Genomic DNA, 64,112 nt, shown 5'->3' with positions numbered 1-64,112 from the left:
GTAACTATGCTGTTGATCTCTATGATTCTATGCTGATGGGTCTGTAGCCACATTGTAAACCTCTATGATTCTATGCTGATGGGTCTGTAGCCACATTGTAAACCTCTATGATTCTATGCTGATGGGTCTGTCACCATGCTGTAGACCTCTATGATTCTATGCTGATGGGCCTGTAACCATGCTGTAGGCCTCTATGATTCTAGGCTGATGGACCTGTAACCATGCTGTAGATGTCTATGAGTCTATGCTGATGGGCCTGTAACCATGCTGTAGACCACTATGATTCTATGCTGATGGGCCTGTAACCATGCTGTAGACCTCTATGATTCTATGCTGATGGGTCTGTAGCCATGCTGTCGTCCTCTATGATTCAATGCTGATGGGCCTGTAACCATGCTGTAGGCCTCTATGATTCTATGCTGATGGGCCTGTAACCATGCTATAGACCTCTATGATTCTATGCTGATGGGCCTGTAACTATGCTGTGGACCTCTTGGATTTTATGCTAATGGGTCTGTAACCATACTGTTGATCTCTATGATTTTATACTGATGGGCCTTTAACCATGCTGTTGATCTCTATGATTCTATGCTGATGGGTCTATAGCCATGCTGCAGACCTCTATGATTCAATGCTAATGGGCCTGTAAACATGCTGTAGACCTCTATGATTCTATGCGGCTAGGTCTGTAACCATGCTATAGACCTCTATGATTCTATGCTGATGGGTCTGTAACTATGCTGTAGACCTCTATGATTTTATGCTGATGGGTCTGTAACCATGCTGTAGACCTCTATGATTCTATGCTGATGAGTCTGTAACCATGCTATAGACCTCTATGATTCTATGCTGATGGGTCTGTAACCATGCTGTAGGCCTCTATGATTCTATGCTGATGGGCCAGTTACCATGCTGTAGACCTCTTGGATTGTATGCTAATGGGTCTGTAACCATGCTGTTGACCTTTTGGACTTTATGCTAATGGATCTGTAACTATGCTGTTGATCTCTATGATTCTGTGCTGATGGGCCTGTAACCATGCTGTAGACCTCTATGATTCTATGCTGATGGGTCTGTAACCGTGCTGTAGATCTCTATGATTCTTTACTGATCGTTCTGTAACTATGCTATAGACCTCTTTGATTTTGATCCAAGTCTCTCACGTGTGGCGAGCAATCTGCTCAATCTGGATCGGGCCACAAGTTACCCAAAGAGAGGTGCCAAGTGCAACCAAACACAAACTAGGTCCTAAAGGCAGAAGTGAGATACCAATTTGTTAAACAGTTTCATCGATAAGTGTTAAGGGACAAATAATAAACCTCCTGATCTTCTTAGTTCCACAAGAACTTTATTGTCTGCCAGTGAGAATAGATGGAGTCTCAGTTTAGCTTATTTCCTGAAACATAGCTCCTCTGACAGTGCAACACTCCCTCAGTACTACGCTGAAATGTCAGCCAAGATCAAGTCACCGGGATAGGATTTGAACCCACAGCATTCCAACTTAGAAGCACGTGTGCTAATAATACTGCTGAAATGTCTCATAAAGGAATTGCATATAAACCTTTCAAAGTATTTAACGTTTTTAAGCAAAATTCCATGTTGTAGTTGCAAGGCCTTCGAATTTACCAATCATTCCATGAAGCAGGAGCCTGGATGCTGAAGAAACAGACTCTAAATATGGTGCAACATTAGGTTGAGTATTATACAATCATTTTCAAAGTGACAGCATCAAAGACATGCAGAGTCATGTGCTGTCGTTTCTAATTGGTTTCACATTTCATGTTGAAGTTATATTCACAACACTAATGAAGCAGAGAGCAGTATTCGTCTGGAACTGATTGTAAACCAATGATTTCACTGAAAGGTTCAAGTGACAATATAAATCCCAGATGTGAACTTGAACATTGTATGATCATTAAACTCTCTCAGTAATATTCTCGTTTTGTGGTCTGAACTTTATCTTGGGAAGTATATTCCTGTTTTTTTTTCTTTTTGTATCCTTTGATTATTTAATCCATCTGGCATGGTTCTGTGTTGCTTAGAATGTCGACGTAAAGAAGGTTCATGAGAGGTAATTAGTATTAATCGGGTAATTAGTCATGTTCTAGTTTCTTTTTGAGAAAAGTAATACAATTTCTCCAAGCTAAACCCTGACATTGACACATTAAGCACAACAAACAATCCAATATTTAATTGCATAAACTACTTAAACATGAAAGCATGCACATTTCTTTTAAAAGAAATAAAACTGCTGATGCTGGAGATCAGAAACAAGCAAGGACAGAAATTGCTAGAGGAACTCAACAGGTCGGGCAGCATCTGCAGGCAGAAAACAGAGTTAATGTTTCAAGTCTAGTGACCCTTCTTCAGAGGCTCAAGTTAACTCCAAGCACTAATGTAGGTTTCTTTCAGGATGCTGCCAGATCTGCTGAATTCCTTCAATAATTTCGGTATTTGCTTGTTGCCCTCTGATATTAATCTCTTGCCTCCTCTGAAGTCTCGACAATCTTCCTACATTGTGGAACTCAGCTGAGGCTATCATTAAGATTTCACATGGACTCTCCAGAAGCACTTGCTTTTTATATTCCATGCTCCTTTTGAGGAAACCTAGAGTTCCATTAGCTGTTGTTTATTGGTTGAGCAACCTGAAGTGTTGTCTTTAATGTGCTGTGAACCTGCATCCCCATGTTTCTTTGCTTTACCACACACCAAACCTATTTCCATTTATAACTACTGCTGGTTCTTATATGGAATACTTCACATATGTTGAGTTTTATCTGCCACTTTTAACATGGCTCATCTTTTCAAAATTCCGTTGCAGGTTCCTTTGGTCTGCTATAAGATTAACTTTTTCTCCTTTTTTATATCTTTTACACACATTATGTGGAGGTTTATATCTAAGCTATTGATGCTCACAATGAGCAACAGTGACTATAGAATTGGACTCTGAGTAAAAGCCACACTCACTTCCAACCGCACAGTGCACCCAAATACTATTCTCTGCTTTTCTCTTATTTTTACATTTGTTTGCTGTCTTCCTCACTAATTCCATAGCCTTTAGTCATCCTTAGTAATTTCTCATGTAATACCTTGTCAAATACTTTCAAAAGGTCCATGAATTCCACATCAAAGCTCTAACACTGAAGGTCTGAGTTCCAGAACTAGCTGGGTCCCAACCAAGTTGTTCCAGTTTAGCTACAACTCTGGCAGTCACATGACAATGTAGAAAATTGCCCAGATATTTCCCGTTCGCATTTAAAGCAGCACATACCCAATCAAAACAATGTTCCCCATTAGTCTATGCTTAATCATCAGCAAGGTAATGGAAGGTGTCGTTGACAGTGCTGTCATTTGGCACTTACACAGCAATAACTTGTTCATCAATGCTCAGTTTGGGTGCTGCCAGGGCACAACTCTGCTTCTCCTGACAGCCTTGCTCCAAACTTGGTCAGAAAAGCTAAATTCTAGAGGTGATTCGAGAGTGACTGCTCTTGTGGTCAAAGCCACGTTTATCAAGTGGACAAAATTATATTATGGCAGGGATTCCAGGCCAGGCGGGCCTCTACCGTGAACATGTTACATGACGATGTGTGACGGTCCAGTCTGGAAACATTATCTCGCCTTCAGTCACTCTCCCTGTACAATGAACTCTGTCGTCAGTCAGCACCACGTGTAACAGTAACGTCTGTGAACACAGACCCCAAACTGTGTGAGCAAGTTTGTGATATTGTGGCCTTGAAAATAGTTCTTGCTGTTAATACATTTGAAGATATCTATCTCACAAAAACTTGACACTTTTAAGTAAATGTTGCACGAACTAACATCCAGAAACCTCAAATGGCAGTTCGTTAGTGTCAGTAAATGGATGCACTGACTGAAAATGTGATAGCAGTGTGACTGTTGTGAAAAACGTTTTTTTCCTAACAGCCATCCATCAATCTGTCTGTGCTCAGAGCTGTTGTTAACAAAACCAACCAAGATCAGCAGACGTTCTTTTTCAATGCCTACAATCGTAAGTAACTGAATATCAGGCTTCTCCAATCTCTCTGGTGTGTTTTTCTGCAATGCTTCCCCTCGCCAGTATATTCACAGTTGGATTCCTCCCTGGACTGTCAGGACCCCTATATCGAAGCAAAGTGACATCTCTTCGTCAACATTCACAGTTGCAGAAAACAATTCTCTTTTAGTTGCAGATATCCTCTTCTGTCCCAAAAATTTGATCCAGCCACACTGGAGGAAGGGTGATGTATTTCCAAGTCAGAATGGTGTGTGATTTCGATGGGATGTTGACGGTGGTTGTGTTCCCTGCTGCATTTGTCCTTCAAGATCATACAGGGGTTTGAAGTTGAATGAGACTTGATGAATTGATGCTGTCAATGTTACACTCTAGTGTTAGTAGTGAAGGAGGGTGAGTGTTGAAGATGGTGGATTGTGGGCAACTCAAGTGGGCTGCTTTATCCTGGAAGGTGTCAAGCTTCTTGAGTGTTGTTGGATCTTTATCTATCCAGCCAAATGTTGAGTATTTCATCACACATCTGTCTTTGCCTTTTAGGCATTTGGAAAACAGGGCATGGTTTACTTGACAGAGTTCCTTGCCTCTTGTATCCAAAGTATGTATATATTTTGTCCAGTTTAGTTTGAATCATAGAATCCCTATAGTGCGGAAACAGGCCTTTAGCTCAAGTCCACACTGACCCTCTGAAGAGTAACCCACCCAGACCCATTCTCCCTACCCTATATTTGCCTCTGACTAATGCACTTGTACACCCTGAACATTATGGGCAATGGCCAACTCATCTAACCTGCACATCAATGGACTGTTGAAGGGAACTGGAACACCTGGAGGAAACCTACGCAGACACGGGGAGAATGTGCAAACTCCACACAGACAGTCACCCGAGGTTGGAATTGAACCCAGGTCCCTGGCACTGTGAGGCAGCGGTGCCAATCACTGAGTCATCATGCCTCCCCACCATTTGTGGCAATGGTAACCCCCAGGATGTTAACAACGTGGGATTCACCAATGGTAACCCCATTACTCATCAAGGGGCAATGGTTAGGTTCTCCCTAGTTGGAGATTGACATTGCCTGGTGAGAAAAAGTGTGAGGAGAAAGTGAGGTCTGCAGACGCTGGAGATCAAAGCTGAAACTTTATTGCTGGAACAGCACAGCAGGTCAGGCAGCATCTAGGGAACAGAAGATTCGACGTTTCGGGCACATGCCCTTCTTCAGGAATGAGCAGAGAGTGTTCAGCAGGAGAAGATAAAAGGTAGGGAGGAGGGACTTGGAGGAGGGGAGTTGGAAATGTGATAGGTGGAAAGAGGTCAAGGTGAGGGTGATAGGTCGGAGTAGGGTGGAGGCGGAGAGGTCAAGAAAAAGACTGCAGGTCAGGAGGGCGGTGCCGGGCGGGAGGGATTCGTCCGGGTGGCCCAGAGGTGCTCTCTGAATCGCTCCGCAAGTAGGCGGCCTGTCTCCCCAATATAGAGGAGGCCACACCGGCTGCAGCGGATGCAGTAGATGATGTGGGTGGAGGTGCAGGTGAATTTGTGGCGGATATGGAAGTTTCCTTTGGGGCCTTGGAGAGAAGTGAGGGGGGAGGTGTGGGCGCAAGTGTTGCACCTCCTGCGGTTGCAAGGGAAGGTGCCGGGAGTGGTGGTTGGGTCGGTGGGGGGTGTGGATCTGACAAGGGGGTCGCGGAGGGAGTGGTCTCTACGGACAGCTGATAGGGGAGGGGAGGGAAATATATCGTTGGTGCTGGGGTCTGTTTGGAGGTGGCGGAAGTGACGGCGGGTGATGCGCTGTACATGGAGATTGGTGGGGTGGTAGGTGAGGACCAGTGGGGTTCTGTCCTGGTGGCGGTTGGAGGGGCGGGGCTCAAGGGCGGAGGAGCGGGAAGTGGAGGAGATGCAGTGGAGGGCATCGTCGATCACGTCGGGGGGGAAATTGCGGTCCTTGAAAATCCAAAAACAAGAGCAAAACATTGTAAAAAGGAAGATGTGACTTCACAGAGATCTCTAATTTGGCACCAAAAACTGTAAAAATGCTCCAGCTAGCTGGCTTTAAAGAGCAACAACAGGGAACAATAAAAGGAAATGAGGGAAAATGAAAAAAAGGAGAGAAGCAAAACCATTAGAAAAAAAAACAAATACTCCACTTCTGGAAAACAAAATAAAGATCTGCAAAGAGGAATGGAAAACAAACGCTTAAGGATAGATTGGTATTCCATTCACATTCTGTCCAAATTTCAGTTCTTTGAAGAAAGAACCAGTCTTTACCTTATGGATCGGCAGATAACTGATACAATAGGCAATCAAATTTCTCGCTCTGGGCACTGAAGTGTTAAGAAAAATTAAATCCTCTGGTATGTCTGACTATGAGTGCAAAGTTTCTGATAATGCTTTTCAGGTTTTGGAAGGTCAACTTAAAGCTTGAATCATAGAGTCATAGGGATCTACAACATAGAAAGAGGCCCATTGGCCCTTCAAATCTGTCCTGGTCAAAACAACAAACTAACTATTTTAATTCAATTTTCCATCACTTGGCTCATAGCCTTGTATGCCTTGACATCACACCTGCATATCCAAATTCTTCTTAAACGTTATCAGGGTTTCTGTCTTTGCCACTCTCAGTTCCAGATTCACATCGTTCTTAGGGTGTAAAAGATTTTTTTCTCACACCTCTTCTATACCTTCTGCTTCTTATCTTAAATCTATGTTCCACTGGCCATTGATCCTTCCATCAAGGGGAACACTTCATCCTATCCATGTCCTCCATACATATCAATCAATCCCTCTCAACCTTATCTACTCTAAGAAAATAACCCCAGTCTGTCCAATATCTCTTCAAAGCCGAAACTCTCCAGCCCAGGCAACATGCTGGTAAATCCCTTCTGTACCCTCTCTGGTGCTATCACATCCCTCCTATAATGTGGATCCCAGAACTGTGCACAATACTTTAGCTGTGGCCTAACCAATCATCACTTCCATGCTCTTAAACTCTATGCCTCAGCTAATATAGGCATGTGTCCCATTTGCCTTCTTAGTTACTTTGTCTACCTATCCTGATACCTAAAGTTAGTGGTGTACATGTACACCAAGATCCTGCTGATCCTTGATGCTTCCCATCATGTATTTACTTGTGTCTACTTCAGGATACACAGGCTTGAGTTCATGTCATACAGAAAAGAGTCAGGTGAAGCAATTGCCTCATTGGTTCAGAATGTAACTTCACTGGAACGAGCTTCATTGAAAGGCTTGTGGAACTTGTCATTGCCTCCACACCCATCAAAGGACATGGAGCTGATTTCCTCACACATTGAATTGTTAAGTGTTCACCAGTCTTTTCTTTTATACAATGCTGCCTTTCTGGAGTGAGGTGAGGGTGGGAGGAATTGATGAAGGGCTAGCGTTGCATTCATTGGAATAAGGTCCTCGTGTCAAAGGTCAACATAGAGGCATCCCATGGTCCTCCTTGTCAGAGTCGCCCACATCCTACTGTCTGGACGACTATGTTAAACTGTCAAGAGCTAGCTATCCTTACAAGGATAGTTCCTGGGAGACAAGGGCTACTGTCTGCAGTCAAATTGATCACTCTGTTACAAACGTTCCTGACTGAGGCTGAGTGTAGGTACAATAATGCCTATTCTTCCACCAGAGCTATCGTGGAGCAGGGAATAAGGCTGATGAAGTTGAGATTCTGATGACTGGATTGGTCTGTGGTACTGAGTGTGCACAACTTGAGAAGTCATTGGGAGGATGTGCTGGATGCTGATGAGCTGGGAGAGTGGGAGCAGTCCTCCAACCAGGAAGGTGAGGAGATTGAGCAGAAGGACATCCCTTCCTGCCACCATTTAATAGGACACTACAGCATCAAGTACAAGTAAGAGAGGACTCAATTGGTAGCCAGTTTAGGTAGATGAGAGTTGGGTGCAGTGATCACTCATTGACTGTAACATTATTAGTCAAATAGAGGCAAATATGGCTTCTATCTGTTTGTTTATTGTTCCTTTGGCTGATGCTGAATAAAACATGATGTTTTCAACCATTTGAAGACTTTCCAGTATGTGATGGTCCCACACTGAGCACTGAGAGGATGTACGGCTACGTTGAACATTGGGGAAAGAGTAGCACTCCCTTAGACAGGCTTCTAAAGTGGAATGAGGCAAAGGATAAGTAACCTGTGTAATTGCATTCTTTGCTGGCAATAGAGGCACAAATATGCACCTGGATTTGCAATGGATGTGTCGGTGTGCCTCTCATGTACCTACCTTTTTGGTTACCTTCCCATCTCATTCATAGAAAAGAGCAAGTGCTGGTTGGCAGTACCTGACTGGAGGCAAGTCAGAGTAATTGTGTAAGGACCAGAACTGATTGTGACTTATTTCCATCAAGGATCTATTTGAACATGTTATTTCCTTGTGCCTGTTGATCACAAAGGGATTGTCATTCTTTAAAAGGAAAGGAGGTGATGTTTTATAATGACATAGATACCAGGACAGACAGAGCTTTCACTTTAAGATATATACATTATATCAAGACCTGTGATGTTCCAGTATAAAGGAGCTCGCTTCACCCTCTGTAACTCTCTCACTGTAAATGCAGTCAGTGTAGTTAGTCAGCTGTGTGCTGTATAAAGTTAAGTAACATCCATAAGCACTGAAGCCAGACCATGTGTGTAAGTCTGTGAATTGTAACCTTGTAAATAGTCTTTTTTTGTAAATAAACGTTAGATTCTTGATCAATTGGGGAAATCAAAGGAAAAATGCAGGGGAGTGGATGTGAGGAATGTTGGATCCTATTGAAGGGCCGAGCAAACTAAAGGGGCCAAATGGCTTACTCCTGTTCCTATTCTTAAAGGTCTTATGAATATGTTGCATGAACCTGAATCTTCATGGTATTATGTCACGTTGGCTAACATGCAGAAATAAACAAACAGCATTATGGATTGCGGAACTCTAGCAAGCTGGAGTTGATAGATATCAAACTCACCATTAATCAAAATCATGTCTAGCATTAAGGAAGATGGTTGTGGTTATTGGCAGGTAAACCAAAGGACCTTCATCCAAGCCCCAGGACATCAGAATTCTAGTTGCAACCTTCTTCAGCTGCTTCATCAATGACCTTCCCTCCACTATCAGGTCAGAAATGGAATCAAATAACTGATGATTACATTTAGATTTTATCATCATGTGCACTCAAGTACAGAAATACAGGAGTACAGTGAAAGGTCACCACACACGGCACTGTATTAGGTACAAAGGTACAAAAAACTTCAGTATATAGTAAAAGAAACAAAGTTTAAAAAGTTAAGCAAAATTGGAGTTAATGGTTTTGGGTTAAGTGACCCTTCCTCTGATTTCTCTCCACAGATGCTGCCTGACTTGCTGAGCTTTGCCACCAATTTCTGACTTACAGCACTTGCAATTTTTTTCGGTTTTTAAAAAACATTAAGCATTATCTTCATAGGATAAGTAGAAAAATAAAGAAATAAGTTAATAGTTAATGTTAAAGTCCTCCTCTTTAATACAAACCAGAAAAATAAAGGAATATAGTTAAAAGTTCAACAGTCTTTGATGAGTCCTCTGCTTAGCACCCTCTCTGGGAGACTTCAGCTGCCTGCTCTCACCACCGCAGATTCAGGGGAGCTCCCTCACTGCTCACTCATCCTGCATTGAGCCACGATGCCATCAATGCGGCTGCTGAAGTTGCCGCCTACCTCATCCCCTTCTGCTGCCTCTGGAACATCCCCCAAGGTTGGAACGACTGACATGCTGAGATACCCCGCCACACTGAGCCAAGAGACTGACCCAAGACACAGCCACCATGCCGGGCCGAGATACCGCCACCATTCCAGGCTGAGATACTGCCACGCTGAGCCAAGAGATCGACCCAAGACACCGCCGCCATCCAGGGCTGAGATACCGCCATGCTGGGCAGAGATATGGGGCCAAAATACCACCACACCGGGCCAAGGAACTGTCACTGGCTGGGTCAACCTGAGAGGAAACCTCGCTGGGTCCATGCTGAGGTCAGGAGTGAAGAGAAGAAGAGAAGAAATGCCAAGAGAGAGAAAAAGAGAAAGAAATGGATGGACGGATGAGCTCCTGCTGAAGCCTCCTCGTCCACCGCCATGATTACAGTGTTCAGTACCTCATCCATGTATCTGTACCCACACAGAGCAAGACCTGGACAATGTTCAGACTTTGGCTATTAAATGGAAATTAACATTCATGCTGCACACAAGTCAGGCAGTGTCCATTTCCAACAAAAGAGAATCTAACCATCTCACCTTGACATTCACTGGTATTACCATCATGAATGTCCCACTATCAATATCCTGGGGGTCACCATTGGCCAGAAAGTGTACTGGACTAACTAAATAAATACTGTGACGGCAAGAGCAGATGAGATCCTGGGAGTTTTGCAACAGGTAACTTATTTCCTGACTCCTGAAATTCTGACCAGCAACTCCAAGGCACAGTCAGGAGTGTGACGGAATACTCCATTTGCCTCAATGAGTACAGCTCCATCAAACTCAAGAAGTTCAATACCATCCAGGACAAAGCAGCTTATTTGATTTACACCCCAACTATCACCCACAACACTGACTCCCTTCAACACCAATGTAGAATGGAAGCAGTGTGTACCATTTACAAGATGCATTGCTGTCACTCACTCGAGCTCCTTCAACCTGCCATCTTTATCACCTCCAAGCACAAAGGCATCAAATGCAAGGGAATACTGCTGTCTGCAAGTGCTCCTCTAACCCTCCAAGTCTGACACCATCTGACTTGGAACAATATCACTGTTGCTTCACTGTCACTACATCAAAATGTCCCACGTGAACAATACTTTGGGCTGAAGAGGAGATAGCAGATTACAAAAACAGACATGACAGCAGAGGAGAGAGCAAAGCTGTGATCAGAGGAGATAGGAAGAAAGTGGAGTTGATAGCAGAGGAAACTAAAGAGGAAATATTGGAGCAAAAACCTAGAGGAACAGGAGAGGGAGTAAAATGGAAAGATGCACAAGGTCTGGGATGTGACAAACATTCAACAAGGGGGAAAGAGGTCAAGCAGGAAATCTATTGGGCAGTTAGGCCAAATTCTAGGGTCCATGATAAGGAAAGAAATGTCTGCACACAGAGAAGGTTGGCTGGTTTGGAGGAGATTATACTGGGTGAACATCACTGAACTCTTTGAGAAAATCTAATGCATGTATATGGTATAATAAAAGTTGTAGATATGAATTTTTAGAAGGTGCCTGATGAAATGCCAAGTTAAAAAGATGTAATAAAAAGAAATATATCTGACAGAAGAAGAATGTGCTTGGATAAGCAGAGAGATGGCTTGGGCTGAAAAAAGCCAATGAACTTTTTTCATATTGATAGGAAGTGGGTGGTATGGTCCTGGAAACAGTGCTATCCTGTTTTCTATTCATTTAAACGATATGGATACAGACACAAGGGACACTGTAATCAAAGCTTACTAAAGTAAAATAAAGGCATATGATAATCACAAACAAAATATCAGAGGATTACAGGGGTGATGATCTCAATCAAGCAGTAAAGTTTTAATGATTTCTTTTTTGAAATACGATAATCCAACTGTTTATTAAAATAATGAAGCCACAGTGATTACTGTTAAAACCCAAAGAATTTTAACTGCTCAGAGAACATGAGCATTAACAGCCAGATTCTACTTTAACTAGCTCCATTGAAGATAGTCAAAACGAAGTGAAGACAATTACTTCTACTCTAATTCAAACTTCTTAATTCATATTTCCTTTCGCATCTATTTGACTTGTATCCCAAACGTGACTCTGTCAGATCCCTAAATAAATTGGGAGGTTAACCACTTAGTTGAATATTGTTCCAAAGATTTGGATAAGGCTTGATATTTCTTGGGCCTTCAGCTTACTTGCAGTGAGATTGTCCCTTCAAGTCAACCATTCCATGGTTATGGATTCACCATTTAAATCGGTGTTGCTAACATATTAAGCATAGCCAGCTGCGTCAGAACTCAGCTGTGAAGAAGGGTGACTGGACCTGAAACCTTAACTCTGTTTCTCTCTCCACCGATGCTGTTAGACCAGCTGAATTTCTCTGTTTTTGTTTGGGTCAGTTCTAATGGTCTTTAACTCTGGAGTGTCGCCAAGGAGTATTCTCAGCCTCTCCCTTTCTTCTCAGCTTTACTGTCCCAGAAATTTAACTCATTGTTACTGGAATCCTTTATTTTTCAAGGGTTTTAAACCTGTTTAGCTAGCGCAAAGTATCTCTGTTAAATTCTGCTGAATTCCTCGAGTCAACTTAAAAGTGATGTTCCATGCAGTAAACTTCTTGTCTACCCCTTGATTTTCTGTTATTAATGACCCAGGCAGCTTCATCACATGAGAAATTCTTGGAGCAAGTTGCTTTTCATAAGAAACCATCTTCCAAAGAAATCTAGTCTTCCCGTTAATATGAAAACCTTCCTCTTCTTTTACGTTGACTGAAATATAAAAGGATAACAGGCTTGGCATCTAATAGACAGTCAATCTCTCATTGTAGGTTGTCTTACATCTGGTAGTAAATGTGTAAATTCATCAGGTTGCCTGTGGTTCTAACCATCCAAGTATAGAAGGATAATTGAGTCAATCAGCAATGGTTGAATAAATTCCAAGGAACAAGAGGTCACAGTTATGAAGCAGAGTTCAGAAAAATTGTTTTCTTTTCTCAGTAATTAACAGAGTTTTGAGAGAGTAATTATAAAGGTACAGTGACTTGAAATAATTCTTCCTCGTTAGATAGGACAATAAGTAAGCCAAGGTATCACATGCCAAGCAGTCAATGTGATCACACAGCTCTGGTTAAACATAAATAGGTAGAGCAGCACACACTGTATCAAGTATGATAATCAGACAAATGTGGTGCTTTGGAATGTTGTTCGAATTACGGTTGAAGTCCATGAACTCTGAGAATTTTATAATAGCACATTAGAGACCTATTTGTAAAGTAAAAGGCCAAAGTGCAGACTGCTTAAAGATTAGCTGCTCCAGAATCTGAATAGAAAGTCATTTCATTTTCACTTGGAGTAAGTTCTAACTATCAATGAAGAAGCCTTTTTTTAATTAGGAGGTAAATTGAACATTTTTTTTGCCTGTTTGTTTGTATGTTTGTCGAAAGTCAATTTCTAGTCAACTGAGGAGACACCCTTGTGCCTGGTTATTGTGTGATTTAGAATGAGACATTTTCTTCTGGGTTTCCTTAAGCTGCTACTCAGTAATATCATAAAGAAATCTTCCTGGTGAAACATCAAATTAATACAGCACAGAAGGCAACCATTTGTCCCTGTCTTATCAGTGCTGGCTTTCAGGTAGAGCTATTCAATTGGCTGCAACACTCTGCTCTCTCCCCATGGCTTTGTAAACATACTCCCCTTAAGTATTAATTCAATTTCCTTTTGAATATTATTATTGACTGTTTCTACTATGCTTTTGGGCAATTACAGATCATTGTGTAAAATAATGTTTCCTCATTTTGGTTTTAGTATCTCAGTATTTTACCATGTTAGAGATGTTGTGTAAGTGAATGTTGTTGTTGCTGTTAGTTGGGTAAACAGTGGATAAACTTGGATTACTGCCTGTGGCTTTTCACATGGGAAGTCCCAGTCACTACCTCCAAGCAGCCTATTAATTCAGACAAGAGGAAGGAACTCTTCCATCTGCCTCTCTTGGCAGAAACATGAAATGAGCTTGTCCATCTGCTCCCTCGACAGAGACCAGGAACAAAGTTGCCCGTCTGCTCTCTGTTGTGAGGAGATCCAAAGATGAGGGAACAAAATTATTTTTAAATTGGGCAAAACTGAATCTTTATTGCCACCTCCTGGGTCAATGTTAACATTAGCGATAGACAAGGCTGCTGACCTCCCTTCTACATGGAACCGAGCATAGACATCATTGGGAAAACTGGGCGATCATCAGAAACAAATTTATAATTTTGGCGGTAGTTCACAGGTCTGAGTTGTAAATGTCAGCATTGAGCAAACTTCCGACTCCTCAAGGTTTGAACTGGTTCATCTGTTATAAATATCACATTGCAGAATGGTGTAAAATATCCCTTCAGATAGGCACAAGACTGTTTTCTTAACACCTCAACAATCTGTCTGTAGGGGTGAGTGACTGTGAGAAGTTAGAATTTCATCAGTTCTGCAGATAGTTTGAGACCTAGGTGTGAGGCACCAGAAAATGTAAGAGTATATTCCCTTGATAGAAAATTGATGGTTATGCGACACTTCAAATTATTACATTTCTTCTTTAAATGATGTTTACTCTATGGCTAAAGCTATGCTCAAAAGTAACGAGACAATACAATGATGGCTAACGTTAGAATGAGTATTACAGTATAAAGTTACATTATCATTAGCAGAGGAATAATTGTTTTAGTACTACTGATTTTACTTGTTTAAAGTTGCCTGATTGTGTGATCTGTGTGTGATCTACATTCTTTGTGAAAATTGATGTGGGTAACTTAACTCAGAACAGCTGCCAAAAATGTACAGGTGGGAATCTACTTTTGGTTAGTATGTTGGTGCACTTTCCCAGTCACAAAGCAGGACAGTATGAGATGAAGATTAACTAAGACTGAATCTGGCTTGCATTGTTTTACCCATTTGTGGATTGGCTGGTCTTGGGTAGCACTCTGTTAGAATATGGGAAGCAAATCGTAATTTTTTTGTCTTATAACATACTGTTGGATGTGGGGGAAGTCAGTATGAGAAAGAAAGGCTTGCTGAAGTACGTAGTATCACAAAGAAATCTTTCTTGTGAAACATCAAAATAATACAGTACAGAAGGCAACCATTTGGCCTCATTATACCTAGGTAGGCGTTCAGTAGGGCTATCCAATTGATCCCAACACTGCTGTTTCCCCATAACCTTGTAAATATGTCCCCCATATGTATTTATCCAATTCCCTTTTGAATGTTGCTATCAACTCTCTGTTTCTATTACACTTTTGGACAGTGCATTGAGCATCATTGTAACACACTGCATAAAATAATGTTTCCTCATTTTGTCTTTAGTTCTTTGGTATCTCAAATAAAGTCGTAGAGTCACACAGCACGGAAGCAGCCTCTTTGGTGCAACTCATCCATGCTGACCAGATATCCGAAATTAATCTAGTTCCATTTGCCAGCCATTGGCCCATGCCCCTCTAAACCCTTCCTATTCATATACTCATCCTGATGCCTTTTAAATGCTGTTATTGTACCTGCCTCCACCATCATCCTCAACATGAAAACTTTGACCCTGAGGTGCCTTTTGGACTTGCCCAGCCTGGGAAGAAGACCTTAGCTATTCACTCTATCCATGCCCCTCATGATTTTATAAACCTTAATAAGATCACCCCTCAGCTGTGAAAATAGCCCCAGCCTATTCAGTCTGTCCCTCTAGCTCAAACCCTCCAATCCCAGCAACATCCTTGTAAATCATTTCTGCACCCTTTCAAGTTTTGCAACATCCTTCCTATAGCAGAAAGATGAGAATTGATCGCATTATTTCCAGAACCAATGTCTTGTGCAGCCGCAACATGACCTCCTAAATCCAATAATCAATGCACTGGCTGACTTTCACAAACTGCAGGATATCTAAAAGCTGTTTAGAAACAATAAAGTACTTTTGAAGTTTAGTCATTGCTACATCACAGAAACACAGCGGGGAGTTAGTTCAAAGGAAGATTTCACCAACAGCAATGTTATAATGACCAGATGTGATAGTGGATTAGTGGTGCTGGAAGAGCACAGCAGTTCAGGCAGCATCCGAGGAGCAGTAAAATCGACGTTTCAGGCAAAAGCCCTTCATCAGGATGTGATAGTGGTTGAGGGATAAATATTTTCTGGAACCAAAAAGAATGTTTTCTGAAACAGTGTCATGAAATCTCATGTCCATCGCTGTGGGCTTCACTTTAACATTAGATCTGACAGAAAGACTGGGTGTCAGCTCATAGAGAGATGCTCACATTTGGAGTGGGACTTGAACACACAACCTTTGGAGTCAAGGACAAAAATGTTGCTAATTCGAAAGAGTTGTGGTAAAAAAAACTCAATAAATGTAACTCATGGGATGCTATCAAATGTTACCTCAAAACACCAGCAATTGTGAAATTGCACAGGTCAGTCAACACCCCTTGTCCTCACCAAATAACATTAACTCAAAATGGGATTGATTTTCAACTTACCACCAGATGAAAGTCCATCATTGTGGATCAGGCACCCACTACAGAAACCGAGTGAAGGAGATTGAAATTTAAATGAGGAGGGTATTAATGAAGGCAGATGATCCACTCACTGATTCCAGGAGGGGAGGTTTATGACAGAAACGTGGTATCACAGAAAGAGTTACAGCACAGAAGGAGGCCATTCAGCCCATCATGTCTGTGAGAGTTTGAAAAAAAGCTAGCTGGTCTAATCCCATATTGATCTTGGTCTGTAGCTCTGTACGTTGGATGCATATTAACTGCTTTTTAAAATTGTGATGAGGGCTTTTGCCTCTGTAACCCTGTCAGGAAATGGGTTCCAGACCTCCACCAACCTCAGTGTCAAAAAAATACTCAGGTTCTCTCTAATTCTTCCACTGTTTACTTCACGTCTTTATCCACCTCTCTGCTGAGGGAACTATCTCAGGCCCTGATAACATTCTTAGGTACCGTCCCTTTGTATAATGCACAGACCAGAACCAGACATTGCATTAGTTGTATTCAAACTGGTGTTTTAATAACATTAGAGCATAAGCTTCCTCATATTTTCGACTTTGGCCGGTAAAGTAACATTATCTGTAGATTGTTATGATCATGGAACACCTTGCATTTAGCCAAATTAAACTCCGTCTGCCACTCCTTAGCCCATTAGCCCAATTGATCAAAATTCCTTTGTAGTCTTCAACAACCTTCTCCACTGTCCACTATGCCACTAATTTTGATGTCATCTGCAAACTTACTAACAATACTTCCTAAATTCTCATCAAAATCTTTTATATGAATAACAAACGAAAGTGGACCCAGCACCCATTGTTGCAGAACACCACTGCCCAGAGGCCTCCAGTCCGGAAAGAAACCCTATTGCCCAAGGCTAAGACAAATGCTGAGTTTATTTTGTCTTCACTGTCTGGGTCTCCGACTCCTGCTGTTGCCCTTTGAAGGGCCCCACCCAGCTATAATGTGGATGCCTCTCCCTCACAGATGGCAGCATTTACCCACCCACTCTGGGTGTGGTTGCATGCATTATCATTTCCATTGTGCACTTGTGATTTAGTGGATGTTGGAAGGCACTAGCAGCCGTTCCTCAGACAATGCATTCAGGCTCTGTCTCATCATTTTGGTGAACCCTTGAAACATTAGCCCACCCCGTCAACTCCACAGGCTTCATACATCCTCACGTTCCCAGCCAAGTCTGAAGTTGTCCATCTTTACCCCCTCAGCCTGAGGCATATGTCAACTCTAGCAGTCCTCCAGCACCATGCCTGTAGTCAGACAGCATTAGAAATTGATGGTCAGAGATTCCACCATTTTTCCCCTTGTTCTGCCTCAACAGGCTGGAATATATTTCATCCTACTTTGAGGATGCATCCATTCTCAAGGATGCTTCACTCTTTGATATCCTCTCTTTTTGGATTTATCCCAGTCAAATATTTCAAATATTTTGCCTGCTTAATTACAACGTCTGCTTCATCTGTCTTTAGGTAAACAGTATTTAGTAAAAAACCATGCCCACAATTTCCACCTTTTAACTTTTTGATGTTGAATAAATCCTACCCTTTCCTCAGTGTTCTTTATGTGTTTCAAACATGTCTTTGGGTTTGCCTTGGTTTTACTTGCCAAGACTTTTCACGCCTTCTCTGACTTTCCGAACTTGCTTTGTAATATCATCTCTACATTTGCTACTCTCCTCCAGCCTTTTTATTTTGCACTATTGAGCTTTTGATATTTGACATAATCTTCCTCTTATTTTTGGCTTCTCCTAATATGCATGTTCTGCGTCATCCAGGAAGACCTAGCTCTGTGAGTCCCAACCTTCTCCTTGTTGGGAATTCACTTTTGCTTTTGCCGTTGCTCTGACATTCATCACCTTGAGTAGTTTTTCTTTCAACATTCCCCTTTTGTCCAAATCAAATCTCCCCATTCAGTAAATCTAGCATTTCCCAAATATAAAACGTTTACTCTCAGTCTGTGTCTATCATTTTCCACATAAGTGCTAAATCTAGTTGAATTATGATCACTGTTCTCTACTGCTACCCCTTCCAACTGCTCAGATTCTATAAAACCAAGAAATCCTTACACGAGTATAAAGGTAGTAGGAGTATATCTAAGAGAGAAATCAGGAGGGCAAAAAGGGGACATGAGATAGCTTTGGCAAATAGAGTTAAGGAGAATCAAAGGGTTTTTATAAATACATTAAGGACAAAAGGGTAACTAGGAGAAAATAGGGCCCCTCAAAGATCAGCAAGGCGGCCTTTGTGTGGAATGGCAGGAGATGGGGGAAATACAAAACAAGTATTTTGCATCAGTATTTACTGTGGAAAAGGACATGAAGATATAGAACGTAGGGAAGTAGATGTTCATATTACAGAGGAGGAAGTGCTGGATGCCTTGAAACGCATAAAAGTGGATAAATCCCCAGGACCAATCAGGTGTACCCTAGAATTCTGTGGGAAGCTAGAGAAGTGATTGATGGGCCTCTTACTGAGATATTTGTATGATCAATAGTCACAGGTGAGGTGCCGGAAGACTGGAGGTTGGCTAATGTGATGTTTAAGAAGGGTGGTAAGGACAAGCCAGGGAACTATAGACCAGTGAGCCTGACGTTGCTGGTGGGCAAGTTGTTGGAGGGAATCCTGAGGGACAGGTTGTACATGTATTTGGAAAGGCAAGAACTGATTAGGGATGGTCATCATGGCTTTGTGTGTGGGAAATTATATCTCACAAACTTGATTGAGTTTTTTGAAGAAGTAACAAAGAGGATTGATGAGGGCAGAGTGGTGGACGTGATCTATATGGACTTCAGTAAGGCATTTGACAAGGTTTGCCATGGGAGACTGGTTAGCAAGGTTAGATCTCATGGAATACAGGGAGAACTAGCCACTTGGATACAGAACTAGCTTGGAGGCCTGTGACCAGTGGAATGCCACAAGGATCAGTGCTGAGTCCACTACTTTTCGTCATTTATATAAATGATTTGGATGTGAGCATAAGAGGTATAGTTAGTAAGTTTGCAGATGACACCAAAATTGGAGGTATAGTTTACACAGAAGAAGGCTACCTCAGATTACAATGGGATCTTGATCAGATGGGCCAATGGGCTGAGAAGTGGCAGATGGAGTTTAATTCAGATAAATATGTGGTGCTGCATTTTGGGAAAGTAAATCTTAGCAGGACTTATACAGTTAATAGTAAGGTCCTAGGGAGTGTTGCTGAACAAAAAGACCTTGGAGTGCAGGTTCATAGCTCCTTGAAAGCGGAGTCGCAGGTAGATAGGATAGTGAAGAAGGTGCTTGGTATGCTTTCGTTTATTGGTCAGAGTATTGAGTACAGGTGTTGGGAGGTCATGTTGCGGCTGTACAGGACATTGTTAGACTACTTTTGAAATTTTGTGCGCAATGCTGATCTCCTTCATATTGGAAGGATGTTGTGAACCCTGAAAGGGTTCAGAAAAGATATACAAGGATTTTGCCAGGGTTGGAGGATTTGTGCTATAGGGAGAGGTTGAATAGGCTAGGGCTGTTTTCCCTGGAGTGTCGGAGATTGATGGATGATCTTATCGAGGTTTATAAAATCATGAGGGCCGTGGATATGATAAATAGACAAAATCTGTTCCCTCGGGTGGGGGAGTCCAGAGCCAGAGAGCATAAGTTTGGGATGAGAGGGGAATGATATAAAAGGGACCTATGAGGCAACATTTTCACACAGAGGGTGGTCCTTGTATGGAATGAGCTGTCAGAGGAAGTGATGGAGGTGAGTACGATTGCAACATTTTAAAGGCAGCTGGATGGGAATAGGAATAGGAAGGGTTTGGAGGGATATGGGTTAGGTGCTGGCAGGTGGGACTAGATTGAGTTGAGATATCTGGTCAGCATGGACGAGTTGGACTGAAGGGTCTGTTTCTGTGCTGTATATCTCTGTGACTCTATGACTCTAAGTCCTGAACTGCCCCTTCTGCTCTGGTGCTTATTACTTCTTAGCTAAGTGTGCTCTGTGTTGAATTTTATTCCTTCTCAGCCACTTATACTTTATAAAATGAATATATTACAGTGAATCATCAATCTACTGTTATTGTTGCTTTTTCCCTATATTTCTCAGGCCTTCTCAAAATGAGTCATCAATAGTGACACTTTCAGTAAATAATTTCACTTCCCTCTCAGTGATATGGTGCTCCTTATGAACGTTGTTAATCTGACAGCCCTTTGGAATATATAACATGCTGTTAATCCCTCCCAGTGTTTCTCCATTATAGCCTCAAGTTCAAACATGTTGTTTTCTTCTAATGAATCCGTGCAGTTGGACAGTGTTCAAATGTATAAAAAGTAAGTACACCACTCCTTTCTTCCCATCCCTTGAAACCGCCTCAGTTGCAGGGGTTTTCACATACTTTGCAAGGCACACCACACTTCCTGAAGAAATGGAATGATGCATGGTAGAAACATGATTACGTGACTCATTACTGGACATTTCAAGCTCAGCAGTAGAGAGATGACAACCAGAGTTCATTACTCTCAGCAGACAGAGTGTAAACTCACTGTGGAAGCAAGAATACGGAGCTCAATCTAAAAGGCTGACGAAAAACTAACCCATCATATTTTTTGCAGGTGAGATAAATTTCCCTCTTGCTTTAGTTTTGAATGTTTGGAGTGATGATTGGTATCAGTGGTCCCACCAGGAGTGTTATCATGATGGGGCTACATGTTATTTTAGAAGGTGATGATTTTTATTTCAAATGCATGAGACAGACCCCCACTTTGGATCTGAATAATACAATGTAGCTTCTGAAGCCAGTTCTCACTGCAAGTAAATGCAGGAAGATTGCAGTTTCAAACAAATGCGTCATAGACAGATCTAGTTTGCATTTGAAACTGTAGCCGACTAATGGTTGCATGATATTTGCACTTAGCACAGAATTATTCTATCTCTCATTTCATTGAAATGAGCAGCTAAGAGACCTGGAAAATAGTGCATACAGCACATTGATATTAATACCATGCAGCAGCATATCAAGATAGCTCTTGTAGCATACTGGTAATGTCCTACCTTTCGGCTAGGAGCCCAGATGCAAGTTCCACATGCTCCAGACAATATCCCATCGCATGTTGGAACAAGTTTATTAAAATTATCCACAGGTCACACCAACACAAAATACCATGAAAGAGTACACATTACAGCAATAAAGTTAAACCTGTAGACTAATCTCACTGCTATATTGTATGTAACACAATCAAACTGCATATACATCAAAGAAAAATGAAATGTCATGCAACGTTGTAGAGTCACACTGCCTTAAAATACCATAAACAACAAACACATGTTAATTTTACAAAATATCATAAAACACCGTGCAATAATATAAACAAAGCAGCCTGTAAATCACACTGATATAAAATGCCATAAAGCACTATATACATCACATTGGTATAAAAGCTGCATAAAATTGACATAAAATACCAGAAAAACAATGAATATTTCAAAGAGATATAACATTCCATTAAACGATTATATATCGCACTGATGTGAAAAAAAATCATATGGCATTATATAAATCACACAGGTATAGAATTTCATGAAACCATGTCTATATCACACTGATACAGAAGGGGATGGGATGGTATAGTGGTATTATTGCCACACAAGAAATAAAGAGTCCCATGGTTGGTTCCATGGATCTGGGTTTAAATACAACCATGGCAGATAATGGAATTTGAATTCAATAATTTTTAAAATTCCAGAATTAAATCCACCAGGATTAGCAGGAACAATCTATCTGGTTCACTAATTCCTTTTACAAAAGAAAATCTGTCATCTTTACCCATATCTGGCCTATATGTGTGACTTTGGACCCACAGCAATGTGGTGGACTCTTAGCTGCCCTCTGAAATGTCCTAGCCATGCTAGGAATTCTAAAAAAAAGAAATGAAATTGGATTGACCACCTGAACTGGAAATAAAATAATGCAGCCCTGCTGACCCTACAAAGTTCCCCTTACTATTATCTGGTATCAAAATCAGGAGAGGTGACTCACAGCATAGTCAGACAACAACCTAACATAGCCATGCTTATGAAATCATTCCTTCATTTCATGTCTTACGTTCAGTGAAGAGAGATGCATGGTGGATTGTTTAACCTGTGGGTCACTACACATCAGGTGAAGGGGTTAGATAGAGAACGCAGGAACCTTCATTGTAACCTCAGTCAGTGTGGGAATTGAATACACTGCGATGGTGCCACTCTGTATTACAAAACAGCTGTCCAACCAACCAACTCCCCCATGTATATATCAGTGTAATTAGAATACCATGGAACCATTTCCATCATGCCATCAAAGTAGTCAAAATACCACCTAGTGGTGTATGCATTACAACGGCATAGAATATTGTAGAACTTTGTACAGATCTCACTGATACAAAAATGTCATAAAAGCGTATTTGTCGCATTAATATAAAATACTGTCACATACACACTGGTAGAAAGAGTAGAGCAGATACATGAAGTAAAATTAAGGGAGCATCTAGTTAATTATGACCATAACAAGTACACTTGAAGATGATAGAGAAGGACATAAGCATAATGATAAAAAAGCCCAATTTGAGGGGCAGAGACTTATATTGAGAAAATAAAATGGGGAACTGTATTTGTAAACAGCAATGTAAAGCTATGTCAAATCACATTTCACACAGTTATTAGCAGAGTGAGGGAAAATATACTGCACTGAAAGATAAGACAAATTTCGGGGGAAAAAGCATAAGCAGACCATGTGATACAAGAGCCAGATTAGGCTGTTCAGTCCATTGAGTCTGCTCCACCATTTGATCAGTCTATATGTTTCTCAACCCAATATGAGAGAAATAAAATAAGATTAGGAGAGAAGTCAAAAATTAATTATGAAGGTCAAGACGAACTATGAAATTAAACCATGCAGAAACTTAAAACAAAAGAATCAAATATATTACGGGTACAGCAACAAAAAATGTGAAAATGTGGACTCGAATTAAAAGATAGACAGGATAAAACTTCAGATGACAATAGTATAATGGCAGAAATATTAACTAATTAGTTTACTTCTGTATTTGCTGGAACATGTAGGCAAGACATTGGATCACCAGATGAGTTTTGAGATAGATGCATTGAGGATAATGACAAGAAGTATGCCAAATAAACCAAATTCAAATAGAGATTTGAATTAAGAAGTTATTTTCAGGATTGCAACCTGCAACTACTAGAATTACTAGAGGATTAGTGCGGAGGCAACAATTATTAATGTCTTGGATGGGGAAAGTGAATGTGCTATATCGAAGTTTGCAGATAACACTATAAACTATGTTGAAAGGCAAGTCATGAAGATGGCATAAATACTCTACAAAGGGATATAGGGTAAATGAAAGTCACCATACTCTTACTGGGCTGCTCTGTCATTAGACAGAGATAACTGATAGTGGTTTAACTTGAGGGTCACACACCTCAGTCAAGGGAGGGGGTTGAGAAAGAGAATCTAAAATCTTATCAATGAGTGAGATAAGGCTGATCATCCTATAATTTCCTATCTTCTTCCTCCCTCACTTCTTAAACAGAAGGGGGTTACATTAACCATTTGCAGTCCTCTGGAACTCTTCCTGACTCCAGTGATTTTGGAAAGATCACCCACCAGTGTTTCCACAATCTCTTCAGATAGCTCCTTCAGAACACCTGGGGTGTAGTCCATCAAGTCCAAGTGATTAATCTACTTTCAGACTTTTCAGCTTCCCCACACCTTCTCCTTTGTGATGTCCACTACATTCTCCTCCGTCCCCTGACTCTCCTGACTCTGGTATGCTACTGGGAAAACTGATGCAAAATACCTATTCAACTCCTATGCCATGTCTTTGTTCCCTGTTCCTGCTTCTCTCACCTCATTTTCCAGTGATCCAGTGTCCACCCTTGCCTCTCTCTTACCTTTAATGTATCTAAAAAAAACTCTTGCTATCTTCTTTTACATTACTAGCTATTACTAACTGTCCTCATATTTTCCTTTCTCGCCTTATGTATTTTTTCCATTGTCCACTCCTGGTTTTTAAAGGTTTCCCAATCCTTTGTCTTCCCACTAATCTCCACTACATTGTAATTGTTTTTCTTTTGCTTTTATGCTGTCCCTGACTTCCATTGTCAGTCCCTGACTTCCATTGTCAGTCCTAGTTGCCTCACCCTCCCCTCCGTAGGCTGCTTCTTCCTTGGGAAGAATTTCTGCTATGCCCCCTGACTTATCCCCAGAAACTCCTGCCATTGCTATTCCGCGGTCTTCCCCGCTCGGCTCCCCTTCCAATCAACTCTGGCCAGCTCCTCCCTCATACCTTTGCAGTCACGTTTACTCAGTTATGGTTACATCAGATTCCAGCTTCTTCCCACCAAACTGCAGGATGAATTCTACCATATTATGGTCACTGCCGCCTAGGGGTTCCATTACCTTCAGCTCCCTATTCAAGCTTGCCTCATTACACATCACCAAATCCAGAATTGCCTGTTCTTTCATGAGCTCTACCTTATGTACAGGCCTCCTAGCACAACACAATGCGATCTAAGAAAACCATCTCGGAATCATTCCACAAATTCCTTTTCTTGGAATCTGCTACCCAACCTGATTGTCCCAGCCCACTCGCATATTAGAGTTCTCCATAATTATTGTTATATTGCCTTTCTTACATGCCTTTTCTATCTCCTGATTTATTTTCTTCCCCACATCCTGGTACTGCGAGGAGGCCTGCACATAACTCGCATCAGGTCTTTAATATTTCCCACCTCTACACACTCAGATTCTATACTTTATGACTCTATACTGCTTCTCGCTATTGATTTAATTTCATTTCTTACTAATGAAGTAACTCACACCTCTGCCCATCTGCCTGTCCTTTCAATAGGATGTGTATCCTTGGATATCTCATTCCTAGCCCTGATCCCCTTGCAGCCACATCTCTCTGTGATACTCACAACATTGTACCTGCCAATTTCAGTCTGTGCTACAAAGCTCATTGTCCTTGTTTCATATACTGCATGTATTTAAGTACAACACCCTTCTCATAGATACCCCCATCTGCTGTGCCCAAAGTTCGATTCCTGACCCTTTCCATACTCTTATGTCCTATTACTTGTACTGGAAACTTTAATAACTCTCCCGAGCCCTTCCCCTCCCCACCCCTTTGAAGCCCTTGTGACCACTATGTAACCTTTCCACTGGGATCCTGGTCCCAGATTGGTTCAGGTGGAGTCTGCTGTCTTCTGTCCCAATACTGATGCCAATTCCCCACAAAATGGAACCCCTCTTTCCAACATCACTCCTTTAGCCATGGGTTTACTTTCCTGATCTTCTCTCTTTGCCAATTTGCAAGTGGCTCTGGTAATACTTTATGTTATTGAATAGTGGAGCGGACTCACAGGGTCGAATGGTCTACTTCTACTCCTTTATCTTATGGTGTTAAGAACAAAGGCTCTGTTCCAGATGGGAATTTTGAAAAGGATAGAAGTTCTGCTGAATCTGTGTGGAGCTTAAAAATGTGTTGCTGGAAAAGCGCAGCAGGTCAGGCAGCATCAAAGGAACAGGAGAATCGACATTTCGGGCATATGCCCTTCTTCTAGAATCCTGAAGAATTTATGCTGCCTGACCTGCTGCGCTTTTCCAGCCACACATTTTTAAGATCTGATCTCCAGCATCTGCAGTCCTCACTTTCTCCTAGTTGAATCTGGGTGGAGCCAGGGTTAGACAACACTTGCAGTTCTAGTCACCATAATGTAATTTAGATACAGAGGCACTAGACAGGATGCAGAGTTAATTTACAAAGGTAATGGCAGCAATATCTGGGTATACAGATCAGGAACGGATCGCTAGCCTTTGTTACCTTTCTCTTGAAAAAAATGAAAGCTATGGGACAACCTAATAGGGATCTTTAAAATGAAGAAAGGTTTTTGAGAGTGGATACAGAGAGAATGTTCCCTCTTGTGGTGAACAGGATAACTAGAGGCTGTCAACATATGATCATCGCCCAGACATCTGACGGTGTAAGCAGGAGAAACTTCTTTACCTGCAGAGTGCTGTCGATGTGAATGTGACTGAGAAAAGTACAGATGTATTAAATTAAAAGCTGGACAAGCATTTGAGAGAAAAGACAATCAATAGTATGATGGTAAATGTAGGTGGTGCATAAAACTGATACAGACTGGATCAGCTGAATTATCTGTTTTTATGCCATGTTAATTGCATTGATACAAGATATTACAAAATTGTATGGATGATACTGACATGTACATGCTATAAAATAGCTTATAAATCACACTGAAATAAATAGCTGCAAAACTACTGAATGATATGGAATACCACAAAACATCACAGACATAAAATGCCTAAACAGTGTTTACATCACACTAATATATAACAGACCTCAAAGCAGTGTGTATCATACTGACATCAAACAGTGTGAAACATAAACTACTTGGCACCAATCAAATCATAAACCTGTTTATTAATCATATCGCTATAAAAGACTGCAAACCATTGTTGACATCACAGGGACATAAAACTGTCAGACCTGTATGTTGTGCTGTACAGCAGCGTAAAGACACTGATAAAGGACAGCACAAATCATAGAATGCACACAATGACATAATTAGCATAAAACAGTAAAAACATCAAAGTAATAAAATGAAAATAATGCAGAAAATACATCAGAGCAATAAAAAAGAACAGCATAATATATCACACAGATGTAAAAACAATGTAAGAGCAGTACATCATGCTGAAAAAAACATAAATCAATGCATACTTCATGCTGTTCAGAAAAGATTTACAAGGATGTTGCCAGGGTTGGAGGGTTTGAGTTAGAGGGAGAGGCTGAACAGGCTGGGGCTGTTTTCCCTGGAGCGTCGGAGGCTGAGGGGTGACCTTATAGAGGTTTATAAAATCATGAGGGGCATGGATAAGGTGAATAGACAAGGTCTTTTCCCTAGGGTGGGGGAGTCCAAAACTAGAGGGCATAGGTTTAGGGTGAGAGGAGAAAGATTTAAAAAGGGACCTAAGGGGCAACATTTTCACACAGAGGGTGGTGCATGAAATGAGCTACCAGAGGAAGGGGTGGAGGCTGCGACAATTACAATATCTAAAAGGCACCTGGATGGGTACATGAATAGGAAGAATTTAGAGGGATATGAGCCAAGTGCTGGCAAATGGGACTAGATTAGTTTAGAATACCTGGTCGACATGGATGGGTTGGACCGAAGGGTCTGTTTCTGTGCTGTACATCTCTATGACTCTATGACTCTATGTGGAGATGCTGGTGTTGGATTGGGGGGGTGGACAAAGCCAGAAGTCACACATCACCAGGTTATAGTCCAAAACGTTTGTTTGAAGTCACAAGCTTTCGAAGACTGCTCCTTAATCAGGTGAGGAAGCCTGATGAAGGATCAGCTCTCTGAAAGCTTATGATTTCAAATCAACCTTTAGACTATAACCTGGTGTCATCTGACTTCTGAATATATACTTCACACTGATATGAAATTCCCTAAACCAGTGTATATACCACTCCTGCATCAAATATCCTAAAGCTATGTTTACAATAGAACAATAAGCCTGTGTCTACATCTCACCAAATGTGTGAAAATGCAAATACATCCCTCTGATATAAAATACCATAAAACTGTGCATAACTGACACTTACAAAATACCACAAAACAATATCTAAATCAAGTTAATGTGAAAGACATGAACATTAGATCAATTTCAACAACGTTAAAAATTTGTACATTATACCACCATAGAATATCATAAAACACATTGAATACATCACACTGATACAGATAACTGCAAAATATTGCATGTATCACAACGATCAAATCGTGTAAAACCATAAATACACTGCACTGACAGCAAACTGGAGTAATATACCTGTTTCCTCCAGGAAAGTCCTACCTTGAGGCTAAGATTTCAGTTTGTGGTCAGAACCTGTCAGCAAATATGATTTATATTGATAGCACACTACTTCGGCTGTCAAGATTGATGATGAGAGGGGATGCAAGAGTTAGCAAATTAAGAGTAGCCTTCGGGTAACTTTGATTTCAGTACAAAGAGAAAGAAGTCTAGCTAGCTAACTGAAAGCTTACAAAATAAAAAATCACACAAAACACCAGTACATAGTCCAACAGGTTTAGTTGGAAGCTCTCAAATAAACCTGTTGAACTGTAACCTGGTGTTTTGTGTGATTTTAAATTTTGTCTACCCAAGTCCAACACCAGCACCTCCAAGTCATGAAAATCTACAAGTCCTCTCTGCTGGACTCACCGACAACCTGCACTGTTTACCTGCATCATGCCACTTCCATTTGAGCTACCCATTGATCAGGTGGCAGGACTAAATACCAGGCACTCTGCTGTTCACCTGAGGTGGTATGTCTGGTATTCAAACCGTCACGACTGAGTTGGGCTGGTCATGGAGCCAGAATATTTGAAAGACATGTGCCGAAGTGAATCCCTCTGCAGAGAGCCTGGGTGTGGAGGTGTACTCTCAAGGGACTTTGAGGAAGCGTTGCAAGAAGACTTTGAAAGCTTCGCTGAGGTGTTTCGTTTAAAGCTCAAGTCACTCAGAATCATACTGGGACCTCCTTCGGAAGCAGCGGCAGAGGAAAAGCACGAGGTTGATGAAACCTTGAGGCAGCAACTTATCTGAATCTCAGTCACCTTGGATATCCAGTCATATTTGCCTCAGGCACAGATTGGCCTGGGTACTTACCCACCAGTACCTCAAACAAGCCCAGTAATGGACATGGACATCTTCACCTTGAAGGACAAACAAGATCAAATATAACAACTTACATCAGACGAAGAGAAACTACTGGGGAAACATTTATACAACATACTGATAGGAAATTCTATAAAATGTAAATATATCACACCAATATAAATGAGTAGAAAAAGTGTATACATCACATTGACATAGATCACCATCTATATTTTACACACAACAAAAATACAGTGAAACAGCATATACATCACACCAGTTTGAAATGGTATGAAACAATGAATACGTCAGGAGAAACTGAGGACTGCAGTTGCTGGAGAAAATGAGGACTGCAGATTCTGATGAAGGGCTTATGCCCAAAACATCGATTTTCCTGCTTCTCGATGCTGTCTGACCTGCTGTGCTTTTCCAGCACCACACTCTCGACAATGAATAAATCACACAGATTGAAAAATGCTGAAAAACAGCACCTAAATCACACTGATATAAAATAGCAGTATATGTTAGACTGAAATGTCATCGAATATTACATTCATCATGTTGGTATCAAATACCATAGAACTATGCATACATCACACTGTTCATGTACATTGCCAGTATAAGGTATGGAGATTAGTTGGCTGGTTAGAGTGTGGTTCTGAAGGACACACACAGTGAGTGTTCAATCCCTGGAGGCATGTCCTGTTACGTTTCTCCATGCTTGATGCTGATTAGCACTCCATAAGCTACATAACTAGTTCCTAACAAAGGGAATCTGTATGGTCACTTGTGGACTATAGCTAATTATTGTCAATGTAAAACGGTGTACACAGCCCATCCATACAGAATGCTTCAAAACATTCATAAAATACATGAAACAGAGCAAGCACCATCATTTGTAAAACAGTTTAGAAATTACACTGACATAAGATACCATAAAACCAAATGTATGCACTGTACGAATTATAATCAGAACATTACACTGATATAAAGTAGATCTGTAAATAATCTTGATGAAAGAGCAAACTCCTCCCTAATGTTAAATTGCTTCATACAGTTTGAAGTTAGATTCACCCGCAATAAATTTAAGGCTGCAATCAGCTTTTGGGGCTTTAATAATATGTCAAGTGAATTTTATCTTTTGCAGTTTTCATCGTCGTCTGAACCCCTTGGTGAGATGTTAACGGCAAGCAGCTCCCAACCATTCATTATTCTATATATAAAAACATCTGAGCTCCTCAACTGGGTCACCGCCTTTAAGAACTCCCAAATATTCATTACTGTACATTGAATGCAGGAGTTAAGTTTAACTAATGAAGAGTGAAATGCAGCAGCAGGCAAAATTATAGAAAGTCTTGACTCTTGAAGGCTTTTTTTTCGAGTGTACTGGAAGAGCTTCAGGCAATTTAAGAAACTGCACCACTTTCTCTATGCCTTTGGGTTACCTGAGAGTGACAAGATGAGGCTGAATAAAAAGAAAGTGCTTTTATTTTTTAGCCTTCTTGGATCTGTGTACCTTCTGCTATATACAAGACAAACCCTGGATGTTCATTCAGCAGCAATGGACAGCAAATCCTATATTCAGGGAACTGAGCAGCTTTATACAAGAACAAGAGAGAACAAGGAAAGTGCTGTCCATCCCAACGTTTTGCAAAGGCAGAGAAAACACAAACGGAAGGATTTTTTTCTTCTGGACTCTGTTCAGATTATGGAGTCAAACCTTGATCAAAAGGCCGCCAAAGCCAGGCCGGTCAGAAAGTCAAAAAGCAAAGATGGTACAAAGTGGTTAGGAGAGGACAATGAAATAGTGGGTGCTCCACGAGATGATGTGGAGACGGACACCACTCAGAAATCAGCCAAAAAGAATAATGTGACTTCCCCAAAGAAACAAGAGGCGAAGAAGGTGAAAGAAGCAAAGAAACCAGCCAAAACATACTTGGAATGTCCTCAGCTTGGCGGGTTGCACCCAAAGAATTTCCTCAGGTGGCCAGCCTTGAAGAAACCCATCACGTGGTTCAGTCAGAGGGACAAGAGACTGGTAAAGCTCCTGGCACAGGGCTTTGTTCAGAAGGTTGACCACTTCACCAGAGGGGAAGAGATGGCCCGTGTTGTTCTGAGCATTGACAGCTCTCATCCTCTGGAGGGCAGCAGAGACCACTGTAGAGCAGGAGTTTGCGGTATTGTGAAGGAGATGACTGACCTGAGGGAAGTCGCTGCTTTTCACCTGGACAGGATTCTGGGCCTCGGCATCAGTCAGCCAGTGGTCACACGACGCCTGCAGTGCCCCCTGCTGCCAGCGAAATACACTGACGGATCTGCCAAGCCAGTCGTGTGGTGGGACCCACAAATCTCTCTACCCCCAGGCACTAGCTTGCACCTGGACACTTACCTTTTCAACGTGGCGCAGTTCCCAAGCATTTTCAGACAGTGCGGCGTACGGCAAGATGAAATATGTTTCAGAGACAACAGCCCAGAACTCAAGAAGCTGAAATTGTTGGACTATTTCTTCCAGGTAATTCAGGGTCAAAGGTACTTTTAGCTTTCCACGACAATGTGCTGATCCAAAACAGGAAGGAAGGTTTGAACTGGGGGGCGGGGGTGCAGAGCATATTTTCCAAATTTTTTCCAGCCAGGTTTTAGAAGTCAGCTTCTTCCAAAAGGCAATTAGGGATAGGCACTAAATGATGGCCCTATCATCCCTGAACACATTTTATAAAGTAATTCAGTCAGAACACAGTTCTCTTGAGCATAGAGGGTCATAAGGTAATCCAGTCTAGGTGTTTAAAATGTTAAAAAGGATTTTATTAGATTGTTAGGGATAAATTATGTCGTCTAATAGGGGAATTAAAAACAAAGAGACATAATCAAACTTGGGCACAACCTACAAGGGAAACAGAAGTTGAGAATCCACTCCTTCATAAATCGATGGACTCTGATATAATTGGAAGTTTAAAGACAGACTTTTTTTATTTTAATTCTTTCATGGAGCCATGGGTGTCACTGGCTGGCCAGCATTTATTGCCCGTCCCTAATTGCCCTTGAGAAGGTGGTGGTGATCTGCTATCTTGGACTGCTGCAGTCCACCTGCTGTGGGAAGGGAATTCTGGGATTTTGATCTAGAAACAGTGAAGGAACATCAATATATTTCCAAGTCAGGATAGTGAGTGGGTTGGCAGGGAACACAGTGAGGGTGATGTTGATTGACTGTTACTAGGTTTCAGGTATATTTAGCAAAAGTAGAAAGTGGAACTGAACTGCAAGATGATGGGGGAGATTTGAAGAGCTGAATGGCCTACTCCAATTCTCTACAATTGTTTTGCTTTCTTTCCGTGTCATTTCCTCTTTGGATTTCCTGAGAATAGAAAACGGGAAGGGGCTCGGGTCTCCTGATCCCACATTCTTCCAAAACCACATTGTGATCCAATGTGAAAGGATCACATTGCACTCACTACAGGGCAGAGTGAGGGCTTCTTGTTATCTCTTCTCCTCATCCTCAACTTCCTGCTGCTCCTCCTCCCATTAGGAGATGTACCACACCCCTTCAAAAGCAGGGAAGGAGATTTCAGGTTCAGGACCTGGATTGACCCGGGGTTATGTCAGGGATGGTATCCTAATGCTTACCAGTGCTGTCCAGCGTCAAAAGTTCACATCTCAGATCCCAGTCTGGCAGTAATAAGAAGAAGCAGCTACACGGAACTGTGCCTCCTTGTGATGGTCAAATGGCTTCTTAGCACTTACAGTCCAGGCTGAGTTGGAAGTGTTGCTGGTCCTGACAAGATGGTCACCAACATGAGCCATCATTTTCCAGGAGAGGGGGGTGATGGAGAAATCATTGAGATGGAGCTGGAAGAAATATCTCCAAGAGACACTGGCTTCACCTTTGAAAGTTGTTGAGAAATGATTACTAACACGCACAATGTGATCAATTAAAATGTTTTTCACCTTTCTGCTTTACTCTCATTTGCTTTCATCCTTCCCTCCCCACCATTCTTTCTTCATCACTCCTCTCCCTTCCTTTTCCTAACCCCTTTCACCATTCTCTCATTCTCTTCCTCTCGCTCTCTCTCTATCAGACTCACCTTCCTCTTTCTCTCTGTCCCCATCTCTTACTTTTCTCTCTTTCCTCATTCTCCCCTCTGCCATTTTTTTTGTAGCACTTCTTCATCTCCTTCAATATCTCTATTTCCTCCTGTTGAGGGTTTACACTGTGAGACTACTTTGGAAGTTAAGGGCCATTACGTATTGTTAGTGAGAACCTGTACTTGCTAATCATGGAAAATGTTACTTCCAAAATAGTTGTTCCAGTTTTTCCTTCAGTTTGACTGTTGTTATGTGGCTCCCAGAATTTGTAACATATTGATCAGCCCAGGATTTATCAATAAGACTTTGCAATCAGCAAGATTTCAGGGATTAATGACAGCACAAATATTTCCAGAGGGTTTTCAAAGATTTCAGATACTTAATCCTGATAATTTTAGTCATTTTAAGGATTTAATACAACTTCAAGCTGAATGAGGTACAATGGCATATTCCAGATATTTGCCAGCCAAATTAAAAATTTTGGACAAATTCTGGGATTTTATCTCCACGGTATCTTCACAAAATGCCCGACAGAACAAGATACCGTGATTATTTTAATGTATTTGACTAACTGGATTTGATTTAATTTGGAAAGGCAAGGGATAGTCAACATAACCTTGTGCATGGGAAACATGTCTCATTAAATTGATTGAGTTTTTTTAAATAGGTGACAAAGATGATTGATGAAGGCAGAGCAGTGACGTGGTCTACGTGGACTTCAGCAAAGCGTTTGACAAGGTTCTACATGGTAGACTGGTTAGTAAGGTTAGATCATATGGGATCTCAGGGCAGCTAGCCAATTAGATACAAAATTAACTTGAAGGTAGGAGGCAGAAAGTGATAGGAGAAGGTTGCTTTTTGGACTGGAATCCTGTGACTAGCGGTGTGTCACAGGGATCAGTGCTGGGTCCACCGCTTTTTGTCATTTATATACATGACTTGGATGTGAATAAAGAAGGTATGGTTAGTAAATTTGCAGTTGACACCAAAATAGGTGGTGTGGTGGACAGTGAAGAAGGTTATCTCAGAGTAAACAGAATCTTGGTCAGGTGGGCCAAAGGACTGAGAAATGGCACTTGGAGGTTAATTTAAGTAAATGTGAGGTAAAGCAAACCAGAGCAGAATTTACATATTTAACGGCTGGGCCCTGGGGCTTGTACATAAATACCTAGGGGTGCAGGTGCATAGTTCCTTTAAAATGGAGCCCCAGGTACATAGGATAGGGAAGAAACCGTTTGGTATGCTCGCCCTTATTGGTCAGAACATTGAGTATAGGAGTTGGGAGATCATGTTGCAGTTGTACCGGACATCGATGAGGCCACTTTTAGAATATTGATTACAATTCTGGTTTCCCTTCTACAGGAACAATGTTGTGAACGTTGAAAGGGTGCAGAAAAATTTATAAGGATATTGCCAAGGTTGGAGAGTCTGAGCTATAGGGAGAGGCTGAATAGGCTGGGGCTGTTTTTCCCTGGAGCGTTAGAGGCTGAGGGGTGACCTTATAGAGGTTTATAAAATCTTGAGGGGCATAGATGGGGTGAATAGCTAAGGTCGTTTTCCTAGGGTGGGGAAATCCAAAGCTAAATAGTTTTACGTTGTGGGGGAAAGATTTAAAAAAGGACCTGAGGGGTAATTTTTTCACACAGAGGGTGGTGCGTGTGTGGAACGAGTTGTCAGAGGAAGTGGTGAAGGCTGGTACAATTACAGCTGTTAAAAGGCATCTAGATGGGTACATGATTAGGAAGGGTTTGGAGGGATATGGATCAAGTGCTGGCAAATGGGACTACGTCAGATAGGAATATCTGGTCATTATGGATGAGTTGGGCCGAAGGGCCTGTTTCTGTGTGATGTAACACTATGACTCCATGCTCGGTGCAAGATTTGGGGTCTGCTAAAATCCACTGGATTACGCACCCTAAGGCCTGATGATGTTGATTGCTGGGAGTGATTGAAAATAGTCTAGCTGCCCCTGCCGTCTGGATCGTGGACACTCAGCCTTCTTTGCTGTAAGGAGGACAATCACAAGCTGACTGGTCTCACTGTATAGGTTAAAGTCCTTAATTCCCAGTATCCCCCTGGTCGATCTCATTTTCACCTTTCCAAATCCCCCACATCATTCATAAAATGTGAGGCGCAGAATTGAATACAGGGCTTCAGTTGAGGCTGAGCCTATGGTTTGTAAATTCTAGTTCTCAAAATCAAAATTTAATGACCAAACCTGACCATTTTCAATAAATACTTTAACAAATAGGAATTAAGTGTTTTGGCTTCCAAGTTCTTGCGTAACATTGTCAATAGACTAACCTACAGGTGGAATTGACTATTCCTGGGTGATACTGAACAGGAGGTGAAGCTGTTTTGAAGCTTTGAAATCCTGTCTAGTTTGTCTCGTGTTCCTCCCTGCTCAGAATTCTTTATGTATTGCTCTCACCTACTGCCTGCACATCTTTCGAAGCTGCAGCATCAATCATTCATGTTCTATTCATGTGACCCCCCCCACCCCTGATCCCACCCCCCCCCCCCCCCCCCCTCCCCAGGTGTCACCAGAAATAGTAGATATTGTGGAAGGAGTATCTTGACTTCAGGAGAGCATTGAGTAAATACATCACACACATCACTTTCAGGCAGGCATAATTCTTTATCTGAGGCGACCAATAAATTGTGGTTGTCAGAACTTGCCTGTTATGTTGGAGAAATATTACTTATTGCAGGCAATTTTCCCACAGATTTACAAGTGAAGTCGCTGGTTTGAAATCATGTTGGCTTACAAGTTGTATTTATGATGGCAAAATCCCCAATATTTTAGTTGATAGGACTTGTTAGCATGGTATTTTTGCTGCTGCTTTTCAAGTCTTCTATTTCTTCAATTTATTCTACTCCTTGCCTCTGCACTACCCAATATTTATCATGTGCTATCTGTCCACAGACCTCCCGAACGTCCATGTACTCTCCATCCCTCGCATTGCCTTTGATGGTTTCTGTTACCTCTTTGAAAAGGCTGATGAGTTTGATTAAATTGGAATTTTCTGGAAGTGAAGGCTATCTTTTTTAATGCTGCTCCCTGGCCACCTCATTTGTTGTGGTGTTTCATGTTGTCAGCAGGAGGCGCTGTTAGTGGCTGTATGCTTGAGCATGGGGCATCAAGTAGTCAGGACCTCAGCATAGAGCTGAGCTGAGCTACTCAGAGTGAGCCCGGTGTCTCTTGAAAGGCGGGGAGGTGGAGATGTCAATTTTGGGCTGAACCTGGTGTTGGAAGTGGTTAGACTGGAGTGTCTGACCTTCAGAAAAAATTGAACAGGGTAAGAGGGGGAGGCCTGACAGTTCTCCAGCTTAGCACTGGAGGCCTTGACGCAGGAAACAGTGGGGATAGTGCAATGACAGTGGAGCAGATAGCCATCACCATTAATACCAGCAGCACTGCAAGAGGTTCAGTGATAAGTACTGGAGGTGATTGAGAACATGTTCAAATATCATATCCTACACCACAATCACTAGCTTCACACACTGTTCAGTTCTGCACTGCCCTTTATATCATTCACTGACATTCAGGATGTCACCTCATTCTCATACACTTGGTGCAGTTGCAAGTCTCAAACCCACACTCACAGCTCGGTCCACATGCATTGCCAGCTATTCAGCAACAGCAGCCTCATCGGCCAAACGCATGGCTGTGCCCTCAATGACACTCTCTTGCACGGAAAACGGGAGGCAGCAGCAGCTACACCAGTGGGTGACAGGCATGTCGTGTAGGAGATGTTGCTGACCAGTACTGGCAACTGTTGTGACTGAGGCTATCATTCAGGCCAAAGGTGACGTTATGTTCCTAACTAATATTTGAGCTTCTCGTATCCTACTTGGTCTGTGCCCACTGTCTCTGCTGATTTATAATCTGTCCGTGCTGTCAGCTTCACTCTTAGATTTCCTCTCACCGCTCCCTTATCCTTGTACCTTTATCCTGTCAGATATCCACAAACTGCAGCCCAACGGCTATAATCAAACAGAACAAGATGGAAGAGGAGGGAAACGGTGCTAGAGAAGGGCCACTGTCACTCATTCTCACAGCAACAGCCATCAATCTTAGAATCACACATAGGTTACAGAATAGAAGGAGCCTAGTCAGCTCATTATTTCTATGCAGCTCACTCTGTCTTCCTCCCCCATTGTTTCCCCAGAACCCTGCAGTTTATTTTCTCCTCAGATAATTATCCATTTCTCTTTGGAAAGCCATGATTAGATCTGCCTTCACGGCACTCTCTGGCAGCAGTGCATTCTCGATCCTAATGACTTGCTGCACAAAATTCACTGCATTTGCCAATCACCATGAAATGTTTGCTCAGCTCAGACACTGACATCCTATTTTAAAGGCTGTATCTTACAGGCGGATTCTGTCTACAGTGAGAGTGGTCTACAGGCAGGGCACAGTCAAGGAAGGAATAGATGCCAGCTCACTGGAGGGTGAGGTTGCAATCACGTGTGTCCAGAAGAGGAAGTCTATGAGATGGCCTAAGATCAAGGCTGACGTTATGTGCATTCTTGGCCTGCTCAACAGCCTGCAGTTCATTGTCAACATCAGCCTGAGAGCAGAGCCAAGAGCTTATTCTGCCTAGAGTGAAACTGATGAACAATACCATTCCCACATAATGCAGCGTCTGGTGGCTGATGCTTCAGAATCCATTGTAGCTCAAGCAGAAGGTACTCAATGTCTGAGTACTACAGGAGAAGCTCAGGCTGGCTGCGCTGGTTCAGCTGGTTGCTCTGAATACTCAGACTGCTAACATACATACTGTGGATAGCAGTGTTCAATAGGATTTGTAAAGGTTTCACAGTATTCCATTTGGAGGGATATGGGCCAGGAGCAGGCAAGTGGGCTAGTTTAGTTCGGCACGGACTGGTTGGACCAGTGGCTCTATTTCCATGCTCTATGACTATGGAATATGTTGTTGATCTGGAGTCCTCCTAAAGTGGTTGGTGATCTCCTTAAGTAGATCTAGTGGGATCCTCCCGCATTTGACGGCCTGTATAGCGTGGAAACTTGAGGGAGAGCCTGGTGACCTACATGGCGGAAGAAGTAACAGCCTTTGCATTTGGCTTGACAATGCATTGGAACTAATGTGGAATCGCATTAGACAATCTGATTGAAACATTGATATTAGATTTAAATGTCGTGACCACAGGTACAAAATGTTGGTGACTTTAAATGAATCCAAGTCCTGGAACTAATTACAGCTTGTAATGCACAATTGCAAATGTTTATAGAAACAAAATGTTTATGGTTAAAAAAGGAATCAGGCATTTAAACAATGTGAAATTGGCTCCTCTCCAACAGCCTTTGATGCTAGACAATCGTCTCTCCATGCTCTAATATGGTAGAACAGTAGGGGCCAAGTATTCCCAGAAGGATGGTTTTGTTATTCCTGCTTTAGTGCTTTATTTTCTCCCATGCTTCACATAATCTGGCCGCACAGACGTCTGCTCCAAAATGACAATGTGTGTGACGAAGATTAGTCACCATTTTCTTACAATAGTTTTCCAAATGGCCAGAAAGGTCAGAGTGCATGGGATCCAAGGTAAATGGCACATTGGACGCAAATTAGAGTCATTGAGTCATTGAGCTGTACAGCACAGAAACAGACCCTTTGGTCCAACTCGTCCATGCCAACCAGATATCCTAAATTAATCTAGTCCCATTTACCAGCACCTGGCCCATATCCCTCCAAACCCTTCCTATTCATATACCCATCCAGATGCCTTTTAAATATTATAATTGTACCAGCCTCCACCACTTCCTCTGGCAGCTCATTACATACATGTACACCCTCTGTGTGAAAAGTTGTCCCTTTTAAATCTTTCCCCTCTCACGTTAAACCTATCCTCTCTAGTTCTGGACTCACCCACCCCAGGGAAAAGACCTTAGCTATTCACCCTATCCATGCCCCCGCATGATTTTATAAACCTCTATAAAGTCACCCCTCAGCCTCCGTCGCTCCAAGGAAAACAGCCCCAGCCTATTCAGCCTCTCGCTGTAGCTCAAACCATCCAATCCTGGCAAATCCTTGCAATTCTTTTCTGAACCCTTTCAAGATTCATAACATCCTTCTGATAGCTTTTGTGTAGCTCATTCATGGGATGTTTGTGTCTCTGGCTGAGGCCAGCGTTTATTCCCCTTGACCTGGACGGTTTGCTCAGCCATTCAGGGAGTACTCAACCACGTTGCTGTATGTCTGGAGGTCAGAAAAGGTATTTATGACAGCCAAGAATAATCATCAATAGATTAACTATTTATTCCAGATTTTATTTTCAATTCAAATTCTTCGAACTGCTATGAAGTCATTTGAACCCATGTCTCTGGAACATTGGTCAGGGTTTCTGGATTATGAGTCAGGTGATATTATCATTATGCCCTTGAGACCAAGAGATGGGAAGCAGACTGTGATGGTACAGGGATGTTTCAATGACTTGGACGCCTGTTTCCAATCGGGGCACGGTGCTGGGGACTCTTGCTGTTTGTGGTGTACATTAATGAATTGGACTGAAAGGTAAAGGGTCAGACAGGAAGATTAGGTCAGACTCGAAAATTTGTAGGATGGTAAATAGTGATGAGGATAACTGTCATCTGCAAGAGAACATCAATTAACTGGTCAGGTGGCAAATAGAATTCATTGGAAACATATGAGGTAATACACTTAGGGAGGATGAACAAAGCAAGGGATTGCACTTTGAATGGTAGGACTTTACAAAGTCCCGAAGACCATAGGGACCTTGGTATATATATCTGTAGTTCCCTGAAGGTAGCAGGGCAGGTAGTTAAGGTGGTTAAGTAGACATAAAGGAATACTTGCTTTATTAGTCAAGGCATGGAATACAGAGTAAAGGAGGTCATGCTGCAACTTTATAAAAATGCTGGTTAAGCCACAACTGGGGTATCATGTACAATTCTGGTCACCACATTGTAGGAATGATGTGTTACTACTCGAGGGGATTTACCAGGACATTGCCTGGGCTGCAGGATCTATGCTACGAGGAGAGATTGGATAAGCCGGATTGTTTGCTTTGGAGCAGCAAAGGTTGAGAGAGGAGGCGATGGAGATTATGAGGGACATAGACAGGGTGGATGGGAAGGCACTTTCTCCATTAGTAAAATGGGACAATAACAATGGGCTTGCATGTAAGGTAAGCGGTAGAGGCTGGGAGAAGAGCTGAGAAGACATTTTTTTCACTCAGAGGGTGGTGGAAATCTGGAACACATTGCCTGTTAGGGTAGTTGAGCCAGAAGCTCTCATAACATCGAGGCAGTATTTAGATATTCACCTGCATTGCCATAGGCTCCCAGAGCCAAGAGCTGGAAAGTGGGATTAGTGTAGCTGGATGTTTGTTAATCCATGTGTTAATGATGGGCCAAGTGATCCTCCTTAATTTACAACTCACCACTGCCTAGTGAGTAATTCGCCTTGCTGCTCGACAAAAGAATAAAAAATGGAGCCAGGATTTTCTGACATCAAGATGGGCCTGGCAAGTCTTTTTCATAGAATCAATGAATCCTTTTTTTGTCCAATTCTACCACAAATCTCACTGTAGATTCCATTGCTCAGACTCCTTAAGGATTCTGCCCATAATCTTTATCCTAAATTACTTAGTTACTCAGATCTCCACCTTTAATTATTGATGTTACAGTGACTTCACACTAGTGAGATAATTATCTCTGCCTTGTACTAAAACAAAAGTCAACAGGAAGACTTTGCTGCAGCCACTCTAATATACTCTTGGCTTCCTGATCCATGGTCACAACACCATCTTGGATCAACCAGATTCCGCAAAAATCCAAGCCATATTTCTCAGTCAAGTCTATGGTATGAGCAAGTTGCGCCAACATCCTGCATTCCAGGCCAACTTCAATGGGAAGGACCAAGGATTGATTTATGAACCTTGAGTTCATAGTACGTAATGACTCCCAAAACTCATGCAAATAAAGTCCATATCCATAAAATTAATGCAGATGGGGAATCAAACAGCGGGAAGCTTACACCATTACTCCAGAGCTGTCTTTATTAATCATAAGTAGTGAAATAGTCAATGATGTAAACATCATTTGATTTGTGAGGAGGAAAAAGATCTCCGGTTTTAGTCCAACAGATTGTATGGTGAACCACTGCATTGTTCAGACTGGTGCAGACATTAATCACAATGTTCTCACAATGCAATCTTGAGTTGTCAGTCTATGCCCGCCTGATCCTGTCAACTGATAAGAGGCAGCATTGATGATGCACTCGAAGAAGGCCCACAGCCCTCAATACCCAGCTGCAGGTAGGCCATCTAGAGGTCATGAGAGATGATATTGAGACTGTGAGATACTTTTTTGAGATAAACACATTTTCGCATTCGACAATGTCAGAGCATTCACATAAAGGAACCACACACGGTATATTTTATGCATTGTAGCATTTTTACCCGCTTCTCAGTGTGAGCTTCCATGCTTGCCAACAGTGCCTGCAACAATTCCAGTTTCTTTTTTAAAACAAGTAACAATTTGATGACTTCACAGAATTTAAAACAAAAGTGTTGAACACAAAAGTAATGGCCTTACTCCCAATGGTTGGCATTAAGCTGCTTTCAGCTCCCTGCTGGGTCATTACTTTAGCTGTAATGTCCTAAAAGCTAGTTTGAATACTTATGAGGACTGTATCTCATTACAATTGCATTACTTAAACTGGTCTGCTCTTGGCAAAGTGGTATTGAGCCAAATCGCGAGCAGCGAACCCCACAGAACAATTTAACAAAAAACACGGCTCTAATACACCATCTTTTACACAGAATAGCAAATCTACAACATTGTTTCTATCTGAGTTGGACAGCAGCAAGCTCACAGATAGTCTCCTTCAGTTTTGTGGCTCCATTTCTACAACAGGATGTGGCATCTCTTAATGAAACATTGAAAGATATGTTACACAAAGGAAGATTGAATAACAGTGTACCAAAGGCCCCATGTATACGAGTTATCAGGCTGAAGTGTTAACTCTTTCCCTCTGCACATGCTAAGTGCCTCAGTATGTAATTAGGGATTTGAACTCATACCTGTTCAGTCACAGTTTCTTGGTATTTTTGTAATAAAGGCAAAATGCTGTGGATGCAGATAGTATTCTGAAACAAGCTCACAGAACACTGGGAAACTTCAACAGATCTAAGGGAGAGAAACAGAGTTAACATTTTGAGTCAGAACTGGTAATTTTCTGTGGTTTTAGCAGTGATATATATTTATTGAATTCATTTGAAACTTTTATTCCTTTTTTCCCCAGGACATGGAGATGATTTTGACCAGCTTTGGCAAGGGCGGGGACAGACGTACAATTAATTTTAATGATTTAGATTGGTAAGTGCACAGAACATTAGATTAGATTACATTAGATTACATTACAGTGTGGAAACAGGCCCTTCGGCCCAACAAGTCCACACCGACCCGCCGAAGCGCAACCCACCCATACCCCTACATTTACCCCTTACCCAACACTACAGGCAATTTAGCATGGCCAATTCACCTGACCTGCACATCTTTGGACTGTGGGAGGAAACCGGAGCACCCGGAGGAAACCCACGCAGACACGGGGAGAATGTGCAAACTCCACACAGTCAGTCGCCTGAGGCGGGAATTGAACCCGGGTCTCTGGCGCTGCGAGGCAGCAGTGCTAACCACTGTGCCACCATGCCGATTCTGTCCATTATTGCTGCAGAGGGATTGGTAAATCCGTGCCCATCAGTTTCTGGTTTCTAAACATTACAGCTCACAAGGAACTCTGGGCTGGCCCCTCACCACTGCAAAAGCTAGTCATAGAGTTGTAGAGATGTACAGCACAGAACAGACCCTTTGGTCCAACTCGTCCATGCCAACAAGATATCATAAATTAATCATGGAAACAGGCCCTTCAGCCCAACACATCCACACTAACCCTTCGAAGAGTATATCACCCAAACCCATTACTCTACATTTACCCCTAACTAATGCACCTAACCTAGGTATCCTTGAACACTATGGGCAATTTAGCATGGTCAATTCACCTAATCTGCACATCTTTGGATTGTGGGAGGAAACCGGAGCAGCCGGAGGAAACCCCCACAGATACGGGGAGAATGTGCAAACTCCACACAGACAGTTGCCCAAGGCTGGAACCGAACCCGGTCCCTGTGAGGCAACAATACTAACCACTGAGCCACCGTGTCAGCTAATCTAATCATAGTTGCCAGCATTTGGCCCACATCACTCTAAATCCTTCCTATTCATATACCCATCAAGGTGCCATTTAAATGTTATAATTGTACCAGCTTCCACCACTTCCTCTGGCAGCTCATTCCATACACGCACCACCCTCTGTGTGAAAAGGTTGCTCCTTATGTCCTTTTTAAATCTTTCCCCTCTCACCCTAAACCTATGCCCTCTAGATTTAGACTCCCCACCCCAGGGAAAAGACCATGTCTATTCACCTTATCCATGCCCCTCATGATTTTATAAACCTCAATAAAATCACCCCTCAGCCTCAGACGCTCCAGGGAAAACAGCCCCAGCCTATTCTGCCTCTCCCAAAAGCTCAAACCCTCCAATCCTGGGAAAACCCTTGCAAATCTTTTCAGAACCCTTTACACTTTGTTTAAAAGTGTAAAGGTTTGATAGTGAATCAGCAATCCCGGTTTTTATTTCTAGTCAAATCAATGGGGAGGGATGTAAAACAGACTGCTGACTCACTATCACCTGTTCTATACTGTCACAAATATCTTACTCCCTTGGGTCCGCCTGAAAAATAGCACTTTCCTCGGAATCTCAAGAATACTGCATTTGCGATCTCTATCCGGGTATGCTTGAGGATGAATTGTTCTTGAGGTGGTCAAGAAATAATTAAATAAATAAACATATGATACAATTCATTAACATGTAGCTAGTTTCTCACCCTGCTCTTTTAATCTAGCTGTGTTGGAGAAGGGCTGGTGGGTGGAGGAAAAAGTGGAGATTTTGGAAATCCGAAAGGAAGTCTGAAACTGCTGGAAACAGGAAGTCGGCCGAATACTGAGGGACTAAAAAGGCAGCTCTACTGTTTCAGTCTAATAGCCTTCCACTCGAATTCTGATTAACATTGCCTTCCTCCCTCTTACAAATGCTGCCAGAGCTGATAGGTTCTGGCAGTTTCTCTTCTTGCAGCAGGCTAAAAGTGAAGGAATCCTCTAGCCCATAGAGCTTTGGAAGTTCAGTCATTGAGTAAGGTCAAGACAGAGATTGTCAAATTTCTGGTTACCAGTGACAGCAAGGGGAATGGGGAATATGCTGTTGAGGTTAATTATCAGCCATGACCTAGAATGGCAAAGCAGGTTCGAAGGGCTGAATGGTCTGTGTCCTATGTCCTGTGTTCCTAACTCAACTAAAGTGACACTGAAATAAAAATTGCTGGAGAAACTCAGCAGGTCTGGCAGCATCTGTCCAGAGAAAGCAGAGTCAATGTTGACTCCAAAAAAGGTCTGAAGGAGGATCACTGGACCTGAAGCAGTCACTGTGCTTTCTCTAAAGAGATGATGCCAGACCTGCTGAGTTTCTCCAGTAATATCATCCATTGCTCTTAAAAGTGGAGCTGGAAAAGACAGTGGAGCTTTTACCAACCGGAAAAGAATGGGAAATCGTATAATCTGTGCTCTCAGCGTGTATTTTACTTTGCTGTGCTACAATGGGGAGGGCTGGATTTGAAAGCTCAGAATTCTCGGAGAAACATAGCAAAACAGAAAGTAGGTTGAGTGGAAATGAAGTTATCCTCCTCTCTCTATTATGTAAATCCAGGTTATTATAACATTGAATAATTAAAATCTCTCTGATAGTTTTCCCTGACTAAAATAGAAAATGAATTCCCTGCATCTGAGAGAACAAGCATGGGCTGTTTATGGTGGGAACTTAAAGCTATAATATTCACATAGTGAAATCTCACCGTACTGTTCACAAGCTATAATTGGCTGATGGTGTTAAATGCTTTTTGGAAAGATCAGAAAGCTATGGGAAGGAACTTGTGGATTCCTCAGGGATGGGCAGTGCTGTAGATGACTATCTGTGCTGCCTGCATTGCTTCCGTCAGTCTTAATCTGTACAGTGCTGCTTCGGCCATGCTAGCAGCAGAGCAGACTGATACCTGTCCTGTAGAATTCAGGTACGTGATTGACTTTCACCTCCTCTATGGGTAAACCTGGTTTTCAAAAGTCTTAGAATCCCTACAGTGTGAAAACAGGCCCTGGAGCCCAACAAGTCCACACTGACTCTCCAAAGAGTATCCCACCTAAACCCATTCCCCATTACTCTACTTTCACCCCTGACTAATGCACCTAACCTACACCTCCCTGAACACTATGGGCAATTTAGCTTGGTCAGTTCACACAACCTGCACATCTTCAGACTGTGGGAAGAAACCGGAGCACCCGGAGGAAATCCACACAGACACAAGGAGAATGTGCAAACTCCACACAGAGAGTCGTCAGAGGCTGGAATCAAACCCTAGTCCCTGGTATTGCCAGGCAGCAGTGCTAACCACTGAACCACCGTGCCTAAAGTGAACGACATTTGTTTCCATTAATAGTTTTAACCGTTGTGTTCAAATTTCTCCAAGCCTGCCTATCTTTGTAGTCAAGTCTACAATACCCTAAGACCTTTGCATGCCTCCAACTCTAGCCTCTTGTAAATGCTTCATTTTCCTCGTCCCTTCAGACAGCCAGGTAGCGCTCTGTGCAAATATTTTCCAAATTTCTCTCTCTCTTTCCCCTTGTGTCTGCTCCTTTACAATTCTGCTATAAACTTACCTGACAGAGTCATATCATGATTATGGTGCAGCAAGCGGCCCATTGGGCCTGCATCATAGTTTTTCATTTCTCTTTTGACTTCTTTTTTGACCAAGCTCAGTTCTTTGACTCAGCAACAGCCTTTTGTCTGGGGCCTGTCTGAGAAACGCCGGTTGCGGGTGGGGGAAGGGTGAGCGTATTTAACTATGTCAAAGGTACTATACTAATATAAGTTGTGATTGTAGTGGCTCTTGTGCCTCAGTTGGCATATTTTTAAAAAAAACATGCAATGTACTTTCGTTGGCTTTAGGTTACCTCCGAACACCCTGAAGATAATTGCCTCACAGTGTCTGCCTGAGATGCTCTTACGTTCATTGCATAAAGACCAAGAATACTGGCAAAGTCAAGAACCAAGCTCCCTATTGAAACTGGCGGACAAAGTTCATAAAAGAGCGCAGGCTTTGTTAAAGTACATCCAAGAACACCAGGCAAGACTTAAAAAGAGACTGATCTGAAGTTCAACTAAAAGATACATGCCTGAGCCCTTGGTTAAATAATAGATGCAGTAAAGTAGCAATCTCACTGGTAAATAGGATTCATTTTATCTTCATGGGAAAAATCCAGCAAATGCCACCAGCATGAAAAAGTTTCAATCAATTCTCAGCAAATTGAATAAAGTGTTCCTGGGAGAGATACTGGTTGACAGGCACAGAGTCAGAGCACGAAGCCTAAAGGTGGCTTTTGTCATTATTCTGGAGAGGCAGACATGGCTGAGATACTGTTCGACCTAATCATTCCCTTGAGTGGATGAATAGGAAGATGCTCTAGTGTGAAGGAGAGATTGGAATGAGAAGATTTTCACCAATGGAATAACCTCCTCATTCACATGAACCAGGGTAACATGCAGGTCCTCTGACATCACTGGGCTGGTTACCAGCTGAAGAAAAAATACCTTGTAACTCCAAATCTCTTATCAAAACGGAAAATATTGTTGACTGATAACAGTTGTTATCACTTATTTGTGAGTAAAGATGATGTGAAATCTACCACAATAAAGATATGCTGCTCAATCTCCTTCCTCACAGAATTCCAGCTCCCACAATATTCAAATATAATTGTTTCTATTAGTTTAATGGTAGTTTAAAATCCCAGTGAGGCAAATCCCAGGGAAACTACCACAAAATTAAAGGAGATAGGAAGCATATTTCTGCTGATGGGTGAGTTCAGAACCAGAGGACACAGTTTAAAAATAAGGGGTAGGCCATTTAGAACAGAGTTGAGGAGAAACTTCTTCACCCAGAGAGTGATGGATATATGGAATGCTCTGACCTAGAAGGCAGTGGAGGCTAAATCTCTGATACTTTCAAGAAAGAGATGGATAGAGCTCTTAAAGATAGTGGAAGAGTTATGGGGATAAGGCAGGAACAGGATACTGATTGTGGATGATCAGCCATGATCATAATGAATGGTAGTGCTGGCTCGAAGGGCTGAATGGCCTACTCCTGTACCAATTGTCTATTGTCTATTATCTATTGTCTAAAATTGTCCAATTGAGATAACTAATGCTACCCCATGTGACCCGGTTTGCCTCCAAGTATGATCTATGTCAAAAAAAAGTCAAACAGTAAATATGTCCAGTTCGGAGGAAGGGTCACTCGACCCAACATGTTAACTCTGATTTCTCTCCACAGATACTGCCAGGCCTGCTGAGCTTTTCCAGCAACTTCTGTTTTTGTTTCTGATTTACAGCACCCGCAGTTCTTTCAGTTTTCATTTAGTAAATATGTCCACATTATTCAAATTGTTCAGGACTTAGCTCCAGAAATAAACCTCACAAGAGACACTTACACACATTCAACTAAGCTAGAGTTTCCAGTGAAGAATTTTGACTTATCTGAAATGTGATTCAATGGGATTTGCAATTTTGCCTTGGGAATGGCTGACAACGTCAATACAATCAGAATATTGTAACATTTGCATTTGACTCCATAATTTACCTCTATGCATCGTTTTCCTTACGAAACATTTGCTTTCTTGTTTTATTTGATCTCAATGGAAAGGGGTGTGCATCTCCGCCATAAACTCCCAAAGATTAGCTTTGAATAATTGCAGCCTGGTTACTTAACAATCAGACTTTGTGCCCTTTAATGCTTATATAAAAAAACCATCAAGTCAGTCAGACCTGTAAGTGACCTTGATTACTAACTTCTAGAATGCAAACGATTACATCTTAAAGCAACTCACAAACAGTTTTGTGGCAGAATAATGTATCGCCTGTGACTGGGTATAATAATGTAAGCCAAAATGTAAAACTGGCTGCTATTACACAATAGTCAGTTTTGTGAAAATGCTGCTGATTGATGTCTACTTTAGCATTCCTTTGCTTATATAACAGCTGAGTGTCTGACTTATCGCAGACAGTACCATACCGTGATAGAGTTTCACACCAAGGCTTGATAAACATGAAGACTGACACTTGTGTAGTACAGAGAGGGCGTTACACTGACAGAGGTACCATCTTTCAGATGTTATAGAGGCCCCACGTGGACAGAAAAGATCCCATGACACTACATCAAAGAGAAGCACAGGTGTTCTCCCCAGTGCTAGGTCAATACTTATCCCTTGATCAGCAACTAAAAATAAAGATTAACTGGTCATGACGACATTGCCATTTGTGGGGACTTGCTGTGCCTAAGTTGGCTGCTATGTTTCTTATTTTACAGCAGTGACTGCTCTTCAAAAGTACTTCATTATCTGTGAAGTGTTTTGGCCTGTCCTGTAGTCGTGAAACATGCTGTATAAATGCAGATGCTATCTGAAAGTTGGTACCAGTCTGGAATATTCGTTCTATGTTTGAAGTGATAGATTCTGGGGTGCCTGCACATTCTACTGCTCACTCTGCTCAGCATAATGACACCAGTTTCACCCCGTTCACTGTAATCCACACACCAGACTATCATCCTGTCTGGCCTGGTGAGTAGCACTGATACATGGAGCTGAAACTTACTAGAAATTGGCTGAGCATAAATTTCATGGAGCGTTCCAGGCCTAATGGGTTTATTTTGTGCAATCAACCTAAGACAGTCTCTTGAATGACTTACCTGCTCCACTGGTGCCCCAATCATCCTACGCTCCTCCCTACGCCCAATTCGCCCTCTTGGAGGTACTCGTCACTGCTGGGGTATCCTGAATTTCTGGCACCAGCCCTGTATTGTTCCCCCAGTCAACAGCTGGTAGTCTGAAGTTGCCTTACACCATTTGTGACTTTTACCCCAAACGTAGAAGGGGAATGTTAGTGCCCTGCTTTGCAGACAAAGTGTCCTCTTCCCTCAGGACTAGCTGAGAAGGCCACACCAGTCCCTGCCAGTCTGATCTGAGGTTGTCATCTGAAGGAGCACCCAGCGATTTAACAAGAACACCAGTGAATGTTTCTCTGCCGCCAGGGTAAGTGCTGTCATCCTCAGTGCAATACCTCACACCCAATCAATGTCTGCTACTGTATCCAACTCATACCAAGGCCCATGCCCTACCACTCTCACTGTTGCATGCAATGACTTCCCTCATTCGAGCTCACCTATACAACCCCTCCACACTACTAGCTCTGCATGGTCACCATGCCACTTCCTCACTTACCTGGGATCTGGCAAACTGTCCTCACAGCATCATTCCATTGAAAGGTGTCAGGGCACTCCAAATGTTGCATGCAGGTGCAGAATTGCATGGTAAATGAATCAGGGAGGTGCTATGATGATGCAGTGAGGTTTGTAAGTGTCTGATGTCAATGCCTGTGGATGGGATCATGTGTGATTGACCATGGAGTATGCCCTGAGGTCTGATGCCAGGTGTCCAAGATGGAGGTCTGGAGGACACCTGGAATCACCAGGACTCACTGTGTCTTTCACATTAGGTTGTCCAATTTCAGTCAGTGAGTGGATGAATGGGATAACACGTACTAATGAGTTTAGTTTAAGTAATAATGAGCGTGATAATGAATCATAAAGCAATAGGCCTCTCAATGCCTCACTAGTCAGAATTTTGTCTCCCTGTTTAACAATTGGTTGGAAAATGGCTTTTAGCATTGAGAAAGTTCTCACTGGACACCTCACCCAATTTTCCCAATGTTCTCACCATGCACCCACATCATCGAGAGGCTGGGGAGGTTCTGCCTATAGTGTCTGTACAGCCCAAGTCTATAAGACTTCAACTTAATGTTTCATGCAGTCTGAAGGTTCTGGATTCAAACCTCAATTCGGAGGTGTTTAGCAAATAATCTACTCCTGTTCTGTCAGAGTTGACAGATGGTGATGTCACTGGCCTAGTAAGCCAGAGGCCGAAGCGAATGTTAAGACCATGAAGAGCAAAAGTAGGCCATTCAGCCCATTATGTCCACTCTGCCATTCAATGATATCACCGCTGATCTCATAATCCTCAACTCCACTTTCCTTCCTTTGGTTCTGGGTGCAAATCCCACAGATGGTGGAATTTAAGCTCAGTGAATTAACGAATCCAGAATTGAAAGCTGTCATAACTAACCATTGTAAAAGTCCATCCAGGTCACCATGTCATTTAGGGAGGGAAGCCTGCCATCAGTAGCCTGTCTGACCTACTTGTGACACAGCAATCTGATTGACCCTTAACTGCTCCTTGAAACAGTCCAACAAACTGTTCAGTTTTACCAAAATGCTACGTAATTTCAAAAGGGAAATCAATCTAGCCAAGTGATTCAATAAGACAGCTCACCATCACCTTCTTAGCAGCAACATGGAATGGGCAATAAATGCTGGCCCAGAGAGTGATGCCCTATCCCATGAACAAATGAAAAAAGGAAGCATTGATCTAGGCACCAGACTTGGTTGGCAAACACAGGCATGTCGATCCTGCAAAGTCTTCTTTCCTAACATCTAGGGACTACTGCCAAAATTGGGAAAGCAAAACAAAACAGAGGAAGTAGCTGTTGTTAGACAGAGCTAATCAATCCTATGCCCAACAGATGAGGTCTAGGTTCTGCAGGCCTGCCAGCTACAGTCGTTTATTTGCTGGCCAGATAAGCAACTCAATGGAGCAGAGCAGTCTCCAGAAATATCCCCATCCTCAAATATGGGGGAGATGAGCACATCAATGCAAAAGACAAGGCTGAAGAATTCTCATCAATCTTCACTAAGAAGAGCTGAGTGGATGAGATCTCAGCGGTCAGCATCAATATTTCAGTAAAGGATAGGTTTTACAGAATGATCATAATGATAATGCAAGAAGTCATTGAGCTCAACTTGACTGTACTGGTGTTGATGAACTTTCCCTGTGACCCTATTCCCTTCCAATTTGTTTTATATCCCTTGTTTTTTGAACTCCTTTCAAAATAAGGAGTTTTCTACACCCTATTAACCTTTTGTGGAGAAGCATCCCATTACCTAGAAGCCCTCAGTTCAAGGCTTTCCTTTCCCCTTCCTCATTAGTTCCTTTAGTGCGAATCCTGAAAATCTACCCCGTTTTTTCCATTTGAGTATCAGTGGAAACTGTCATTCACTGTTCACTCACAGTAAAGTCTCCAGGTTTTGCTTACCCTGTTACTAAGTGCTCCTCTTTCGGCACCACACATATTCACCACCTTACTATGGCTCCAAGCTTCACAGGAAATATTGTCCCTGCATCTACTTCATTACCCAGTCTTCTTCTCTCCTCTGTGATCCTCTCTACCTAAATTCCCTCTCTTCCCCTCAACTACCCAGTATTGCGTTCTCCTCCATGATGCTTGCTAGCTAGTCTTCTCTGTCTCAGACTCTTAGTCTCCCTCTCTCTGCCCATCTTTTCCAGTTTGGCTCTTGTCTTGAACTCTTCCAGCCCTCATTCCCTAGTCTTCCCTCCTCTGAATAAGCCAAACTTTATCTCAAGAAGTTTGGAATATAAAAGCAGCAACATGCTTCTGAGACTTTGTAAAGGTCTAGTTAGGCCCCATTTAGAATACAGTGTCCAAATTTGGACACCACACCTCAGGAAGGACATAGTGGCGCTGGAGCGTGTCCAGAGGAGATTGTATTCGTTAGAGTTTAGAAGGTTGAGGGGAGATCTAATAGAAACTTACAAGATAATGCATGACTTATAAAGGGCGGACACTGGGAAGTTATTTCTGTTAGGCAGGAGACTAGAACCTGTGGACACAGCCATAGAAATAGAGGGGGTCAATTTAGAATGGAAATGAGGAGACATTTCTTCAGCAAGAGAATGATGGGCCTGTGGAATTCAGTGGAGGCCGGGACGTTGGGTGTCTTCAAGGCAGAGATTGATAAATTCTTGATCTCGCAAGGAATTTAGGACTTCGGGGACAGCGTGGTTAAGTGGAATTGAAATGCCCATCAGCCATGATTAAATGGTGGAGTGGACTCGATGAGCTGAATGGCCTTGCTTCCACTCCTATGTCTTACAGTCTTATGGTCTTAAAGAGACTCCTCTTTGTCATCTCCCTCTTTGTCATCTCCCTCTTTCTCCAACTCCCCATTCCCCTTCAGTAGACTCCATTTCCTAGTCTCCCTCTCCACAATTCCCATTCCTCCTGCATTGCTGTCTGTACCTGATCCCGGTTCCTCAGTGGGATCCCATTTTGTACTCTCCTCTGCGCTCTTCCCCCTGGCTTTGTCACAACTGCTGTTGGAAGTATTTGTTAGTAAAATCTAGAATTGAAAACGAAGCTCAGCAATGGTGACCATGAAAGCATTGTCAATTCTTACTTAAAAACAAAAGTTATCATGTTGGCTAATGTCATCTGAGGAAGGAAATCTGCTATACTCACCTTGCCTGGTTTAGATGTGACTCCAGACCCACAGCAATATACTTAACTCTGAACTGCCCTCTAGGCAATGGTCTAGCAAACCATTCGGTCCAAAGGCAAGGAGTGGGTAAAAAAATGCTTTCCTCATCAGCAACATACATATTCCAAAATAATGCAAATAAATTCTGTGGAGGCTTGCTATGCACATATTGGATTCTGTGATATCATCATAATAACTATACTGCAATAAATGCTTCATTGTCAGTAATGAACTGAAGCTGTGGCAGATGCTATATAAGAACAAGTTATTTCTGTGTGTCAGCATATGTATATTTTATATATATATATATATATATACATATACATTAGACATATAAAAACCTATCTTTGTCACTCTATCCTTACATTGTGTAGCATTTTGAACTGTCATGTATTTGCTGAGGTTTCTTTCCTTTATCTGACAGGTAAAGGAATTTCTGCTCAATGCTGCATTTATTCAAGGTGACTCAGCTGAAGCCGATCTCTTTTCTGAACATATTTGTTTGATTTGATTGTTCTGGAGCTGGCTTTATTTAAAGCATGGATTGGAATTTTAACTGATTCTTGATGCTGATTGCTTGAGCTCTGCTGTTGCAGTGGAAAATGTAAATGATTGCTTGTCAGTTTTGTGTTTGCGGTTATCGTCTATCAACCAGTTCCATAAGAAGAACACATTCACAGCAGCACAGAACAGTATAACACAGAGGCTGATCATTACTTTCATTCATTGTGCCAGCTCTTTCAAAGGGCAATTCAATCATTCCCATTGCCCCCTCTTCCTGCCAACATCCTTGCAATTTCTTTGCTCTTTGATGGAAATATTGGATTAGTTTGTACAAGCTTACTAGCCAATGCATTCCCAACTATCTGCTGGTCAGTGTGCAAAAATAAAACTTCCTCATTTCATCTTTGTTTCTTTTGCCAATCCTCTTTATTCTGTGCTCTTCAGCAATTGGAAGAAGTTTCTGTCTACTTACTCCATTTAAGCCCTTCGGGATTTTAAATATTTCTGTCAAACCTTCTTTTAGACCCATCTGCTTTGCTTCATCCCTATGTATATTCATATAAAGCTCTTCTTCATTCTCTACACTCTTCTTATTTGTGATGCCAAGAATCACAAATGTACCAAAATGAGCTGAAGTAGGTCATTTAGCCTCTCAAGTCTACTCTGCCACTTCATAAGGTCATGTCTGGTCTGATTGTAAACTCACCTTCCACCTCCCTTTCACCTCCTTGCTTATTAAGAATATATCCACCTCACCTTCTAAGTATTCAGTGATTGGTTCCACCAACTCTTCGCGGAGACAGTTTCAAATTCCCGTGACTCTCTGCGAGAAAGAAAAAGAAAATCAGCTTCCCTTTGTTTTAGATGGAGGAGGCAAGATTTTTAAACAGTGTCAACTTATTCTAGATTTACCCAGAGGAAGAATCGTTCTCTCCACATCTACCCTGGCAAGGGCCCTCAGGATAATATGTTCTTATCAATTAGACCAATTCTTAAGTTGGGGAACATAAACACTTTGAAAATAAGTGCAGGAGTAGGCCATTCAGCCCTTCAATATGATCATGGCTGACCATGCAATCTCAGTATCCCATTCCTACCCTCTCCCCATACCCCTTCAGCCGTTTAGCCACAAGGGCCACATCCAGTTCCCTCTTGAATATATTTAATGAACTGGCCCCGGCAGAGAATTCCACAGGTTTACAACTCCTGAGTGAAGAAATTCCTTCTCAGCTCAGTCCTGAATGGCTTCCCCCTTATTCTTAAACCGTGACCCCTTGTTCTGCACTTTCCCAACATCGGGAACATTCTTCCGCACCTAGTCTATCCAGTGCCATCCAGGATTTTATATGTATCTGTGAGATCCCCCTCATTCCTTTAAATTCCAGTGAGTATAAGTCCGGTCGATCCAGTCAGTCCTGCCATTCTGGGAATCAGTCTGGTGAACCTTCGCTCTACTCCCTCAACAATGAGAATGCCCTTCCTCAGACAAGGAGACCAAAACTGCCCACAATACTCAAGGTGTGGCCACACCAAAGCCCTGCATAAGTTGGGACTGGTCTAGTATTTTATGTAGCTTTGATATAATCCTTAGTTTTTATTTAGTATACTTGCATCTGAAAACTCAGGATCCCTTTTACTTTATTAACTGCTTTATTAGCCATTCCTGCACATTCAGAGATTTCTGTACCAGCACTCTAGGTCTCTAGGTCTCTCTGTTCTTGCAGCTCCTTTGAAATTGTACCATCTTCCTTCTATGACATTTTCTCAGTCTTTGTAGCAAAACCTATCAGCTCACATTGTTGTGTTGCATGTTATTTCCAACCATTCCACCAGCTTGTTTGACATCCTCTTGGAGTTTCCTTGTAAGATTTATATTGTCTATGAGCTGATCTCCTTACAAGTACATAGTCTTGAGTATGATTGTGGAATTCAGAAACAAGGATTGATCTGTATAACCTATTCCAAGGCTTTAAGATCATTGCTCAGATATTCTACTGGGGAAGTGGACTATGTAGACATACAATATTTGACATTAACTAGGGATCAGTTGTCCAAGCTAGAAAACAAAAGCAAGAAATCACTGTTTAGATGTATTTAGAAAACTTTTGACACTTTGATTGAAATGTGTTCAGATGATCAATATAAGATAGTTTAAAAAATATATGGTTAGATAACAGAAACCTGTCTAAGGCAGTGCTTTGGTGATTCAGTCTCCTATGCAATACACTGGCTGGGCATAGTTCCCTGCTGTTGACTGTATCCTAAAAGGGACAGTATAGCATTGGAGCAGAAGGAATGTCAGAGAGTGACTTGTCCTGTGTTACCCTCACACACCTTCATAGAGATCTGTTCAAGAAGCCTAGGAGCATGAGCACAAACAGAAATTTCTGGAAACATCTCAGCAGATCTGGCAGCATCTGTGAAGAGAAAGCAGAGTAAAAGTTTCAGATACAGTGACACTTCCTCAGAACTGATTGTTGCTCGGAAATGGTAGGCATTTATGCTGAGGGTAGGGTGAGGGAGGGAGGGCTAAACAATAAATGGAGATGGAACCCAGAGAGAGGGAGCAGTGATTGGGCAAGGGCATGGGTCAAGGTCAGCTGAGAGAATCAATAGCTGCTGATGGGGACAATGGGATAACAAGGCCCGGTGTGTGAGGGTTGAGGTAAGGACATAGGAGAAGGTGTTCAGGCCGTAAAATTTTTGAATTCAATATCGAGTCCTGAAGGCCACAGGGTTCACAAGCGGAAGGTGAGATGTTGTTTGCCCAGCTTGTGCTGAGCTTCGTTGGAGCACTTTGGAAGCCTGAGACAAAGAAGTTGGTCAGTGAATAGGGTGGAGTGTTGAAGCGGCAGGCAACTGGAAGCTCAGAACATAGGTGTTCTGCAAGCGGTCACCCAGTCTGCACTTTGTTTCCCCCAGTGTAGAGGAGTCCACTTTGGGAGCAACAATTGCAGTAGTCTAGATTGAGTTGAAGTGTAGGTAAATTGCTGCTTCACCTGGAAGGTGTCTATGGGGCCTTGGATAGTGAGGAAGGAGGAAGTAAACAGACAGGTGTTACACCTTCTGCAATTGCAGGGGATGGTGTCATGAGGCTGTGGGAGTGTTGCGGTGGGAGTGGAAGAGGAGTTGGACCTGGGTGCCCACGGTCCCTGTGGAAGACTGACAAGGGAGGGGAGGGGAATGTGTGTTTGGTGGTGGCATCCCATTGGAGATGGTGGAAATAGCGCCTAATGATCTTTTGGATGTGGATGCTGTTGGGATGGTAGGTGAGGACAAGGAGGACCCTATTGCTGTTGTGGAAGGGAAGAGACGGTGCGAGTACCAAACTGCGGGAAATGGGTCGGACACAGCCCAGGGCCCTGCCAACCATTGTGCTGGGGAATCCTTGGTTGAAGAAGTAGGTGGACATTTCGGAGGCTCTCTTGTTGAAGTTGGTGTCAGCAGAACAGATGCAACAGAGATGGAGGAACTGGGAGAATGAAATGGAATCCTTACAGGAAGTAGGGTGTGAGGATGTATAGTCAAGGTAACTGTGGGAGTCAGTGGGTTTGTAGAGGATATTGGTGGCCAGCCCATCCCAGGAAATGGAAACAGAGATGGCAAGGAAGGGAAGGAAGCAGTCAGCGTTGGACCAGGTGAAGGTCAGTGCGGGATAGTAATTAGAAGTGAAATTGATTAACTTTTCTAATTCCAGAGCAGAGAGGGAAGCAGCACTGATGATATCATTGATACACCAGAGAAAGAGTTGTGGATAGGGTTTTGGAATAGGACTGGAACAAGGAATGTTCCACATACCCCACAAAAAACAAACATAACTGGGACCCATGTAGGCAGCTATGGCCATCCCTCTGACCTGAGGAAAGTGAGAGGGCTTGAAAGAGAAATTGTTGGGGGTAAGGATGAGCTTGACCAAGTGGAGGAGGGTGGTGGTGGGTGGGGACAGTTCAGGCCATTTGTCCAGGAAGAATTGGAGAGCCATGAGACCATCCAAATGGGGGATGGACAGGTAAAGGGATAGTACGTCCATGGTAAAGAGGAGCAGCTGAAGCCTGTGAATTGGAAATTCTGAAACTGATGAAAAGTGTCAGAAGAATCACAGGTGTAAGGAGGAAGGGACTAGACGGGGGATAAAAAAAAACAATTTGAGGTTGGAAGACTTGAGTTCTGAGGGGCTAGGAGAAAGTGAGGATTGCAGATGCTGGAGATCAGAGCTGAAAATGTGTTGCTGGAAAAGCACAGCAGGTCAGGCAGCATCCAAGGAGCAGGAGAATCGACGTTTCGGGCATAAGCCCTTCTTCAGGCTAAGATCACCCTCATCTTGACCTCCTTCCACCTATCACATTTCCAGCGTCCCTCCCCCAAGTCCCTCCTCCCCACCTTTTATCTTAGCCTGCTGGACACACTTTCCTCATTCCTGAAGAAGGGCTTATGCCCGAAACGTCAATTCTCCTGTTCCTTGGATGCTGCCTGACCTGCTGCGCTTTTCCAGCAACACATTTTCAGTTCTGAGGGGCTAGAGCAGGCAGAAACAATGGGTCTGCCCAAGCAATCCTGTTTATAGATTTTGGGAAGGAGGTAAAAGTGAGATGTGGAGGTTGGGATCTATGAGCGTAAAGGCTGTGTTTGGAGGTCACCAGATGAAGTGAAGTTAGTGGACACAATAGCCTGGTGTAAGCATGAAGCCTGTTACTATTGGATTGGAAATAAATACAGAAAGTGTTCTCCCTTACAGATTTTTAAAAAGCCAGAGGACAGTACAATTTTAGTTCAAGGAAGATTTTTGAATACTCAGTTATATTTACCCAATTTGTCCCAAGACATCTGGGAACTTAAAGGCCAAATTGTTACAATGTTTTAGATCACATTTTGGGTTCTATCTATGTTCCAAACTTGGTTGTGTTGCACCATGAACTCCTTGTTTAGAACAGAGTAAACATATGAACAAATAAACCATTGGTGCCTTTTCAGGAAGAAAAGGAGGATTGTAGTTTTTGTTACATAACTATGTGTGTGTCTGCTCAAGCTGCTGCCTTTGAAGGTATTAACCTTTTAGTCAATCACATGTCTTCAAACAACAATACACGATATTAAATCTCTCTCAGCGTAAACAGATGTCTCTGTTCCCATCATATTACACTAAATCGTTTCTGATTTTTAGAACAAAAACATATTTATTAAATATCACAGATGCAGGGCTCCATCAATTTTAACCAGCCTGGATTATAGTAATCCATGCTCAGATATGTAAATATTCATGATTAGAGTGTATTGGTAAGTTTAAATGTAGAAATTTCTTCAGATATAAGTCATAGGAGAGTAAAGCTTTCATATCCAATAACAGCTCTGTTTCTATTTTCTTTCCTTTTATTTTGTTTCATTCTGAATCCGCAGCCTTTTCTGTGAAGGGACATTGACAATAAAGGTGCATGCTGCTAACAGATAGACCCCCTATGTGAATATGAAGGAGTTAAGAAACATTTAATGTGAAAATGGCAAACTCTCAGAAAGCAATTTTAGTTGCTGTTTGATCATCCTTGTGAAAGGAGCTCCATGTTTCCTGAGCATCTTCTCCTGCGATGGTACTGAGGAAGGGGGAGGTTCAAGCCAAGCAGGAGCTAGTACCCAGTGGATTGGAGGGTCTGCAGTTCAGAAAGAGGAGAGCGGCCTTATGGTTTCATTAGCTGCAGTTCTCTATTATTGATAAGGAATTATTCCATTATCTCTGACCAATCAGGAGATCATTTCCAAATGGGCTTTCCTCCTCAGAAAGAAGGAGCTCAATATAAATTCCATTAATTTCGATAAAAATCCAATTTTATTACCTTGCAGTTTGAATATTTGAAATAAGAATCTAATCTTACTTCTGAGACCAACTTCACTGGCACAGTAAGTAGCATAGGTTTGTGCGGAAAGTTAAGAGAGTACATTGACAGATTAAGTACGTGGGCAAAACCATGGCAGATGAATTGTTGTCAGATTATCCACTTTAAAACTAAGAAAAATAGATCAAATTTATTTTATAGGGCAAGAAACTAGAGCAATGTGGAGGAGCTAAGACGGTTAGGGGTCTAAATACAGAAATCAAGAAAAACTACATATACAAAAAGTAATTAATTAAAAGGGTGAATACAGTGTTGGCTTCTAACTGAAAAAGGCTAGGGTTTGAATTAGTGCAAGGGATGTTACATTTACACAGAGCTCTGTTCAGATACCCATTGGTATACTGTGTTCAGAGCTCTCAGGGAGGTTTTATTCACCTAGGAAGTGTACTGTACAGATTCATTAGAATTAAATATGAACAAAGTGCTGGAGAAACTCAGCAGTCCTGGTAGAATCCGTAAATAGGAAAACAGAGTTAACATTTCAAGTCTTCATTTCCAAAAAGAGCCATAGGGGAATCAGAACATTAACTTTCTTTCTGTCTCTACAGATGCTGCCAGAGCTGCTGAGTTTCTCCAGCACTTCCTGTCTGCATTTCAGATTTGCAGTACTGCGCTTTTATTCGGAAAGAATGATACTGAGCTAAAACAGTTGAGTTACAAGAATGGTTTCATGGCACTAAATCTTCCTGTATTTTGGCAAAGTGTCATTTTCATTAAGTTCAACAGAGAGTTTCGCTCATCAAGGCCCTGTGAGCTTTCTCACCTGATTGTCACAAACTCGCTGTATTAGTTACCCTCCTCATCTGATGCTATCCCATAGGTGGACGTCCTTGCCACTATTGGGTTATGCCAACTTCCCTGGCACCATCTTGGAATCCCAGTTGTGTACCCGGTCCAGATTTGGCCAGGCAGGAGAACTGACTTTGTCAAGAGATGCTGTGGTGTGATCTGGCATCCGTCACAGTCTTGGTATTTTTTTGGGTTTGGATTGAGAGATCCTGCACATATTACCAGTGATTCCTTGGAAGAAGTTAGTGCCATAGGGACTTAATGCAACTATCACCTTGATGGACACTGGGATATGGCCACCACTCCTTCAGGTAGCAGGCCAAGTTCAGTGACCGTGTCCTCGGATATCCTGAGCCTGTGCCCTGCTCTTCCGAAGGAAATGGCATCAAAGATAAAGGACTCTGACCCTCCTGTGCAACCAGAGAGGTCCTTTAACTGCAACTTCTTCATGTGGAGGCTGGTTGACTACAGCTGGAGGTTGCTGCTGGTCAAGAGCTTGCCTGTACATCTTATGCCCTTCCATTTCTCTGCACCTTTGATCGCAGTAACAGCAGTGATAACCTCTCCTGTGGCTGGATCCTTCTGTCACACTCGCAAAGAAGCTGTGTGGGAAGCAGAATAAACAGGACAGGACTTTAGCAATTCTGAGCAGTCAACATCACTTACAAATATATGCATCCACAGGGTGGGGCATGGAGCTTTCTGATAAAGAGAGCCATGCATTGAATCTCCTTGGAACTTTGTTGTTGGTCCTTATTCTAGTTAGAATGTCTGTGAAAATTCAACTTTCAGTGCAACTAACAAACTAAAAGCATGATTGACTTTATACTATTTTTAAAACAATATATACATTAAATCATAGGTCTGAACTTATCCCTTTTTACTTTTCGTACAATCAAAAACCCATTTCACATGTGTATTTTATGATGTTCTCACTCGATAGTAAATTCTCCCAAACCAAAGAGATTTTCAGCTCCTGAGGGTTTCCTTTTTTTACTTTTGCCAATATATAACATTTAATCCCAGAAGGACCTTCCAGAATTATTTTTCCTTGGAGGTATTTGCCTCTAGTTCAGTCTAGGTGAATGTCCCAGCCTTGTTTCAACCCCTTGTACATTTGATATTTTCAGTTCAAGTGCGAGCTCTCACCTGTCTTCCTGAATAATGGACCACAGAATTTTTGACTTCCAGTTGCTCTTTCTGCCACTTTCTCCTAGCTGCTGCCACCTTGCCTGCATCTTTGAGATTTCAAGGATAACTTAAAAGCTGTTCCCATTCTCCAAAACCATCTCCATGGTAACATGAATAACATGGGCCATGTATCCAAGTAGAAATGCTGATGAGATAATCTGCAAAAGCCAATTCTATTTTACCTGGAACTAACTGGACCATTTAAGGTATAACCATTTACAACCTGACATTTTCAACACTTTCCTCAGCCTTTAGAGACTCATAGTCTAGTCACTGTGAACACAGAAGCTCATTGGCATTATCTGTCATCTTTTTTCCAGCAAAATAAACTGGGCCATGCTTTATTTTTTAACAACCAATTTAGATCAATTCACATGATTCCCCTTTTAAGGGGAATGGGGCACAGACAGAAAAGAGAAATTAAGGTCCTATCAGTTCAACTGGCACCTTATTGACTGGTGGTGTGAACCTAAGGGGTCAAATAGCCTACTCCTGTATGTTTACATTATTCTGTTCATTTTACCCTAAATTAAAGAAAAAGTCCCAAAACAAAACCATCTTGTAAACCTCATATTTGGAATAAGTTATATTTGCAATGTTCCAATGCAAAAGGGAAATTCCTGAACTAAGAAAACTTTGGAAGACGATGGTTAAAGTATCTGCAGTTTCCCTACCAACCCTTTTTCAAACCACAGTTTGGAAACCACCAGGTCCTGAGATATTTCAGTCTTTATTGCCATTATTTTTATACTGCTGTTTCTTGTTTACATTAACCTTTGTGAATTCCAGTTCTTGATTCATTATTTGTTTTCCTGGAACTTTTGGAATATAATCCTTTTCCAATACTGTGAAGACTGACACAAAGAATGTCTGCTATTACCTTATGTTCATTTTTAATGTATCCCACATCTTTCTAAAACGGCTCACATTACCGTTGACTACATATTTTCTTCTGATATTATTGTAACTACTTTCTGTTTTGTTTCTGAAATCTCTCATATGCCTTTTTACAGTTCTTATGATCTGTTTTGGTTCTCTTCATAAATAGACTTTCCAATAAAAAGATTATCCAGTCTTTGGTTGTGTGTTGTGACCCCATGGAACCCCTTAAACTCTTTGGGAATTATCTGAGGAGTTTGAGCCTCCAGTGGGAAATTTCCCCTCCTCCTTGGTTCTCTAGCTCAGGGTTAGAGACTTTGGACAGTCCACAGTACTGACCTGAATAGCTACCTAGGAATTGCTAAACAGATTAAAGCCTACTCTAAGTTATGATTAACTACAGAACTAATTTGTCTAATCACCTGAACCCTTCCCCAGCCCACCCATTATTCCTGACCTGACAGAATCCAACATAACTACTCCCACTCTCTCCAACAACCTGACTATTCCTGACCTCATGTCTTCCTGGACCCAACCCTTTGAACTGCTCTGATCAAGCTAACCTCAACCGCCCGACTACAATCCAGGCCAGGTTTCACTATCCCCACCATCCAAATAACACATGACATATCCTGTCTAATCCCTAACCCGACTACACCTCTTGATGCTCACCCACTCACTCACTCACCCACTCACTCACTCACTCACCCACTCACTCACCCGTTCACTTATTATCCCAATCTCTCATTCACGCACTCACTAACTCATTCATTCACACAATCACTCATTTGCTCACTCACTACTCACTCACTCACTAATTCACCCACTCTACTTACTCTACCACTCACTCACTCAACCATTCACCTACTCATGCACTCATTCACCAACTTACTCATTCATCCATCCATTTAATCAATCACTTATTCACGCATTCTCCCACTCAACCATCCACTCACTCACTCATTTGCATTCACCCACTTACGTATTCACCCCACAATTCCACTTATACTTACTCATTCATACTCCTACTCAATCACTCACTCGCACTCACTCATTCACTATTCCCATCCACTCAACCACTCACTCACCCAAACACTAGGACTACAGTATATGGTTTTCTACTTCACTCACCCTTCCCCTTCTTCAATTATCCACAGTGTCAGTGAGCCCACTGACCACTTCCCTTGACCTTCCTGCTCATCCCTTGGAGCCCATGGCCCTCTGGTTCCCCATACCCACCCCCTGTCCAATTCACTTGTTCCTTCACCCTCACTGACACACCTTATCATTCCATTCAGTTCCTTACTCTTAACAAGTAACTCCCATCCTTCCTCGTCATGTGCCAAAATCACTGTTATTCTCCCCTTTCCATTCCAGTTACCTGCCTCTGTTTGTCCCCCAGGAACCTTCTCCCACCCCAACTAAACAAGCCCTTTCACTTACATTCCCCACCTTCCGACTTCTGCCCTTATTCTGTTCACCCCTACATATTTCACCCCTCCTGGATGGTGTTGTTGCTGTGAGTCAGTCTCATTGCCCCAGACAGACTGCATTCCTTAAACAGTTACCTCAGCATGCTGCAAGAGCCTGGTGACACATGTCTGAATCAGCTTGCTAATGAGGAAGTGCCTGATCAGACTGCATTCCTTAGAGAATAACTTGACCATTTTACAAAGGCCTGTTCTGTTCATGTGGAAGTCTTAGTTAAAAGCATGAAGCAGTCTGTTCTCTCTGGAGCATCTGGGAAGAAGGCTACCCCACCAGATACAGTCGGGTTTCTGCTTATTATTAGCAAGATTGTGCCTGTGAACATAATGTTAGTGGCTGATATTCATGTTAGGTGGAAGTGAGGGCTGCAGATGCTGGAGTACCGAGTCGAGAGTGTGTTGCTGGAAAAACACAGCAGGTCAGGCAGCATCCGAGGAGCAGGAGAATCGACGTTTTGGGAGGGAGCCCTTCATCGGGAAGGAAGATTGACAGGTGGGACAGGTCATGAGGATGGTGCTGACCTGGACAGTTGGAACTGGGGTAAGGTAGGGAGGGGAAGTGAGGAAACTGGTGAGGTTCATATTGATGCCCTTGGGTTGAAGGGCCCTGAGGCGGGAGATAAAGCGTTCTTCCTCCAGGCATCAGATGGTAAAGGAGTGGTGATGGAGGAGGTCCTTCAACCCCAGGGCATCAATGTAGACTTCACTAGTTTCCTCATTTCCCCTCCCCCCCACCTTACCC

At 42.2% G+C, this 64,112-nt stretch overlaps 1 protein-coding gene across 3 annotated transcripts; it reads left to right on the top strand.

Annotated features, from left to right (window-relative positions):
• Positions 1–13,025: 13,025 nt before the first annotated feature.
• LOC122558510 (Golgi-associated kinase 1A-like) lies at positions 13,026–47,110 on the top strand. Of its 3 annotated transcripts, none has more exons than XM_043707177.1 (5): positions 13,026–13,113; positions 20,595–20,831; positions 30,111–31,475; positions 42,334–42,407; positions 46,143–47,110. In XM_043707177.1, exons 3-5 carry the CDS (start codon positions 30,423–30,425, stop codon positions 46,345–46,347), a joined length of 1,332 nt encoding a protein of 443 aa, XP_043563112.1. In that variant the 5' UTR covers positions 13,026–13,113; positions 20,595–20,831; positions 30,111–30,422; the 3' UTR covers positions 46,348–47,110. The 3 variants fall into 3 exon arrangements, with proteins under 3 accessions (XP_043563112.1, XP_043563115.1, XP_043563113.1); XM_043707178.1 differs by having other exon boundaries at positions 13,060–13,113; positions 20,480–20,831; XM_043707180.1 differs by lacking the exon at positions 20,595–20,831 and having other exon boundaries at positions 13,029–13,113.
• The last annotated feature ends 17,002 nt before the right edge of the window (positions 47,111–64,112 follow it).

This window comes from Chiloscyllium plagiosum, chromosome 17 (genome assembly GCF_004010195.1).
Source record: "Chiloscyllium plagiosum isolate BGI_BamShark_2017 chromosome 17, ASM401019v2, whole genome shotgun sequence".
NCBI lineage: Eukaryota > Metazoa > Chordata > Chondrichthyes > Orectolobiformes > Hemiscylliidae > Chiloscyllium > Chiloscyllium plagiosum.
Note: the sequence above shows the minus strand (reverse complement) of the source record. Positions and strands in the feature narration are given on the sequence as shown.

Coding starts and splice junctions, on each gene's coding strand:
- LOC122558510 (XM_043707177.1), top strand. CDS start 30,423: ATGAGGCTGAATAAAAAGAAAGTGCTTTTATTTTTTAGCCTTCTTGGA. Junction 31,476..42,333: donor TGTTGGACTATTTCTTCCAG/GTAATTCAGGGT, acceptor TTTTTTCCCCAG/GACATGGAGATGATTTTGAC. Junction 42,408..46,142: donor AATTTTAATGATTTAGATTG/GTAAGTGCACAG, acceptor CGTTGGCTTTAG/GTTACCTCCGAACACCCTGA.